Source organism: Chionomys nivalis, chromosome 2 (assembly GCF_950005125.1).
Source record: "Chionomys nivalis chromosome 2, mChiNiv1.1, whole genome shotgun sequence".
Lineage (NCBI taxonomy): Eukaryota > Metazoa > Chordata > Mammalia > Rodentia > Cricetidae > Chionomys > Chionomys nivalis.
The window spans coordinates 34,726,517-34,798,605 of record NC_080087.1 but is presented as its reverse complement, the minus strand read 5'-3'; the positions used below and the strand labels follow the sequence as shown (position 1 = coordinate 34,798,605).

General features: G+C 42.0%; 2 protein-coding genes across 3 annotated transcripts; both read right to left on the bottom strand.

Annotated features, from left to right (window-relative positions):
* Window positions 1–2,061: 2,061 nt before the first annotated feature.
* LOC130869734 (pantetheinase) lies at window positions 2,062–24,640 on the bottom strand. Of its 2 annotated transcripts, XM_057762143.1 has the most exons (8): window positions 24,269–24,640; window positions 22,206–22,336; window positions 17,549–17,741; window positions 16,093–16,384; window positions 14,090–14,448; window positions 4,071–4,241; window positions 2,915–2,988; window positions 2,062–2,140 (listed from the first exon to the last, which is right to left on the bottom strand). In XM_057762143.1, the coding sequence occupies exons 1-8, from the start codon at window positions 24,479–24,481 to the stop codon at window positions 2,122–2,124; spliced, it is 1,452 nt and encodes a 483-aa protein (XP_057618126.1). In that variant the 5' UTR covers window positions 24,482–24,640; the 3' UTR covers window positions 2,062–2,121. The 2 variants fall into 2 exon arrangements, with proteins under 2 accessions (XP_057618126.1, XP_057618125.1); XM_057762142.1 differs by lacking the exon at window positions 2,062–2,140 and having other exon boundaries at window positions 2,612–2,988.
* A 17,195-nt stretch (window positions 24,641–41,835) lies between these two features.
* LOC130867550 (vascular non-inflammatory molecule 3-like) lies at window positions 41,836–54,034 on the bottom strand. The gene is given in 11 exon segments (XM_057759601.1): window positions 41,836–42,036; window positions 43,977–44,149; window positions 44,685–44,743; window positions 45,269–45,524; window positions 45,527–45,625; window positions 47,380–47,671; window positions 49,414–49,558; window positions 50,004–50,051; window positions 53,558–53,688; window positions 53,799–53,971; window positions 53,974–54,034. Coding segments are annotated over 11 exon segments (1,614 nt in total). The 5' UTR covers window positions 54,011–54,034.
* Window positions 54,035–72,089: the final 18,055 nt, after the last annotated feature.

Below are 72,089 nucleotides of genomic sequence, written 5' to 3'. Positions count from 1 at the left end.
TGTGCAAGAAGCAGAGGCACGAGCGGCTCCGCCATGTTGGACTGGGCGGGACAAGCAGGCAGTACCTGTTTTTGACCTAGGAATGTCACAGCTTAGATTCTTAAGCGCTTAGCGATTTAAAAGCACAAAACAAAGTGCTCCTGGATACTAAAAAAATTACAGATTCACAATAGAACTGATTCAGACACTGTTGGATGAATATACGTAGGCTTGAGAGAGAGAAAAAATATATATAAAGAATAAAGTTAATGTTTTAAAAAAAGGGTAAAGTCTTTAAAGAGACAGAGTACAGATAGTTATAGATTAAAAGAAATAAAGAAAAATAAGCCACGTAAAAATGGAAAATTCACAGAGAGTCTGGATTCTTTGTATTATTGTGTTTTCTTTAAAATTTTTGACTGTAAAGGAGCTAAGTGCAGAGAGACATTTCATTATATGGGCTGCCAAGCTAAACCAAAATGGATACAAGGGTATTATGATTTCAGAATATGGGTCTAAGGATATGATGCTTTGGAGAGGGTCTTCTTTTGTTTTCACAGAGGATGAGACTCTATGGATTGCGTCTATACCAATATGGTATGATAGACCACGCCCTCCTGAAAGGTTGCTGTGAACACCCTCAAAAAATTACTTTACTCAACTGCCGACTGAGATGACCCTGACACAAAGGTTACACCATGAAAGATCTGAATACAGCGCCCCCATTCAGCAGGAAGCAGTTTGGAGAGAAATAACTGCGCCCATATTCCCAAATATTGTTTATAAATGTTCTTTTACATTTAAAGGGGGAAATGATATAGGTATGAATAATTTGCATTGGTATGGATTTTAAGGTCAATTTTGTTATATGTATATGCATATTTCTAATCTTGATTAAGGTATTGTGATTGTGTAGTTCATTTAAAAATGTAATGTATAATTAAGAAATATAGATTAATGGATAATCATCAGTAGTCAAGCTTGTAGTCATGTTAGTTAGATTTTCTAGAGATATAGAGATATATTTCAATTAGATAGACATTCTTCATATCTTTCAAAGACTGCAGAATATGGCATTTAATGTTTTAATAACTTAGGGCTTTTCATGACAATGAGGCACGTCTGCTTCTGGCAGCACCAGCTACTTCAAGAGGAAGATGGGCATTGAAGAGGCTCCTTATGGAGTTTGATAGCCATTTGGGCAAGAAACTGCTCTTGCATGGACTGATGCATAAACTGGACACAAAGAACCTGCAGAGAGAGGACTGCTGAACTTGCCTAAAGGTGAGATGGTCTTTCGGGGTTCCTGACTCATGAAAGAGTCTACGAGACATTCTGCAGGACACAGCAAAAAGTGACTAAACTGTCTTTGGAATTTCCTGCTTGATGAAAATGTCTGCTGGATACTATGGGCCTGAAGGCTGAAGATGGATGCCCCAACGGTACAAAAGAACTTTGGGTGACTGTCCAGGCAGTGAGATGTCTCTGTCATTTCTAGAGTTTTGGATCTCTTGTTTACTTAGGTAATATTATATCCTTCTGGAGTCTTTGATGGAGTTGAAGAATGGTTAGTTATAGTTATAGTTTTCCTTAGTTATGATAAAGATAAAATAGATGTAAATATTGTAATTTTTACTTGATAACTGTTTTGTTATATGTAATTTTGCTGTTAAAGTTAAAGCCTTCTTTTTTTTTGTTTAAACAGAAAAAGGGGAAATGATGGAGGAAGGTCATTGGTTAACTAATAAAGAAACTGCCTTGGCCCATTTATAGGCCAGCCCTTAGGTGGGTGGAGTAAACAGACAGAATGCTGGGAGAAAGAAGCCGAGTAAGGAGTCGCCATGATTCTCCCACTCCAGACAGACGCAGGTTAAGATCTTTCCTGGTAAGCCAGCTCGTGGTACTACACAGAATATTAGAAATGGGTTAGATCAATATGTAAGAGCTAGCCAATAAGAGACTGGAACTAATGGGCCAGGCAGTGATTAAAAGAATACAGTTTCCGTGTAATTATTTCGGGTAAAGCTAGCCGGGTGGCAGTGGGAAGCAGCCCCGCCGCTAATTATTACAACAAGAGACAAATAGTTCTCTGTAAGTTTGAGGCCAGTTTGGTCTACAGAGCGAGTTCCAGGACAGCCAGGACTACATAGAGAAACCCTGTCTTAAAAAACAAACAAAAACTAATAATTAAAGGGACAGGATTTGGATTTGGCCTATAAGAGAATGGAAATGTATTGTTTAGAAAAATACTTAACAGAATAAATGAACAAACTCATTGGAAATCTTAAGCTTAATTGAGTAGAATATATATCATAATGAGGCAACAATATTCAAACCTCTTGTAAATATTTGTTATATTCTGACATGTCTTTTAATTGTAATTTTTATTTCTTCTGAATAAAACATGTGTGACTCTCATTTGGTCTAACAGTTCAGTTCCAAGGCAGACCAATGCTCAAAGTTCTATTAATTGTCCTGAAATGCATCCAGGGTGCATATGCTTCGAAAGAAAGAAAGAAAGAAAGAAAGAAAGAAAGAAAGAAAGAAAGAAAGAAAGAAAGAAAGAAAGAAAGAAGGGAGGGAGGGAGGGAGGGAGGGAGGGAGGGAGGGAGGGAGGGAGGGAGGGAGGGAGGGAGGGAGGGAGGGAGGGAGGGAAAGAGAAAGAAAGAAAGAAAGAAAGAAAGAAAGAAAGAAAGAAAGAAAGAAAGAAAGAAAGAAAGAAAAGGCCCTCTATTTATGGTTCACAGAGACCACTGTGGACAAACAGGTCTCTCCTTCATCCACTAGTTTTAAATTATTCCAAATAAAATAAAGAACATAAAAATTCTACTAGCATAAGTAATGTATAATAGGTATCATAATGAGTATTAGCAGCATCAGTGAGTGTGTTATGAGGTCTGAGGAAGCATTCGATGCCCAGTCCTTCCCATACAACCTCCCAAACAGAGTGACTGTCAACACAGGTCCAGATGTTGGCTTCAGGCTAAACAAACGCCCATCACTTGACACCTGGTTAAAACACAGAAAAGTAGATAAGGTCTATTGAAGCTACAATCATCCCACAGTACTTTTCATAAGAAACAGCTTAAAATGATGGCCTGACTGTGGTTTTGCAAGGTTTGAAATGTTGCAGGGGGTAAGAAAATTTAAAGTGCAGAATTGACACCGGCTCATTTACTATTTAATGCATGTAACTGATGCCTGACAATGTACTTGTCTGGGAAACATGCCATGAATGAGTTAGCATGACAAATTGGAGGCAGGAGCTTCTAATTCGGCCCTTCCAGACCCATGAAGACACGGCAAAAAGTCAGGAGCAGTGGGCCAAGGTGGGGTTTGGACTGCATTCATTACTGTCACTGGCTCCCCACGGCCCCTAGGCTTCCACAGTGAGCCCTCACCCCTGCAATCACTCCCATAAGAAAGGGAGTACAAAGCCGGGCGGTGGTGGCGCACGCCTTTAATCCCAGCACTCGGGAGGCAGAGGCAGGCGGATCTCTGTGAGTTTGAGACCAGCCTGGTCTACAAGAGCTAGTTCCAGGACAGGCTCCAAAACCACAGAGAAACCCTGCCTCGAAAAACCAAAAAAAAAAAAAAAAAAAAAAAAAAAAAGAAAGGGAGTACAAGTGAGACCTGTCCAGTAGTGAGGAACGTGACTCGGAGGGATACTAGGTTATGAAGCAAACCATTCTTCCTGAGCTTTGGAGGTTCTCCTTCTTACAGACAACAACCACTGTAGAATTCTCTCTCCTTCACTTTTTCCTTCCCTCCTTTTTTCCTGTAATCTTACTGGGCATTAAGCCCTAGGCCAGTCAGTGATTCTAAGGCGCTTCTCTGTTGAGATGGGTCCTCAAGTATTCAACTGTCATTGAATTGTGTTCCTACTCTTGAGAAGCCCAGTCTCCTCCATATAGGGACAAAAAGGACATGCAGATTATACTAATCTTAGGGCAAGACATACTGTCTGCACAGGGTCTTTTATGATGATCCCCAAAGACAGTGTTACCTTGGAAGATTTGGGGGTAAGTTTTGATGTCAAAATGCTTCCTCTTCTACTCAGTTAGCTGGCTACATCAAGCAAAGATAGATACCTGAAACTCCCCAGGTGCAAGCTTGACTTCACTCAGCAACACCTCAGGGAAGACATATTGGGTCCCGAAAGTGCCGCTGAGGGAGAACATTTCAAACGTGGTTGAAGCCGTGTCCACTGAACTCCCACAGGTGTGTAAACTGGTGGTCTTACACTTCAGCAGAGTACAGATCTGAATGAGGAACACAAAGGGAGACGTCAGAGTCAAGACGGGTCTGTCATTAGTTGCATCTGGTCGCTCGACAGTGCGGTCGTGCATCGAAGGGCCATGTTGTACACCATATGTTCACTTGTTAATTTTACCTGAGAGCTGGGTGAAGATGTTTCATTCACTCAATGATTTGATGCTCTCTACTCTTTAAAACTTGAAGTCACGGATAGGCTAGATGTGGTGACATAGGCCTGTAATCTGAGTTCTCTAGAGACTGAGGCAAAACCAAATGTTCACGACTAATCTGAACTAAATACTCAGGAACACATAATAGGAACCCATTTTTATAAAAATAATAAAAGGGATTTTTCCCTTGGTCCCTGGCTCATTGGGGCTACCAGGAATCCCTGCATAGGTGCTGAGAAGTCCCATCTGGATGGGTGAGTGTGTGCTATCCTGGGGCGGACTGTCCCGATAGAGATCACAAACGCCCCCCCCCAGCTCCTGCTGCAAGGCTTTCTTTCCTACACACCCGCCCCCCACCCCCACCCACAAGCCTGCCTTGTCTGCAAGGTCCTTTACTGTGGAACAATTTCCTGCCCTTTCACTAAGGCTACCAACCCAGAGCAGTGAGGGCCTGACTAGAGGGCAGGCCTCAAGGTCCCCGCCAGGGAAAGCGGGCCCCCGCTGCTGGGGCTGCAGTCTCTGCTGTGATCTGCTGGACCTGCTCTGCCTGCGCCCTACTTCCCTTTGTCCCTGGCTCATTGGGGCATCCAGGAGTTCCTGTGTAGGTGCCGAGAAGTTTCATCGGGACGGGTGAGTGTGTGCTATCCTGGGGCGGACGGTCCCGGTAGAGAGCACAAACGCCCCTCCCCCAGCTCCTGCTGCAGGGCTTTCTTTCCTACACACCCGCCCCCACCCCCACCCCCAAGCCTGCCTTGTCTGCAAGGTCCTTAGCTGTGGAACAGTTTCCTGCCCTTTCACTAAGGCTACCAGCCCAGAGCAGTGAGTGCCTGACTAGAGGGCAGGCCTCAAGGTCCCCGCCAGGGAAAGCGGGCCCCCGCTGCTGGGGCTGCAGTCTCTGCTGTGATCTCCTGGACCTGCTCTGCCTGCACCCTACTTCCCTTAGTCCCTGGCTCATTGGGGCATCCAGGAGTTCCTGTGTAGGTGCCGAGAAGTTTCATCGGGACGGGTGAGTGTGTACTATCCTGGGGCGGATGGTCCCGGTAGAGAGCAAAAACGCCCCTACACTAAGGCTAACCAACCAGAGCAGTGAGTGCCTGCCTAGCGGGCAGGCCTCAGCAACCCCCGAAAGGGAGCACAGGCACCTCCAGCTTGTACTGCAGTGTCGCCAGTGTTCTACTCGACCCCGCCCGACCCCTTGCATTCGGCCTTCTTTACGCGGGTCATTGGAATACCACGAATCCATGTTTTGGTGTTGAGGAGTTCATCTGGAAGGGAACGGTTCCTGCCCCTACACTGAGGAGATACACCTAGAGAGTTAGTCACAGCAAAGACTGGTCCAAGACATCAGGCCTCTCCTGGCTCCATTTGAAGGAAAAGATGGGCAGGCGCCAATGCAAGAATTCCCCCAACAACTAAAAGGCAACGTGACATCACCAGGATCCAGGAATCCCGAAATGAGAAGTGTACACCCTAATCCAGAAGAATTAGAAGAATTCGACTCAAAAGTGAATTTTATGAAAATAATAGAGGACCTTAAACAGGAGGTGAAAAACTGCCACAACCAATTAGAGATTACAAACAAAAAGGTAGAGGAAATGAATAAATCTCTCAAAGATACCCAAGAAAACCAAGAGAAACAAGAAAAAGTAATCAAACAGGTAAGGGAAACGGTTCAAGACTTGAAGAATGAAGTGGAAGTAATAAAGAAAACACAAACCGAGGGAAGGATGGAGATGGAAAATTTGAATAAACGAACAGGAACTACAGAGACAAGTACCACCAACAGATTACAAGAGATAGAAGAAAGAATCTCAGACACTGAAGATACCATAGAGAAAATAAACACTCTCATCAAAGAAAACAGCATAACCAACAAATTCTCATCACAAAACATTCAGGAAATCTGGGACACAATAAAAAGACCAAACCTAAGAATAATAGGGATAGAAGAAGGAGAAGATCTACAGCTCAATGGTCCAGAAAATATATTTAATAAAATTATAGAAGAAAACTTTCCCAACCTTAAGAATGATATTCCTTTGAAGGTCCAAGAAGCATACAGAACACCAAATCGACTGGATCAAAAAAAAACATCTCCTCGTCATATAATAATCAAAACACAAAACATACAGAATAAAGAAAGAATATTAAGAGCTGCAAAGGAAAAAGGTCAAGTTACCTATAAAGGTAAACCTATCAGACTTAAACCTGGTTTCTCTATGGAAACCATGAAAGCCAGAAGGTCCTGGATAGATATACTGCAGAAACTACGAGACCATGGATGCAAGCCCAGACTACTATACCCAGCCAAGCTTTCGTTCACTATAAATGGAGAAAACAAAATTTTCCAGGATAAAAACAAATTTAAACAATACGTAGCCACAAATCCAGCCCTTCAGAAAGTAATTGAAGGAAAATCACAAACCAAGGAGTCCAACAATGCCCACAATAACTCAGACATCTAATGACCCTTCACCAGCACAACTTGAAGAAGGGAAACACACAAACTCTACTACCAAAAGAAAGAAAGAAAGAAAGAAAGGAAAAATGACCGGAGTTAACAACCACTGGTCATTAATATCACTTAATATCAATGGACTCAACTCACCTATAAAGAGGCACAGGCTAAGAGATTGGATACGAAAACAGGATCCAACATTCTGTTGCTTACAAGAAACACACCTCAACCACAAAGACAGACATCTACTCAGAGTAAAGGGCTGGGAAAAGGTTTATCAAGCAAACGGACCTAAGAAACAAGTAGGTGTGGCCATACTAATTTCTAAGAAAGTTGACTTCAAACTAAAATCAATCAAAAGAGATGGAGATGGACATTTTTTACTCATAACAGGAACAATTCACCAGGATGAAGTCTCAATCCTGAATATCTATGCCCCTAATATAAAAGCACCCACTTATGTAAAAGAAACGTTACTAAAACTCAAGGCAGTCATCAAACCACACACACTAATAGTAGGAGATTTCAACACTCCTCTCTCACCAATGGACAGGTCAATCAGACAGAAACCTAACAGAGAAATAAGAGGATTAAGGGAGGTAATGAATCAAATGGACTTAACAGACATCTATAGAACATTCCACTCAAATAAGAAAGAATATACCTTCTTCTCTGCAGCTCATGGAACCTTCTCGAAAATAGACCACATACTCGGTAACAAAGCAAACTTACACAGTTACAAAAAAATATCGGTAACCACCTGTGTCTTATCAGATCACCATGGATTAAAGTTAGAATTCAACAACAATGCTATCCCCAGAAAGCCTATGAACTCATGGAAATTGGACAGTCAACTACTGAACCACACCTGGATCAAGGAAGAAATAAAGAAAGAAATTAAAGTCTTTCTTGAATTCAATGAAAACGAAGACTCAACATACTCAAACCTATGGGACACTATGAAAGCAGTGCTAAGAGGAAAGTTCATAGCATTAAGTGCCCACATAAAGAAAACGGAGAAAGCACACATTGGAGACTTAATAGCCCACCTTAAAGCTTTAGAAAGAAAAGAAGCAGACTCACCTAGGAGAAGTAGAAGACTGGAAATAATCAAATTGAGGGCTGAAATCAACAAAATAGAAACACAGAAAACAATCCAAAGAATCAATGAAACAAAAAGCTGGTTCTTGGAGAAAATCAATAAGATTGATAAACCCCTATCCAAACTAATCAAACGGCGGAGAGAGAATACGCAAATTAACAAAATCAGAAACGAAAAGGGAGACATAACCACAGACACAGACGAAATTCAGAGAATCATTAGATCTTACTACAAAAACCTGTATGCCACAAAATTGGAAAATGTAAAAGAAATGGACACTTTTTTAGATAAGTACCATATACCAAAGTTAAACCAGGTCCAGGTGAACAATCTAAATAGACCTGTTAGTCGCGAAGAATTAGAAGTTGTTATAAAAAACCTCCCCACCAAAAAAAGCCCAGGTCCAGATGGCTTTAATGCAGAATTCTACCAGAACTTCCAAGAAGACCTAATACCTATACTCCTTAATGTATTTCACAATATTGAAACAGAGAAGTCATTGCCAAATTCCTTTTATGAAGCTGAAGTTACTCTGATACCAAAACCACACAAAGACACAACCAAGAAAGAGAACTACAGGCCAATCTCACTCATGAACATCGACGCAAAAATACTCAATAAAATACTGGCAAACCGAATCCAAGAACACATTAGAAAAATTATCCATTATGATCAAGTAGGCTTCATCCCAGAGATGCAGGGCTGGTTCAACATACGAAAATCTATCAATGTAATCCATCATATAAATAAACTGAAAGAAAAAAACCATATGATCATTTCATTAGATGCGGAAAAAGCATTTGACAAAATTCAACATCCCTTTATGATAAAGGTCTTAGAGAGATTAGGAATACAAGGGTCGTTCCTAAATATAATAAAAGCTATTTATAGCAAGCCGTCAGCTAACATCAAATTAAATGGAGAGAAACTCAAAGCTATTCCACTAAAATCAGGAACACGACAAGGTTGTCCACTCTCTCCATACCTCTTTAATATAGTGCTTGAAATTCTAGCAGTAGCAATAAGACAACATAAGGGGATCAAAGGGACTCAAATTGGAAAGGAAGAAGTTAAACTTTCATTATTTGCAGACGATATGATAGTGTACATAAGCGACCCCAAAAACTCCAGCAAAGAACTCCTTCAGCTGATAAACACCTTTAGTAGCGTTGCAGGATACAAGATCAATTCCAAAAAATCAGTTGCCCTCCTATACACAAAGGATAAGGAAGCAGAGATGGAAATCAGAGAAGCATCACCCTTCACGATAGCCACAAATAGCATAAAATATCTTGGGGTAACTCTAACCAAGGAAGTAAAGGATCTGTTTGACAAGAACTTTAAGTCAATGAAGAAAGAAATTGAGGAGGATACCAGAAAATGGAAGGATCTCCCTTGCTCTTGGATTGGGAGGATCAACATAGTAAAAATGGCAATTCTACCAAGGGCAATTTATAGATTCAATGCAATCCCCATTAAAATCCCATCAAAATTCTTCACAGATCTTGAGAGGACAATAATCAACTTTATATGGAGAAACAAAAAACCCAGGATAGCCAAAACAATCTTATATAATAAAGGATCATCTGGAGGCATTACCATCCCTGACCTCAAACTCTATTACAGAGCCTCAGTATTGAAAACAGCTTGGTATTGGCATAAAAACAGAGAAGTCGATCAATGGAACCGAGTAGAAGACCCTGATTTTAACCCACAAACTTATGAACACCTAATTTTTGATAAAGGAGCTAAAAGTATTCAATGGAAAAAAGAGAGCATCTTCAACAAATGGTGCTGGCAAAACTGGTTTTCAACGTGTAGAAGAATGAAAATAGATCCATATCTATCACCATGCACAAAACTCAAGTCCAAATGGATTAAAGACCTCAATATTAGTCTGAACACACTGAACCTGATAGAAGAAAAAGTGGGAAGTACTCTACAACATATGGGTACAGGAGATCACTTCCTACGTTTATCCCCAGCAGCACAGACATTAAGGACAACATTGAATAAATGGGACCTCCTGAAACTGAGTAGCTTCTGTAAAGCAAAGGACACTGTCACTAAGACAAAAAGGCAACCCACTGACTGGGAGAAGATCTTCACCAACCCTGCAACAGACAAAGGTCTGATCTCCAAAATATATAAAGAATTCAAGAAACTAGACTTTAAAATGCTAATGAACCCAATAAAAAATGGGGCACTGATCTGAATAGAGAATTCTCAACAGAAGAAATTCAAATGGCCAAAAGACACTTAAGGTCATGCTCAACCTCCTTAGCAATAAGGGAAATGCAAATTAAAACAACTTTGAGATACCATCTTACACCTGTCAGAATGGCCAAAATCAAAAACACCAATGATAGCCTTTGCTGGCGAGGTTGTGGAGAAAGAGGCACACTCATTCATTGCTGGTGGGAATGCAAACTTGTGCAACCACTTTGGAAATCAGTGTGGCGATTTCTCAGGAAATTTGGGATCACCCTACCCCAAGATCCAGTAATACCACTATTGGGAATATACCCAAGAGATACCCCATCAAATGACAAAAGTATCTGTTCAACTATGTTCATAGCAGCATTGTTTGTAATAGCCAAAACCTGGAAACAACCTAGATGCCCTTCAATGGAGGAATGGATGAAGAAAATGTGGAATATATACATATTAGAGTACTACTCAGCAGTAAAAAACAATGACTTCTCGAATTTTGCGTGCAAATGGATGGAAATAGAAAACACTATCCTGAGTGAGGTATCCCAGACCCAAAAAGAGGAACATGGGATGTACTCACTCATAATCGGTTTCTAGCCATAAATAAAAGACATTAAGCATATAATTTGTGATCCTAGAGAAGTTAAATATGAAAGTGAACCCAAAGAAAATCATATAGTCATCCGCATGGAGAGGGGAAGTAGACAAGATTGCAGGGCAAAAACTGGGAACTTGCGGGTGAGGTGGCATGGGGCAAAGGGGAAATGGGATGAGAAACATGAGAAGGGGAGGATGGGAGGAGCTCGGGGGATTGGGATGGTTGGGATATAGGAAGGGTGGATACAGGAGCAGCGAAGTATATATCCTATCTAAGGGAGCCATCTTAGGGTTGGCAAGAGACTTGACTCTTGAGGGGTTCGCAGGTGTCTAGGAATATGTTCCCAGCTGGTACCTTGGGCAACTAAGGAGAGGGAACCTGAAATGACCCTATCCTATACTGATGAATATCTTGCATATCACCTTAGAACCTTCATCTGGCGATGGATCGAGGTAGAGACAGAGTCTCAATTTGGAGCAACGGTCTGAGCTCTTAAGGTCCAAATGAGGAGCAGAAGGAGGGAGAACATGAGCAAGGAAATCAGGACCATGAGGGATGCACCCACCCACTGTGACAGTGGAACTGATTTATTGGGAGCCCACCAAGGCCAGCGGATCTGGGACTGAATAAGCATGGGTTGATTCTGGACTCTCTGAGCATGGCGGACAATGAAGGCAGATGAGAAGCCAAGGACAATGGCACTAGGTTTCGATCCTAATACATGAACTGGCTTTGTGGGAGCTTAGCCTGTTTAGACGCTCACCTTCCTGGACGTAGATAGAAGACCTTCGTCTTCCCGCAGGGCAGAGAATTTGGACTGCTCTTCAGTATCGAGAGGGAGGGGGAATGGTGTGGGGGGAGGAGAATAGGCGTGGGGATGGGGGAGGGGAGTGGGGGGAGGGGGCAATATTTGGGAGGAGGGGAGGGAAATGGGAAACGGGGAGCAGGTGGAAATTTTAATTAAAAAAAAATAATAATAAAAGGAAGGGAAAGAAAAAAGGAAGGAAGGAAGGAAGGAAGGAAGGAAGGAAGGAAGGAAGGAAGAAAGAAAAAAGAAAGAAAGAAAGAAAGAAAGAAAGAAAGAAAGAAAGAAAGAAAGAAAGAAAGAAAGACAATTGAAATGCCATATTCTAGAAAAGAGCCTCTGCATCTTTAGTTGGTAAAATTTTTCTTCCTCATCAGAGTCATTTGGTTTATTGCCAAACAACTAATATACTTAATTATAAACTACCTCAATCCTCAGTGCTTCCTGTAATGTACCGCCAAAGGAATCAATTGTAGATATTTAGGTCATTCTCCTCACAAGCAGCAGCTCTAGAAATGTCCCTGGATCTCCAGATTAGATCAAATTCAGCCATTTGATCCACTTCCAGTCAAATGCACAGACTACGCTCTATCACAGGTCAGTCCCTGAGGAACAGCATGCTCACGTGGCTTTCTGCTCCCCTAGGCACTGTACTCCTCCAGCGGACGGCTCACACTCAGCTTTCCATCACTAACACTAGTATGCATCTAATATACCCTGAACACTCAAATTTTGTGGAAATGAGCAGGCATGGCTGGAGCATTTGCACAGTAAGCAAAATGTCACTCGGTAGGCACAGTTCCAGCCTTCCAGGGCGGTCGGTCTCAAGTATGTGATGAATTTGACTTGTTATGACTTTGATGAAGCCAGACAGAGGATGTTCTGGGAACATATAAATGAAGTTAATAACCAACTGAGGATTGGCAAAGGTCCTGCAGATGTGGCAAGCATCCTTTATGGCAAAGATAACAGTTGAAAAGTGCTATGAAAAGTAAGGAGATGGGAGCCACCATCGATAAAGGAATAAAATTTTATAAGCATGTAGAGATTCCATAGATGCTGGAAGTTTGGGATAAATGCTAGCAGCATCTCGATATACAGAATCCCAGTGCATGTGTAAGTAGAGGATACAGGGACTACGTACAAGACTTCCTGGGTGTCCTATATTCAAGCATTTGATTTGTCAATTAGTAGTTTAGTGAGGAATTTTCAGCAAGAAGTTCACATAATCAGAAAAAGCATAGTAATTTATTTTGTAATAGTATACAGAATAGATTAGATAGAGCAAAAAATGTTAACAAGTAGTCCAAGTAAGAGAGCACTGCAATATTTTAAGTGAGATAAGCTGAAAGCCAGACCAAGGAATCAATATGCAGACTATCTCAGCATTCTGTAATAGGTCCCTTTTTCTGTTAAGGACTGGATGATTCCTGCATCCTTCCTGCTGAGGACTGGGAGATGACTGCATCCTTCCTGCTGAGGGCTCGGAGATGCCTACATCCATTCTGCTGAGGACTGGGAGATGCCTGCATCCTTCCTGCTGAGGACTGACTGGGAGATGCCTGCATCCTTCCTGCTGAGAACTGGGAGTTGCCTGCATCCTTCCTGTTGAGGACTGGGAGATGCCTGCCTCCTTCCTGCTGAAGATGGGAGATGCCTGAATCTCAACAGTAAATCACTCTGGAAACAATCTCAGGGGACAACTCTCTCTATACTGAGCACTGAGTGAATGTGTGGTGTCAAATCCTTTATAAAGCAAGGCAGGCATTGATGAACACTCAGAGAATGCCTAAACATGCAGGACATATATCCTAGGTACTACATTATCCTTTATCTGTAATTTGAATAATTTTAGTATTAGTGTTGCCGCTCTCCACTGCCTCTGCATCAGCTCCTCTCTTCAGCTTCCAACCTGGACTTCTTTAGTGATTGTGGAAGTGTAAGCAAAATAAGCCCTTTACTCCTTGTGGTGAATTGAATAAAAATGGCCCCCATTGGCTCAGGGATTTGAATGTTTGGTCACCAGGGAGTGACACTATTTGAAAGGATTAGGAGGTGTGACCTTTTTGAAGGAAGTGTGTCACTGAAGGTGGACTTTGATGTTTCATAATCCCAAACCACATCCAGTGTTTCTTTCTGCTGCCTGCAAATCTGGGTGTAGAGAGCTCTTAGCTACTTCCCCAGCACCAAGGCTGACTTTGTGCAACACTCTCTTGGTCATAATGATAATGGACTAAACCTCTGAAACTGTACACAAGACCCAATTAGATTTTTTCTTTTTTTAAGAGTTGCCTTGGTCATGGAGTCTCTTCGCAGTGACAGAGCAGTGACCAAGACATTTCTCAATTTGCTTTCGATCATGATATTTCATCCCAGGAATAGAAACCCTAACTAAAATATTTCCTTTTTGTGTACCCTAAGAAAAACAATCTTGTTGATAATCTGACATTCAGTTTTACCCAGCTGTGTGCATTTGATCCAGGAACTTTCCTGACAGTGGACTTACCTGCAGATGATACTGTCCTTCCACGGTGTGCAGCCCATCAAAGGCCCCAAGGGCATACACTTCATCACTTCGCTTCTCAGTCATCCGGTAGCTTAGATGACAGCAGAGATCATTCTGGCAAACTGTGTAATTCCCTGTGATTCCTTTGAGCTCCACGAAAGTAAACTCATCAAAGAAAGCAACGCTCTGAAATTCCTGGTTTCCCGTTGCAGGTGTGTCTACACTGCTGGCATACGCGGTCCAGTTCACGGCAGAGTGGCGTGGGTGAGACTCCAGCTGCGCGAGGAGGAGTTTGCCCTTGTCGGTTTTCCTGTCATAGTGAAAGGCCCTTGGGGAATCTGGTGCATAGATGCCACTTCCTGGAAATACGGTTGGAAACAGGAAAATAAGGAGACTTTGTGTTTGTCACTTCTACCTGAAACTCATCATTTTACCCTATCTAAAAAATATATTTCACTCATTTCTGTAATATATGTTGACTGGGAACAAACACAAGAGGAAATTCATACATAGAACATGACAATAAAATCATTTAAAGGATGAATGTTGAATAATATTAAATAAATATTCAAACTGGAAGATAGTGAATAAATCTGGCAAATGAAGGCATGTTCTATTTGGGTCTTTATCATTCTTTATTTATTGGGTTTTGTTTGTTTGTTTGTTTGTTTGTTTTAAGACAGCATCTGTCTATATAGTCCAAACTAGCCTCCAATTCACTATGTAGCCTGGCTATGAACTCAGGATTTTCCAGCCTTAGTCTCCCCAGTGCTGAGATTACAGCTGTTCTTCATCACACCCAGTTACAAAACACTTTTAATAAAGAATAAATGCACAGCACATCCCAACTAAATATTCAAAATTAAGAGTTGGGCTAGAGAAGTGGCTCAGAGGTTAGGGTACTGGCTACCCTTACCCAGGACCAGGGTTCAATTCCCAGCACCGATATGGTGACTCAGAACTGTTTGCAACTCCAGTCTCAGGGGATCTGATGCCCCCCAAGGGTATTGCACACAAGCATGCAAAATACCTATATATAAGATAAATAAATAAATAAATCTTTAATAAGTACTTTCTATAAAAAAGATAGAGTATATTAACTTTAAAAAGTAGGGGCTGACATCTAACATGGTGGCATAGGCAGAAAAGAGATGTGCTCCCCCCACCCCCTGCCCATCAACACCTGAGACAGGTGGAGGAGCTTGCATGGGGGTCATATGAAGGGAAGGGCTGTCCCTGTCCCTCACCAACTGCAGCACTCAGGAGAGTGACTCCTGTACCTCACCTGGGCAACACAATAGAGCTGGCCCTGATGGTATAGGTGTGAGAAAGCTGACCCTGAGGGCATGAAAACAAGAAAACTGGTCCGCCCCTTGCTCACAGGGAAATTAGCCAGGGCAATGCTGGAAAGCTCATCCTGGTGGGGAGGACAGGGGAGAACTGGCAGGTGGACCAACCCTGCAGCTGCTCAGCTAGACCCAGGGTTATGACTTGGCCTGCCCCAACATCCACCCCATCTATGATCTGCTGGAGCATGTGAAGGGACCTGACACGCAGACCCAATGCTGCTGGATCTCCACAACACAGGGAAACAAGAGTCCTAATGAGGAACCAGTATTGATGGTGCAGTAGAAACCAATGGCCTTGAACCAGACTCATGGCAATGAACACTTGCAAGTGAAGATATATGGATGAAAGGGCTTACTGCATGACTCCCTGTGTCACCCTGCAGGTTCCATGATGAGATATTTTTTAATTTCCCCCCTTTTTTTCTGCTTCCCTTAACCTTTGTTTTATTTGGGGGGGGGGCGGTCGGGACAGAGGACAGTTTTGAAGGAATGTGGAAATGAATAGGATCCAGATACATGATGTAAAAGACACATAAAATAAATAAAGGAAGTTTACAACGTAAAATAAAAATGGGAGTTGAAAAATAAAAGATATACAAGCTATTTTTTTAAATGTTCTTTCTAACTAAAGGTCAAAGACCATACATTGCCTACCTGTCATTCTCCTCAAGGGATTATGTATATTGGCTGCGAGGAAATTGACCCCCATGCCCATAGCCCAAGCTGAGTGGAATTCAATGGCTGCCAAATGGGGCAGAACATCCATCCAAGCGGTTGGGAAGAGTATGGTGTCCACCTGGAACTTGGTCACCAGGCTGACAGCAGGATCGTGGAAGAGTACATCGAAGCATGTGAAGATCCCAAACTTTCCGAACGGGGTGTTGAAAGTCACGAACTCGGGCTCCACGGGTGCATTGAATTGTTCTTCACCCATGAAAAGGTTTTGCTGTAATAGACAAACCATGCAGAGAAATAAAATTCTTTGAAGCTTCCCAGGACATTACTCTACATGTAAAATGTGTTCATTCAACAGTGTGCATTACATCTGTGACCACTGTCTTTATGGAAGAGCAGCACTTTGGAAAATCAGAGACACTCCAGTAGGTTGGAGCCGGTGACTCCCTTCCCAGTACAAATGGTATGTATGGGTGCACCTGTCTATATAGACAATCTTCAATCTTACAAAGTGACAGTGAAACAGACAGCCACTGACCAAATACCTCGCCATGGACAAAGAGCTGTGCTCCTTCCTCAGGACTAAATCTGCCCCATAAAGCCCTTTTAATTCATCTTTGACCCATGTAAAAGTCAAAACCCGAAAGATGACAGAGTAGTTTAATGAAGGTGACTTCAGGTGACTCTCACCTGTTGAAATATTAGTTGAAGATGTGTTATATTTGTTTATGCTGGGGAACATTTGCTTAGTGGTGCAAAGATGTGTTGCATTCTTTTACATTGCATATGTTTAACTCTGAAGCTATATTACTTTGTCTAAGACACCTGATTGGCCTAATAAAGAGCCAATAGCTAGGAAGGAGAAAGAATAAATGGGACTGGAAGGCAGAGAGAATAAATAAGAAAAAAAATCTAGAGAGAAGAGAGCTAGGAGCGAGAAAAAAAGGAGAAGATGATGCCAGGGGTGAACCACCCAGCCATATGACCTGCCACAGAATAAGAAGGAAAGAAAGACATATAGAATAAAGAAAGGTCAAAAGTCCAGAGGCAAAATGTATCTAAATAGAAAGGGGATAATTTAAGTTAGAAAAACTGCCTAGAAAGAAGCTAAGCTAAGGCCAGGCATTCATCAGTAAGAAAAAGTCTCCATGTACTTATTTGGGAACTGGGTGGTGGGCCCCCAAAGAGTAAAAATAAAAAATTAAAAAAGGAAAAAACTCAACTGCATTCACCTGCCCCATTTGGCAGACTCCCAGGTTGCTGGAAGCACCAGGAATGCCTTGGGTCTCCTTATAGGAACTGGTTACATCTAAATCCTCCCTTCTGTGCTGTCACTACTCTCCCTCTGAAGGTCGTTTGTTGCTGTAAATAACAATTGCTCTCCTCCCTTATATTCCATAGCCATTCAGTTAGCTAACTCATTAATCAGTGTTACCTTGTGGTATCGCGCAACCAGTTTACCCAGGGAATCAAACACCACGTCAGTGTTGTACTGGAAACGCCCATCAGGAGGACACTGAGGGTCACTAGTGTTGCATAGCTTCTTGTCTCCCATGTTTGCCACAACATAGATTGAGTTGTTCTTGGCCAGGCAGCTGAGTCTCTCCTGTACTGGAGTGTAGCCAAATCTGGTACATGTCCATTGGGAGAGAAAATTTTTAAAAAAAAAATCTGCATTAACTTTTAACAAAAATCTATGGTTAGGTATATAGAATGATTCCAATTAATAGGTAGGAAAAAGGATTAAGACAAGAGACGTTAAAGGACACTAATAGTGAGAAATTGGCAGTAGAAAATTATTCTGGGGTTAAGAGTCCAGCCATACCTACTTTTGAATCATAATATGTATCAAATCTATAAATGTACATGTCATTGTATATTCATTTCAAAACATATGCAACATATTTCAGATATTATAAAGCAAAACCTTCGACTCTCTGTTCATAAAACCAGGCCTAGTAGTGGAAGCACTACGTGTGAATCAAAACCTAGAAAAATGAAGCTGGACAGTGGTGGCACACGCCTTTAATCCCAGCACTCAGGAGGCAGAGAAAGGCGGATCTCTATGAGTTCAAGGCCAGCCTGGTCTACAGAGCAAGTTCCAGGACAGACAGTCAAGGCTGTACAGAGAAACCCTGACTGAAAAACCAAAAACAAACAAACAAAAAAAACACAAGCAAACTGAGAAGAATGATAAAAAGAGAGAAGAATAGAGAACACTCTGGAATCTGACTCTCTACCTAGACAACAATTGCACTGCAGATTCTGTCTTAACTATTTTGGAATTTGCCGGGCGATGGTGGCGCACGCCTTTAATCCCAGCACTCGGGAGGCAGAGGCAGGCGGATCTCTGTGAGTTCGAGACCAGCCTGGTCTACAGAGCTAGTTCCAGGACAGGCTCCAAAACCACAGAGAAACCCTGTCTCGAAAAACCAAAAAAAAAAAAAAACCAAACTATTTTGGAATTTGGTAGTCTATTCAAAGGCCCCAAAAGTAAACGTAACTTAATTCCATCATTTCTGTTCTAATTAGCCGTGGCTACTCATCTCCCAACCCTAACCTTGCAACAGGAAGCTGTCCTTTTTTGGAGAAGTGTACAGACTGCTTGGGAAGCAAACTGGGCAACGAGGACTCTGGGTTCTTGATAGCAAGGTCCTTATCTAAATACCTGCTTCCGGCCGGGCGGTGGTGGCGCACGCCTTTAATCCCAGCACTTGGGAGGCAGAGGCAGGCGGATCTCTGTGAGTTCGAGACCAGCCTGGTCTACATAGCTAGTTCCAGGACAGGCTCCAAAGCCACAGAGAAACCCTGTCTTGAAAAAAACCAAAAAAAATAAAAAAATAAAAAAATAAAAAACTAAATACCTGCTTCTGAACACACGGATACAGACAAAGAAAAAGCAATCTTTGCACAAATGCTCCATTATTTAAAACCTGATCTTGAGTACCAGGGTATGAGAGACCACCTCCTTCCCCTATTTTGAGTACCAGGGTATGAAAGACCACCTCCTTCCCCTATTTTGAAGAGGAGATACAGCAAACCCTGAGGAAAATAAGAATCTCAAGACTGAAAGAGTCAAACATCAACAAATACATACAAAAAAACCCAGCAAGGATAAGAAACTGGAGCTAGGTGATAGCATGTCTTTAATCCCAGAATCAGCAGTTAGAGTAGTTAGTACAAATTTGAGAGCAAGGATAAAAGGAGAAGTCTGGTTCCTGAAAATGGAAGAGTAAGGGCAAACTTCACTCTCTTGTTCCCACAAATCTAAAAGTTTCAATTTGTGCCTTGAGAAAAAAGAAAAAGAAGGAGAGAGGTGAGGGCTGGGGATGTATCTCAGCTGGTAGAGTGCTTGCTTAGCAGCCTAGCATTCTGGAAGTACAGGAGTCTCTCCCCATCACTGAATACACTGGGTATGGTGACATAGCTATAATCCCAGTGATCCCTGCGCTAGGGCAGTAAAGGCAGGGGACAGGGAACAGGAGTTCAAGGTCATTCACAGTCACATAATAAACACAGTGCCACTTTGGAATTCATGAAAGTCTGTCTTTAAAAAAAAAGTTCAGCTCAATTGTGGTGGCACACGCCTCCAGTCCCAGCACTTGGAAGCAGAGGCAGGAGGATCTCTGTGAATTCAAGGCCAGCCTGGTCTATAGAGTGAGTTCCAGGACAGCCAGGGCTACACAGAGAAATCCTGTCTCAAAAAGATAAACAAATAAATAGATAAATAAATAGAGAGATAGATAAATAAATAAATAAATCAGGCAGGTGTTGTGGCCTTTTACTTAATTCCAGCATTGGAGAGGCAGAGGCAGTCAGATCTCTCTGAGGTCAAAGCCAGCCTGGTCTATATAATGAGATCCAGAAGAGCCGGGACTACCTAAACTCAGAAACAAACCAAGCAACTAACAAAAAGTTGAGAAATATGGGAAGACCAGAGGCACTGATCACGATAAGCAGCAAAAGGCGGAGATAAGATAAAATCAAAAGCTAGTGTCAGCACTTAGAGCCACAGGCAGGCAGATCTCTATGAGGACAGCCTGCTACAAGTTCCAGTAAATTCCAGGCCAGTCAGAGGTATACATCTAAAGAATGTTAGATTTACTAAGAAGGAAGACTGTACCATAAAACACTGACCGAAGTAGCGAAGGAAAATTCCCTCGATCCCCTACTCTGATAACACAAGAAAATAAAGATGATCAGAAGCAAAAACCATAAAAATCACAATTTTGAATGATATGAAAAACAAACTGTAAAAGCAGACACTAAAAAATAATCTCCACCATCTGAGACTCAACAAATTATGCTGGAGCGTGGAGACAGACAGCAGAGCTGAGAGATTCTACAGTCAGTTCAAGTCAGAGAAGTAGGAAGCCTGGCTCCCCCCACTGAGAGATGGTATCTCCAGAAGAGAATCCTGTCAACTGAAATGCAGTGGAGTAAGCACACTTAGGTTATGATAAGGATTGCAGGTACCCTGGGCCCTGATAAGAAGAAAGAATTCCAATTGCAATTCAGGCCTTGCCTTCAACTGTTGTTGCTTCTGGAGTTGATAATCTGCTCTTGGAATAGTGTTAGAACATGTGACTGGTGCCTTCACATATAGGCTGAAGGCTTAGGTATTAAACCATACATCATCTGGGCAGTGCTGGCACATGCATGCCCTTATTCCCAGTATTCAGGAGGCAGAGGCAGGCAGCTCTCTGAGTTTGAGGCCAGCCTGGTCAACAGAGTAAGATCCAGTACAACCAGGGATACACATAAAAACCCTGTCAAAAAAATCAAAACAACAACAACAATAATAATAATAACAAATTAATAAAAAATAATAATTAAACCATGTACCCCAACCCCAGCCCAAAGGGAAGGCATGATGCCTCAACCCTATTACAGCAAGTCCCTCTGGGATTCTGCAAACACTTCAGCTGAAACAATAAGGGAGGAAGTTTTTGTTTATTTGGTTTGTTTGCTTGTTTTTTAATCCAACAGCTTAATTCCAGTTGCGCAGAAGCCAAATGGAAAATATGTGATATGCGAAAAAACATGGAACAAGACTCCTGAAAATCTCCAATCCCACAGACATGAACTTCAAAGAGAAAGAGAAGACAATGAGCATACGGGCATGAGTATAAGGGTGTTAAACAGAATGGCAGCCACAGACTCATAAGTGACATCAGAGAACAGAATTCAAGAGGACATAGACTCCTCATTGAAGACAGTGAGGACAAATAGCTAAGTGAACTAAAGAAGACACTACGAGATTTAAAAGAGGGTATGAAAGCCCTGGCAGCAGACTGAATTAAGTGGAAGACGGAACACCAATGCTTAAAGACAGGGGGACGAATTAAGACACCCAGACACTGACTGGTGACCTCATCATTTGTGTTCACTGCCTTGATAAATATATTCACAGGAGATGAAAATAAAGCAAACTTGGTGAATTGTAGGTCTATGTGGAAGGCCTAGCTTTTAGTCCAAGGTACGATTAAAGACGGCGAAACTTTAAGAGGTTAAAACTAAGAGAAGGATGTGTCATGCAGGGGAGGGAACTGCTGCTAAATAGGTATCAGAACTCCGGCCCCTTCCTCTTTTTTTCCTTTCTGACTACCCTGAAGTGAATTAAAACAGCTCTGCCACGCCTTGCTGCCATGATGCATGATGTCGCCACAGGCCTAAAGAAATGGGGCCAGATGAGCGTAGATTAAAACCTCTGAAACTCTGGGTCTCCTTTCTTAGATAGCAGTGGCAATCTGACTAACACAGGACCTGCTCGATGTTTTCAACAGCCTTTTTCCCAGGTAAAACAACTAGAGGTTTGTAATTGAATTCTTCATGTTTCTTTTTTTGGGGGGGAGGGGGGTCATGGAACTTGCTCTGTAATCCAGGCTGGCCTCGAAGTCACAGAGATCTACCTGCCTCTGCCTCCCGAGTGCTGGGATTAAATGTGTGCATCACACCGGGTTTGAATTTTTTCCTGTTTCTATTTGAGAGATTCCCATATGTATACAGTAAAATCTGATCATATCTGCCCTCCCCACAACTCCCCCCTAGATGTCCTCCTACCCGCTCCCCTCCATGTACTGTGTCTTCACCTGTCTGCATTATCACAGGGGATCCAGTTCACTTGAGGGTCCGGGATATCCTCCAAGTAGGGGTAGATAGTATCCCTGGTGAAATGCATGCCATATATCCCGTCTTCTGGAGTCACAATAATGTGTGCGCCCTGTTAGAAACAGAGAGTTAAAACACTTCTCACACAGGCAAATAGTCAGAGAAGAGCTGCAGGAAGAGCTGGAAATTAAGTGGCAAGCTGGGTGTGGTAGAGGAACTCCATGTGTGGAGGTCAGCCAGAACTATAGAGAGAGACGCCATCTCAGAGAGAGGGGAGGGAGGTTGGAATTAAGTGACAAATAGCTATTTAGGCACCTTTTAATCTTATTCTATTTTCTCTATTTTTCTTTTTGCAAGCTGTTTTGCTTTGTTTTGAGAGAGGATCTCATTGTAGCCCAGTCTGGCCTCAAACTAACTGTATAGTTTAGAATAAGCTCCACCTCCCAAGCACTCAGATTACAAGTATACATCTGACTTTGCTAAGCCTTTTTATTTTAATTAAATATCCTACCATTTTCACACTGGTGAGATTTTTTTCATGAACGCTAACTGCTGTCTATACCATTCGCTGCTCTGTAGACCCCTGTTCCCATTAATTATAAACTTATTTCTTCCCCCAAGTCAACCCCTCTTTGAACTTTGGTCAGTTATGCCTATCTGAATCTGGACTGATTTATAACTCAATCCCTGTTTCTGCCTCAGGGTTCTCCTACACAGCACTCACGAAGGTGATTCCCACTCCGTGGGAAGAAGGACCTCATACACAGGTCAGTTAGGCTATTCCTTGCTTAGCGTAATCTCTCAGCTAACCTGGGCACTTTAGAATTGGAGATCCACCTTGAAGTTGCCATGGTCCTTAAAGAAACAGTTTGGACTAAGGGTGAAATACAGTATCCACATGTAAAATCTTTTACATTTTAATATATAGAAAATTTTTATTGGAGACTGGATCTCACTGTGTATGCAGCCCTGGTTAGCCTGAGACTCACAGGGATCTACCTGCCTCTGCTTTCGGATCACTGGGATTAATAGTGTATGCCATTACACCTGCCACCCAGTGTGTTTGTATTTATTACTGTTACCTGCTTTCCATGTCCCTGGTCTATAACTGACCTATGAGAATCTTACTCACACCCCTGTAGCTTGACCACACCTTTAAGTTTGCTTTAAACTTTACACTTCGTCCAACTTAAGAACATTGACACACATACTTTGATGGTGAAATTAAAATGAACTGATGACCATGATACTTAGTGGAAGGAGTTTGTAACCGGTTTAATTGTTTCCCGACTATAAGTGGGAAGTCTGTGTGGCCACACCCTTGGAACACTCCAGATCTTGTCTGGTCAGATTTTAAACTTATCTGATTCCTACAAACCAGAGCACCACAAACATACACTGACACTATTATAGTTTAAAATATCAATGAAGGGGGTGTGGCTAGAGAGATGGCTCCAGACTAAGAACACCAACTGCTCTTCCAGAAGACCCAGGTTCAAGTCTCAGCACTCTCAAGGCTGCTCACAACTGCCTGGGACTCTAGTTCCAAAAGAGCCAATGCCTTCTGCCCTCTGAAGGGACCAGGCGCACACCTGGTACACAGAGGTACACACAGGCAAAACACTCATACACATAAAGAAATATTTTTGAAGAAGAAGAAGGAGAAGGAGGAGGAGGAGGGGAAGGGGAAGGAGGAGAAGGAGCAACAGCAGCAGCAACTGGTCCCTGTCCTGGTTATACTTTAACCTCCACGGTTAGCAGAAAATGGAAACAACAATATTCAATATATAGCCACTTCCCCAAAGTCCTACTTAAATAATGAGCAAAATAGTTCCATCTTTGTTCGCTCCGTTTGTTAGGTATATATAATAGTTTTGAAGTAAACTGTTCTAATAAAACAAAGAAAGTTGGCTATGCTAATATTGTAAATATAACTGACCCTGACGGTAACCCAGTTCCCCGAGAACCACCTCCACCCCTCCCACACACTCCCACGCACTCCCCTACCCCTATCCCTCTCAGGACTTGAGATAGGAGAGGATACCTGCTTTGCTGCTGCTACGATCGCTCCTTCCAGAAGATCCAGATTGCGATTCATTAATGCCAGAGCCTCACTGTGAGACACGGGCAACAGCGTGCTACGAGGCAGGATCACGGCATGCTCGTAAACAGCCGCCATAAAAGTGTCCAGAGAGCTGGCTTGTAAAACACAGAAGGCAGACAGCACCGCACAAGCCAGCCAGCGGGATGCACTCATGCTGAAGTCCAAAGAGAGCTGAAAACCCAAGCTTGGCTTGCGATTTGTATAAACAAAAGCACGGGTGGCGTGGTTCCCAGACGTTAGTAAACTTCAAAATAAATTTAAAAGGTTAACTTCAAGAAATCTTTGTCCCCGAAAGCAACAGTTGCAGAAAGGTCCTTGGTTCTCCAGTCAAAAATGCCAGAACTGTGGTTACTTATCTTCTCTTGAGTGAGCCCCACCCATTGCCCGGAGGTCACAGGGGAGGGTGGGCGGGACGGACTGGAGCTCCTGTCCTTTGAAAAGCTTTGGAGCTGGGTCTCTAGAGTTGAGGGATAAACGTGGATGATGTCCGACTCCCGATTTCAACCCATCTCCAAAATGACTTTAGGAATATCCCTTCTTCCAGCAGTTTTGATCGGTGCTCTGTGGAAGCCCATTAGGGAAAGCTGTTGCTTTGACTGGATGGATACCTAACATTCCAAGCTACCCAAGACCTAAAGAGTTATTCGAGCTGGGTGTGTCAATCTCCCCAGGGGGGGAAAAAACAAAAACAAACAAACAAAAAAAAAAAAAACCACCCCTCAGGGAGTCGGATTCACTTTAAGTCAAGCTAAGCTAAAGAGACAGAAAGAATAACTGTCCCTTCAAGAAATAATGTGGTGAATGCCTGTCGTCTAGGGCTGTCATTCCAAAACCACCTCAAGGTGCTGTTGGCTGAATCTGTCTTTCTGACTCAGAAAGATATGGCTTCTTTCTTTCGCTTCTTTCTTTCGCTTCTTTCTTTCTTTCTTCCTTCCTCCCTCCCTCCCTCTTTCCTTCCTTCCTTCCTTCCTTCCTTCCTTCCTTCCTTCCTTCCTTCCTTCCTTCCTTCCTTCTTTCTTTCTTTCTTTCTTTCTTTCTTTCTTTCTTTCTTTCTTTCTTTTTTTCTCTCAGATGCTGGCCAGAACCAAGGCTGCTTGTTTAACTCATGGCCAACCTCCAAGCCTAACTCCGTCTGGCTTTGGCTCTTCCTCCCCTGGGCAGCTTCTGAGATTTATAGTTTGCCTGCCCTGGTGTTTTCTTTAAACTCAAATAAAATGGCCTTCAAGTTGTTGCTTTTTACTTTTAAAGGAAAGGTAAAGAAAATATTGCCAAGCCCTCTGTAGTGACACACATCTTTAATCCCAGCATAACACAGTAGGCAGAAGGCAAACAACTCTCTGTGAGTTCACGGCCAGCCTGGTCTAGAGAGTGAGCCAGTGAGCCAGAGCTATGTAGGGAGACCCTGTCTACAAAAACAAAGAAGGAACAAAAACATTGCACCCTCAACATTATTCTACAAAAGACCTTTTCTCTCAGACAACAGGTGAGAAACAAGTAAAGGATCATGTGTATGGGACACAGGACTGTCACCTGGCAACACACCACAGACTGAGCAATGTGAATAACACAGGCATATCGTTTCGTGGTAGCAAGGTTGACCTCTACTCAAGGCTGCAAGAAGGGACTTGCTCCTGTCTCTCCTTGGCATGACCATGACTGTCTTCTTCCTGAGTCTCCAGGGAGTAACTGTGTGTGTGTCCAAATGTCTTCTTTCCATTAGAGCACCAGGTAGATGCAGTGCCTACTTCCCCTCCAGTGTGACCTCATCTTAAGTAGTTACGTCTTACACCCCATTTATTTTTTTTATTTTTTTATTTTTATTGAGCTATACATTTTTCTCTGCTCCCCTCCCTGCCTCTCCCTTCCCCTTCAACCCTCTCCCATGGTCCCCATTCTCCCAATTTACTCAGTAGATCTTGTCTTTTTCTACTTTCCATGTAGATTAGATCCATGTAAGTCTCTCTTAGGGTCCTCTTTGTTGTCTAGGTTCTCTGGGATTGTGATTTGTAGGCTGGTTTTCTTTGTTTTATTTTAAAAACTACTTATGAGTGAGTACTATGATAATTGTCTTTCTGGGTCTGGGTTACCTCACTCAATGTGTGTGTGTGTGTGTGTGTGTGTGTGTGTGTGTGTGTGTGTGTGTGTTTTGTAGCTCCATCCATTTGCCTGCAAATTTCAAGATGCCATTATTTTTTCTGCTGTGTAGTACTCCATTGTGTAAGTGTACCACCTTTTCCTTATCCATTCTTCGGTCGAGGGGCGTTTAGGTTGTTTTCAGGTTCTGACTATGACAACCAATGTTGCAATGAACATAGCACATGTCCTTGTGGCACAAATGATCATTCTTTGGATATATACCTAAAAGTAGTATTATTGGGTCTTGAGAAAGGTGGTTCCCTAATTTTCTGAGAAATCACCACACTGATATCCAAAGGGGCTGTGTACCAGCTTGCACTCCCTCCAGCAATGTAGGAATTTTCCCTTTACCCTTCAACATCTCCAGCATAAGTTGTCATGGGTGTTTTCGATCTTGGCCATTCTTACAGGTTACACCCCGTTTCTAACTAGAGGAACATGGTCACATCCCGAGGAGCTGGATTCCAACACGGACATTTTGGAACTTCCACGCTGCAGGATTTCCACACGTCTAAGTAGCATGCGAGTCACTAGATTGACAATTTTGAAGTTATTACCCCATCTTCTTGTGATCCTTGAATTTCGGTCACGCAGTTAAGACTCAGCTCAGTCAGACTAGTGTTGACCTCTAGTGACTTCAACTAGTTTTGAAACCTGTGGGGTTTCCCTGGCCAGGAAACTACATACTTTGCAAGGAGAGAAGGAAAATGGGCAAGCACCTGCTATAGCTGTGATGACTCCATCTGAAGAGAGGTCCAGAGAGCCAGCAGCAGGCAGAAAATAGCACAGGTATGCAATCAGCTGTTACGTCACAGTTTCTGAGGTAAAAGTTCAGCCAGAATGAGTTACCAAAGAGTCATTCCTAGATCCATTAAAGTTCAAAAAAAAAAATTCTGAGCAGGGAGTCACTATGTAGCAAGACTTGGCTGGCCTGGAATCCATGGAGCTCTACTTGCCTCTGCCTCCCAAGGGCTGTGATCAAAGGTGTGCACAGCCACACCTGATTCAAAATATTTTAAAGAGGATCTCCCACTAAGGTCTCTGTTTAAAATGGATGATGGTTAGCAAGGATCTAAAAAAAAAAAAAGACACCTGATTGTCAGGAACTTTCTATGAGCCTTGAGAATTAGGACACAGACCAGTCTGTAGCCCTCTGAGTTGGAGAGAAAAGCAAAGGAAACAAAAGCAGAGTGAGCCTGATGCCAGAGCCAGGCTTTCAGATACAGCACTGCCTGTGATGGATGAATAGACAAAACTGTGCTGTGGACCCCCTTGAGAGAAAAGTCTGCAGGGAATGAAGAGGTCTCACCTTTGTGTCACGGTGATTTCTGTCTCCAGGACACCTACCAGGCTTTCGCGGCAAACATATCAAATATCCGCTAGAGCGGAATTCCTGTCACAAGGAGCTGAGAGGAGGAGGCTGTAATGAGCTCATCCTTCAAAAGGCCCAGAACCTTCCATTGTTAACCTCCTTAACAAAACCTTCAAGGTCTAGTATGATGGTGCACAAATTCAATCGCAGCACTTAGGAGGCAGAGACAGAGGCAGGTAGATTCCTGTGAGTTCGAGGCCAGCCTGGTCTACAGAGTGAGTTCCACTACAGTCAGGGATACATAGAAAGACCCTGTCTACAAATCAAAATCAAAAAGTTTCAAGGAAAAGTGTTTCACTAGATACTAATCCTCTAACCTCTGACAGGAGGAAGCACTAGCTCTTGCCTCCTCTCCCTGGTTCTTGTCTCAGTGAGCAACAGAAGGGAAATGAAAGGGGGCTCCTACAAAGCAAAGCAGATTGAGGGGAGACGTAGTAAAAGGTTGCGAGTGCATCACAGGATAGGGAACACTTGCTTCCCACAGCCCTGCAGGCCCCACTGCGTCAGTCCGACAAGAGCAAGGCTTCAAAGGCAACACTGAAGCTCTTAGGTGTCATGAGCTGGACCTGGATTTGAGTCACACCAGCAGCTTCTATTCAACTCCTCTGTGGGGGTCTTCAGCTCCCCAGTGTCTGGTACATCCCCCGTGACCAGTTCTTCCATTGTCTGCTAAACTGCTACACATAGCCTCTCTGCTCACAGAGACCATCTCTCACAAAAAGACTATATATATATATATATATATATATATATATATATATATATATATATATATGTAGAGAAAAGCCTTGGTAGAAACCTTCAGATTTCACCAGACTGATCTGCAAGGATACAGCACATTCTTTTTAAATGTACATTGGTGTTTACCTGCATATATATGTGTATAAGGGTGTCGGGCATCCTGGAACTGGAGTTACAGACAGTTCTGAGTCCCATGGGACCTGAACCCAGGTCCTCTTGAAGAACAGCCAGAGCTCTTAATGGTTGAGCCAGCTCTCTGGCCCCAACACATTACTTCTTGAGGAGAAAATGGACATTGCTCCTGAGAATGGGGACAAGATCATACTGGGCTGGGAGTTTGAGAGCAAACTAAACTACATGGTGAAACTCCATTAGAAAGAAAGAAGGAAAGAAAGAAAGAAAGAAAGAAAGAAAGAAAGAAAGAAAGAAAGAAAGAAAGAAAGAAAGGAGGGAGGGAGGGAGGGAGGGAGGGAGGGAGGGAGGGAGGGAGGGAAGACAGCACAGAAAGAGAAAGAAAGAAAGAAAGAAAGAAAGAAAGAAAGAAAGAAAGAAAGAAAGAAAGAAAGAAGAGAGAGAGAGAGAGAGAGAGAGAGAGAGAGACTCACACTCCTCTGGCCTTTGCAGAGAGAGCAGTGAAGACATGACCCCAGTCAGTAGGTCCTAAAGTGTCTCGGAAACTATTCCTAACCGTGTGAGCAAGCATAACCATTTACTAGGAAAAAGAAACTGAGAACAAGAACTGTGTGGGGATAACACCACCAGCTGCACTCTGAACTTGCAGAGCAACATGTACAGGTGTGTACGTGTTTGTGATGGGAGATTAGATATAGGCCTCTGTGTCCCTGATAAGCATATCATAAGATGCTAGTCATAACTTCAAAGCAATTCTCTGATTATGTCTAGTGTGGTCCATGAAGTTATTTATAACGTAAGAACGTATTTTTGACTTTTGTAATGGTGCTGGGGACCACACTCAGAGACTCACACATGCTGTGTAAGTGCCCTGCCTTGCACTACGCCCCTGGCTACCTCAGTGTTGTCACTAAGAGTTCTACGCTCTTGTCAAAGGACAAAATGACAGTTTATTTTAAAGATCTTTTGTTGTAATAGGAGTGGCGGGCTACGTTCCTGGCATCTGGCCGCCAGCATGGCTAGCTTTACCCGAAATAATTACACGGAAACTGTATTCTTTTAAACACTGCTTGGCCCATTGGTTTTAACCTCTTATTGGCTAGCTCTTACATATTGATCTAACCCATTTCTAATATTCTGTGTAGCACCACAAGGTGGTAGCTTACTGATAAGATCCTAACTTGCGTCTGTGTCAGGTGGGAGAATCATGGCGACTGCCTGACTCAGCTTCTTTCTCCCAGCATTCTGTTCTGTTTACTCCACCCACCTAAGGGTTGGCCTATCAAATGGGCCAAGGCAGTTTCTTTATAAATTAACCAATGAAAGCAACAGATTAGAAAGAGATCACTCCCACATCATTTCCCCTTTTTCTGTTTAAACAAAAAAAAGGCTTTCATTTTAACATAGTAAAATTACATATAGCAAAACAGTTATCAAGCAAGAATTACAGTTATAATATTTATATCTATTTTATCTTTTATCATAACTAAGGAAAACTACAACTATGTATCCATTTTTCAACTCCATCAAAGACTCCAGAAGGATATAATATTACCTAAGCAAACAAGAAGTCCAAAACTCTAGAAATGACAGAGACATCTCACTGTCTTGACAGTCACCCAAAGTTCCTCTGTACCGTTGGGGCATCCATCTTCAGCCTACAGGCCCATAGTTTCCAGCAGACATTTCCATGAAGCAGGAAATTTCAAAGACAGTTCAGTCACTTTTTGTGTGTCCTGCAGAATGTCTCGCAGACTCTTTTATGAATCAGGAACCCTGAAAGACCATCTCACCTTTAGGCAAGTTCAGCAGTTCTTTCTCTGTGGGTTCTTTGTGTCCAGTTTATGCATCAGTCCAGGCAAGAGCAGTTTCTTGCCCAAATGGCTAACCAACTCCATAAGAAGCCTCTTCGATGCCCATCTTCTTCTTGAAGTAGATTGGTGCTGCCAGGAGCAGACGTATCTCATTGTCATGAAAAGCCCTAAGTTATTAAAACATTGAAATGTCATATTCTGTAGTCTTTGAAAGATATGAAGAATGCCTATCTAACTGAAATATATCTCTATATATCTAGAAAATCTAACTAACATGACTACAAATTTGACTATTATTGATGATTATCCATTAGCAACCTATATTTCCTAATTATACATTACATTTTTAAATGAACTACACAGTCACAATACCTTAATCAAGATTAGAAATATGCATATACATATAACAAAACTGACCTTAAAATCCATACCAATGCAAATTATTCATACCTATATCATTTCCCCCTTTAAATGTAAAAGAACATTTATAAACAATATTTGGGAACATGGACACATTTTTTTCTCTCTAAACTGCTTTCTGTTGAATTGGGATGCTGTTATTTAGGTCTTTCATGGTATAACCTGTGTGTTAGGTTCATCTCAGTCTGCAGTTGAGTGAAGTAATTTTTTGAGGGTGTTCACAGCAATCTTTCAGGAGGGCATGGTCTATTATACCATATTGGGATAGAAGTAATCCACAGGGTCTCATCCTCTGTGAAAACAAAAGAAGACCCTCTCCAAAGCATCATATCCTTAGACCCAAATTCTGAAGTCAAGATACCTTTAGAATATATGTGAAGGTTCAGCTTAGCAGCCCATATAATGAAATTCCCTCTGTAGTTAGCTCCTTCACAGTCAAAAATTTTAAAGAAAACACAATAATACAAAGAATCCAGACTCTCTGTGAATTTTCCATTTTTACGTGGTGTATTTTTCTTTATTTCTCTTAATTTATAACTATCTGTACTCTGTCTCTTTAAAGACTTTACCCTTTTTTTTAAGCCATTAAATTTATTCTCTATATTCTTTTTCTTCTCTCTCTCAAGCCTAAGTACATTCATTCAACACTGTGATCCATTTATAGGTCTTCTATGTCTGAAATCTGTTCTATTGTGAATCTGTAATTTTTTTAGTATCCAGGAGCATTTCTTAAAATGTTAAGCACTTCTTAAAAACTTAAGTTGCACCATGTACAGGTAATATGGTACCACCTGTGCCCTGCCCAGTCTAGACCTTAACTGCGCTGTTATTATGATAATTACGGTAGTTCCTGCCTGAGACCAGCACAGTTCAGCATGGTGGAGCTGAGCTGCTCCTGCCTCAGAACCATTTGGTGCCCCTGAGCCACAGACAGTTCCAGGCACACAACAGTCCACATTGCCATCAAACAAGCCGTAGCACTTTACTCCAAATGGTCCATTTAAAAGCTCTGTCTCCCACAGGAGCCAGACAGAGATTGCAATGGCTGCACAGCCCAGAAAGCTGGCATTTTAAAACAGCCATTTTTTTTCCTGCTGCTGAGTCAGGAAAATTTCTTTGCGGCACGCAACCCACAAACAGGAAAAAGCTGTCCTAAATTCTCTCTCTCTCCTTTTTAAGCCCTCTCAGGTTTTACGTGGAGTTCATTACCACATTGGGCACCACTCTGTTGTGATATGAGCGGCTGTGTCTGGTGGGAGAATCATGGCGACTGCCTGACTCGGCTTCTTTCTCCCAGCATTCTGTTTACTCCACTTGGCTTATCAAATGGGCCAAGGCAGTTTCTTTATTAGTTAACCAATAAAAACAACAGATTAAAAAAAATCACTCCCACATCAATCTTTGTTGATTTTATTTTCAGTTCTGAGATCAACCAAGGCTTCATCCCATGAAAATTCTCTTCCTACAGATTGAGTAAAAACACTTTTGAGGGTTGGGGCTAGGAAATAAAGATGGGTGAAGATGTTTGGCTTTTGTTTTTTCCCATGTTTTCAAGACAGGGTTTCTCTGTGTAGCCCTGGCTGTCCTGGTCTTACACACCAGGCTAACCTCGAACTCAGAGATCTCCCTGCTGGGACTGAAGGGGTGAACTACCAGGCCTGGCTTTGAGAAAGGTGCTTCAACAGAGATTTAAGCTTGAGGGGCTAAGACAGAAAGGCAGTCAGAAGGAAGTAACATATCCAAAAGCATGGGTGAGAGTCTTCAGTAAAATCCTGTTTATCTAAACAGGGAGAGGTTGATGACAGCTAGAACAGTACAGAAAGCTAATCTTTGCAAGTTACTTACTCATTAGGTGTGGGCAGGCACATCGAAGTTTGGAGGAAGGGCTTGGCTTGTGTCAGATTGTTCCAGATGACTACTTGAAATAAGAATTAAAATAGAGGACTAGGCATTGCCAAGCATTCTAACAGAAGCTGGCCTGTTGGGTCTTTGTGCCGTCACCTCAATAATCCTGGTTTCTCAGTGGATAAGATTAGCAGTATAGTTTTGGCTTGGTTGGTGTGGAAGATTTTTCTCAGATTTTTAGCCTGGTTTTGCTGGAGACCAGAACAGGAGCCGAGTTTAAAACAGTAATGCCACATGTTTTTATTCAACAGCTTGAATTAGTTCTCACAGGGGAAAAAAAATCATCTAGTTAGGAAGTTATACTCTGCAATATCAGAAATATTAGCTGAAGACATGAAGAGTGTTGTTCTCCATAGCGTCTGGACGAGAGAGGTACAACTGTGTGAGCAGACTCTTGCGAGGCTCATCATCATTTGTGTATAAACTGAGGATGTGACTCCTCCAAGGTGTCATTCACTGGGAAGTTTTTATTGTAGAGATAAGGGAGAGAAACTCCAGGGTATCTAGAAGAGTTCCTAGCAGAGAGAAAAACAAGTAGACCACACCAGTTCCAGCAAAGCTTATCGTTTGTAAGGCGTGGTAAAGAAAGAAAAAGGCATGACTGTCGTTTATGTGCTGGGGCGGTGGGGTGTAGAGGTAAAAGAAAATTAAAAACATGAGCAGTAAAGAAAAAGAGCACAGTGGTTTCAAGGAGATTTCAGTTGTTTTGTGCTGAGGAGCAAGAGCTGAGAAATGAGGCAAAGCATACAATACGCACCTTTAATCCCAGCACATGGGAGGCAGAGGCAGGCTGATGATTGTGAGTTCGAGGCCAGGCGTCTATGTGATGAGCTCTGTATAGCCAGGGCTATATAATAAGAGTCTGTTTCTAAAATACCCAACAAGCACAAGAGCTGAGAAGGTATAGCGAGAGCTGAGTTTGAAGCCCTGTTTAATAAAAAACTGGCAGAAGTCTGCCTATATGACTGTGTATGTAACATGGTACAGGATACTGAGAAAGTTGAGGTCACCGTGACAGCCTCCAGATAGCTGTCTAGGGGTTGAAGAAGTAGTCTAGAAGGAACTCACATGAGTCCAGAAGAAAGGAAAACAGCCATGATTGGCATGGACAAAGGAACCCAAGCCTTGGTTTCCTGTCGGCTTTAGAGATGAGGGTCTTATAGTTTCTGCAGAAAGAACCTAAGAAAGACAGGACTAGAGAGCCCAAAAGCATTTTCTAGTGCCAGTTGTTGAGACTGAATTAAGTTATAGTGCGTGGAAATAAACACCAAAAGAGTCTAGAAATGCAGTAATAAGAGATGTCTCTGAACTCAGTGAGCTTCAACTGTCATCATTCAACCCAGATAATTTACATGCTCTCAGTTGAACAAAAGCCCATAGCTCTTTTCCAAGTTAATCAATGACCAACCTGGATAAGGACTCCCACGGCCAGGAAGACTGGGTTAAAGGTTTTTAGGGGAAAGGTGAGGTGGCCCTCAGGAAGTTCTGGGCAAGCACAGTACACAATAAATCCCTTACTACTACAAGGCGGTTTCATGAGGACTCAGTGAATTTAGACTACAGTAGATTCATGAAATAAAGTATCTACCTTACAGACTATACTAACAAGACAGCAGAACCATTTGCATGACCACAAAGTATTCATAGCTACTTGATACATGCCCTTGTTCTGAATATCAATATACGAAACTCACCCTGTACATTTACAAAGAATATATGTTAGGATTAATGATATGAAGGAAGGATGGATGAAGAGATAAGTAATAAATTAAAAAAAGAAATATGGAAGAAAGGAAGAGAGAAAGGGGGTTAGTTATAAAATAGTGGCTAACACAGTTATGGCTACTGAGAAGTATCATGATCTGCTATGTAAAAGCTGGAGACTATGAAGGCGAGAGGCATAGATTGAAGGCCTAAGAACTGGAATATTCATGATATTGGTTTAAGTCCAGATCTGAAAGCCCAAGCACCAGACAGTAGACGATCTTGTGTCTCAACTCACAGAAGTGGGAAATCCTGTTTGCAACACAATGACTTTTTGTTCTGTTCTGGCATTCCAGAGACTGGGTGACATCTACTGATGAGGTGATTCTACTGTAACTGCGAGCAGGTTAATTAGCACTCACTATTCAGAGGCCACAGTCCATCATAGCTGGGAAGTCAAGGTGATAGAACCAGCCCCTGTCTGGAGGCAGGACCATGAGGCCACTTGCTCACCCTTGGAAGAATGGATCCAAGATACATTCAATATTGAATCTCATTTTTATTAATGTGTGTAGCACCACGGGGTGGTGGCTTACCGGGAAAGATTCTAGCCTACATCCATTGAGTGTTGAAGAATCATGGCATCTGACTCACTTCCCTTCTTTCCAGCATTCTGTTCTGTCTACTCTGCCTATCTAAGCTGCTGTCCTATCAAAGGCCAAGGCAGTCTCTTTATTTCACGTAACACATAGAATATCCACCTGCATCATGTTTTCAAGGTCAAACAGAGATATATTTATAATAGTCAGGTCATCAACAAACATTTCAGAGACCTACAGAATGTGGCATTTAAGATGTTTTAATAATATAGGTTCTTTTTTTTTTTTCTTTTTTTTTTTTTGATTTTCGAGACAGGGTTTCTCCGTAGCTTTTTGGTTCCTGTCCTGGAACTAGCTCTTGTAGACCAGGCTGGCCTCAAATGCCCAGAGATCCACCTGCCTCTGCCTCCCGAGTGCTGGGATTAAAGGCGTGTGCCACCACAGCCCGGCTTCTTTTTTATGACAATGAGACATGCCTGCTTCAAACCCAATCCACTTCAGAGAAGATAATGGGCATCAAAGAAACTCCACAAGGAGTTTACAAAAGTAAGCCACTGAGGAAAAAATAAAATGCCCTTGCCTCAACTGCTGACAATATGCTGTCTTAATTTGACAAGCAGGATACAAAAGAGAGTGGCTGCCAAATCTTGTCAAGACAAAGAAGGACAGTCCTTCAAAATTTCTGCTTCATAGGAAAGCCTGTTGAATATTCTAGGCCTTTAGGCTGAAGATGGATGCCCCAACATTGCAGAGGAACTCTTGGTGACTGTCCAGGCAGCCAGGTGTTTTTGTCATTTCTCACATTTTTTGGAAGTCACTTGCTTGCACTTCCTGCTTACTCAATTAATATTATTTCCTTCTCTGGTCTCTGACATAGTTGAATACTATATAGTTATAGTTTTCCTTGTTTACAAGACTCAGAAAAGAAATTTACTAAAGAAGTGTAAAGTGTATAAGGTTGAAAGATAATGAAAGATAGTTTTGGATGGTAATGCAAGTTATAATAAAAAATAAATTAGATACAAGACTTTGGACTCACCAAGATAGGATAGATAACAGAGTATTTTCTCTGATTTACATTTGTCACATGTAAATGAACTAAACATTGTTGATGTTCTTACTGCCTGTATATATTGAATATAGTTACTGTGCTTATTATATATAGTTTTTCTTGTAATTTTTATATCCTTCTTTTTATTTTAAACAAAAATGGAAAATATAGTGATGTTTTGTTTGTGATCTAAGAAATAAAGCTTGTCTGAAGATCTGTGTGCAAAGCCACACTAGTCAGTCATACAAGCCAGGGAGTAGCAGTAAACACCTTTAATCCCAGCAGCCGCTCTAGTTAGTCATAGAAGCTGGGCAGTGGTGGTGCACACCCTTAATCCCATCCCTAGAGAGGAATATAAGGTAGGATGAGACAGGAACTCACTCTCTTTTCGGTCTGAAGATTTCATAGAGGTAAGAGTGGCTTGGCTTGCTTTTCTGATTTTAGCTTGCTCCCAATATGTCTCTGGGTTTTTATTATTCATGTTACAGGTAATATAGTTGGGCCTTTACTTATCTAGACTGACTGCTCAGCAGTCCCCAGAAACTCTGCTATCTTGACTCCCCAGCAAGATAAAAAGAACATACCACCATTCTTACCCTTCAAACCAGTTTTAAAGATTCTAAAACTGATGAATAAAGACGTTCAATACAATTTCAAGTGTGTACTGGCTATCTGTGTTTTCTTCATTTGAGAACTGTCTCTTCAGTTCATTGGCCCATTTATTGATTAGATAATTTGGCAGGGGGTGGAGTGGTGTTTAATTTTTGTAGCTCTTTATTTATCCTTGACATTTATTCCCTGTCAAATGCAAAAATCTTTCTGTTTTTGTAAGTTGTTCTATTCACCCTAGTGATTATTTCTTTTGTTATGTAGAAGCCTTATAACTTCATATGGTCCTTTTTGTTTACTATTGGGATAATTTCTTGTGCTATTATTGGTGTCTAATTAAGAATATTCTTGTTTATTCATATACCAATATAGCTGGACTAGCTAACCAGTGAACCTCTGGGATCTGTCGATCTGTCTGCCTCTGCCCCACCCCCAAAGCACTAAGGCTACAGGCCTACACTGCCATGCCTGGTTTTTACATTCACACTGGGGATCTGAACTTGGGTTCTTGTGATTGCACAGCAAACACTTTGTCCACTGAACTATCTCTCCAGCCCTAAGTCACTTATTTTTGTATATTGATTTTGTACCCTACTACTTTGCTGTCAGCATTTATCAGATTAATGGGTTTTCTGGTGGAATCCTTATATTCATTTATGTAGAGGAGCTTTCCATCTGCTAATAGATATAATTTAATTTCTTCTTTAGCTACTTGTATTCATTTTATTTCTTTCTTTGGTATTACAGATCTAGAGATGACTTGAGTACTATGTTTAATAATAATTAGAAAAGAAGCCTTCATATCATTCTAGATTTTAGAAGAAATTCTGCTTTAGTCCCATTTACTATAATTCTGGCTATGATTTTATCATATACAGCCTTTATTATGTTCAGATATGATGTAGGTGAGTCATCTGTCTATGTATTACTTTCATTGGTTAATAAAGAAACTGCCTTGGCCTTTGATAGGCCAGCCCTTAGATGGGTAGAGTAGACAAAACAGAATGCTGGGAGGAAGAAGGCAGTGAGACAGATGCTATAGCTCTCCTCTCCAAGATGGATGCAGGTTAAGATCTTTCCCGGTAAGCCACCACGAGTGCTACACAGATTATTAGAAATGGGTTGATCAAGATGTGAGAATTAGCCAGTAAGAGGCTAGAGCTAATGGGCCAAGCAGTGTTTAAAAGAATACAGTTTCCATGTCATTATTTTGGGTAAAGCTAGCCAGTGGCCAGGAGCTGGGAGGTGGGAAGTGGCTTGCCATTCCTACTGCACAGATATGTTCTTTCTATCCCTATTTTCTTTAAGATTTTTACCATGAATTTATGTTGAACTTTGCCAAGGGCCTTTCCTCAGTGATTGACAGATGATTGTGTAATTTCTGTTCCTAAATATATTTATGTGCTGAATTACACTTGTGTGACCATTCATATATATTTAACAAACATTGTTACCCTGAATGGAATCAACATAGTTATTGCAATATGAGTTTCTTGCTGTGTTCTTAAATTCAACTTCTAAGTATTTTATTGAGAACATTAATATCTGTGTTTATTGGGAAAATTGGTTCACAGTTTTCTTTCCTATTATGACCTTATTTGATTTGAGTGTCAAGTATCAAGGTCAGGCTCCATAGATGAGTCTTTCTATTTCCTATGCCTTAAGAAGCATTGGCAGTGAGTCCATCTAGACCTGAGCTTGTCTTTGTTGGGCAGTTTATTATTACTGTGTCAAACGCATTGATTATTCTGCAACTGTCTATATATCTTTATTTACTTTAATAATACTTCCTTATGTTTCTAGGAAATTATACACTTCATCTATATTTTCCATCACTTTGACATATTTTTAAGTACTTCCTAATGATTTTCTATATTTCGATGGATTCTGTAATAATATCTCCTCTTTTCATCTCTAATTGTATTAATTATGATCTTCTGTTTCCTTTGGTTAGTTTTGCCAGGGATTGATTAATTTTGTTCTCACAAAGAACACAATCTTTGATCAGTATTAAGTGTTTATGGTGATTTTAATAAGAATGGTCCTCATAGATCCATGTGTTTGAATGTTTGGCCCACAGGGAGTGGCAGTATTAGGAGGTGTGGTCTTATTGGGGGAGTGTGGCCTTGATGGGATAAGTGTGGCTTTGTTGGAGGAAGAGTGTCATTGCGAGGGTGGGCTTTGAGGTCTCAGATGCTCAAGCCACACTCACTGTGACAGTCTCTTTCTGATACCTGCAGATCCAGATGCAGAACTCTTAGCTCCTTCTCCAGCACCATGTCTGCCTGCACACCACAATGCTTCTAAACATGATGATAATGACTAAACTTCTGAACTCTAAGCTAGCCCCAGTTAACTATTTTCCTTTATAAGAGTTGCCATGGTCATGTTATCTCTTCACGGCAATAAAAACTCTGACTAAGACAATATTGTTCCCTAAGTCTTTATTCTATTAGTCTTTGCACTTATCTTTATTATTTCTTGCCATTCTTCTGCCTTGAGGTTTACATTGCTCTTGTTTTACTAGCCCTTGGAGTCCATTGATATTTATATGAGATTTTGTGACTTTTTGTCTTGTTTTGTTTTACTTTTTTTTTGAGACAAGGTTCTTTATGTAACCTTAGCTGTCCTGGAACTTACTCTATAGCCCAGGCTGGCCTCAAACTCACAGAGATCCACCTGCCTCTGCTACTGAAGTGCTGGGGCTTATGGTGTGTGCCACCAAAGCCTGATGTGACTGTTTTAGTGTGAACATTTATAGCTATAACCCCTGTTCTTGGCACTGCTCAGCTGCACTTCAACAGATCTGGTAGGTTGGGCTTTTGTTTATTTAATTTTACTTGAGTCTCAGAACTTTTAAACTTCCTGTCATGTTCAGTAACTCACTGGTCACTCAAAAGTTTATTGTTCATGCTAGAAAGGCGACTCAGCAGATAAGAACACTGGCTGTTCTTGCAGAGGATCCAGATTCAGTTCCCAGCATCCACACAGTGGCTTACAACCATCCTTAATTCTAGTTCCAAATGTCAGATGCCTTCTTCTGGCCTTCAAAGGCACCAGTCATAGACAGGGCACACACATACACATGCAGGAAAAGCATTCAAGCACATTAAAACTTTTAAAAATCTTTTAAAGGTCTATTGTTCCCTCTGTATTGATACACTTTCTTTAGTTTTACTAATAATTTTTAGCTCTATAGTTTTACTAGTAATTTTTATTGTCCTGTATTCTGACAAGATACAAGAGATAGTTTTAATTCCTTCATATCTGTTGAGACTTTAATTGTCCCTTCAAATGTACTTTTTTTAAGGGAGGCTCCATGGATTTTTATCTGTTGAATGAAATAGCCTATAACAAATAGTCCATATATAATCTGTAATATTCTGTAACTATCTGTTAAATCCCCATGGTACGCAGTGTACTTAGGCTCTAAGGATCCTTTGTTGATTTTTAGTTTCCACATGTCTAGCACCATATATGTCCATGTGCCAACATGCTTCCCATTATGATGACAATGAACTAAGCCTCTGAACTTCAAGTAAGCCCCAATTTAATGTTTTCCAATATAAGGGTTGCATGGTCATGGTGTCTCTTCAGAGAAATAGAAATCCTAACTAAGACCACCACCATGCCTAGCTATGAGAGTCTCTTGCAAGAAACCCATAAAATAAAACCAAGATACTATTAAATCTAAGGATAGGAGACAGAGGGAAACAAGAAAAAATAGCTAGAACTAAGGCAAGAATATATACTGTCCAATAGTGGGAAAATACGTAGACGAAATTAAATGGGCTCTAGTAAGTAACTGACAGACAACTCCAGAATTTAACCCATCTGCCAGCCTCCCGCTCAGACCATCAAACTCCAGGTTTATTCTCAGCTGATGAGATCTATTCCCAGACACCAAAGGTGGGACTCTCAGAAGCCTGAGTCAGCTTCATAGAGCTTATAGCCTTTGGCCCATGAGTATCTATCCCTCCTTGCTCTCCACGCCTGTCTGTCTGGGCCTTTTCTCAACTAAGGTCAGCACACCAATTTTAATCTGTCAGAAATGTCCCCGTCACATACTCAGAAATGTTTAACCAGTCAACTGAGCATCTGTGTCTAATGGAGTTAATACATGAAGTGAATCTTCGTCTGGTGAAATCATTGTTTGGATACAACAGAGCAGTTCCTGAAAAGAAGCCCTGCTCTCACTAAAATACACCTTCTGCATCACATACTTACATATATCTGGACACATATTTAAAAAAGCTGAAAAAAAAAAGCTGGATGCAGCTCCAGATAACACATTTACACTATCCCAAGGATGTGCATGCCTTATGGTAGCAGGTTTTCATTTGCTAACAGCACAATAATGTATATTGGGTACCTTATAAGCCGGGCGGTGGTGGCGCACACCTTTAATCCCAGCACTCGGGAGGCAGAGGCAGGCGGATCTCTGTGAGTTCGAGACCAGCCTGGTCTACAAAAGCTAGTTCCAGGACAGGCTCCAAAACCACAGAGAAACCCTGTATCGAAAAAAAACCAAAAAAAAAAAAAAACCAAAAAAATAAAACCAAAAAAAAATAAATAAATATATTGGGTACCTTATAAAGAAAAGACACTGACATTGGCTATGGTTCTAGTTCCAGGACAAGGGCCCCACATATGGTAATACTCTTCTTCTTAACAGAGTTCCAAAGTGGTGTAAGACATCGCATGGTAGGAAACAGTGCTTCTGTGTGCCTCACACACCCCCACTCCCATCTCTAAGGCCACAGTATTCAAACATATATCACTACACACCCTGGTTATTTAGGCAATCCTCCTCATTTCCTAAAAGCTCACTTCTGAAAACGGTGGCTGAATTAATGTGATCCACTCTCTTAATACTTCACGATGGAAATTAAAGTTGAGTATAAATTTTGGAGCAAACAAACCATATCCAGGCCATAGCATACAAAGTGCTTTTTATTTTATTGTTTTATTTCTTCATTTGGTTTGCCCTTTCAACAGCTTACATTGTATCTTCTAGTCAAATGCTACATAAATACTCTTTTATTTATGCCCCCTCTCTTTGCCAGGCTAATTCTGACAGTCCACAATGAAGGGGTTCCTTGTATCTTCCCAGGTCCCTGCCCTAAGCGTGGAGGGTCCTTCTCAAACACTCTTCTATACAGGGCCATCACCAGGACAGGCAAAGGGGCTCCACCTCGGCTCCTGAGACGTCCATCTCTTGTAACCTGATGAAAGTCAGCAAAGGATTAACTCCAATGCAAAGCTCGGTTTTCAGCGACATCTCCTTCTAGAAACATTCCTCCCAAAGCAATATTGGGAGGTATAACGCACACATGATTTGATGGTAGAAGACCCAACTTTCTAACTTTGGTCTAATTATGGAGGGAAGGGGTGAAAATGTGGCTAGTAATCTCTTAAAACTCATAAACCACTGCACAACTATTGCTAGCACTAAAGCAACTTCTCAACGCTCCCACACAGTAAACTCTATTTGCAGTGCTTCCTGCTCGTCCTGAGCACTGAACTCAGGGCATTGTGAATGCTAGACAAAGCCTCTTCCTATCATCTGTATTCCTAACTCTTTAAAACATATCATTACTTTTTTATTTATTTATTGGTTTTATGCATATGAATGTTTGACCAGCATTTATGTCTGTTCACCTTGAACACGTTTGGTGCCTGTGGAGGTCGGAAGAGGGTGTTCAACACAGATCCCTTAGAAATGAAATTACAGATCAGCATGGGCTACCATATGGGTATTAAGAATTGAACCTGGATTCTCTGTAAGAGCAGCAAGTGTTCTAAACCACTAAGTCATGTTTCCAGCTTAATTTTTACTTTATGTATATGATTGTTTGGCCGGCACTTGCACCATGTACATGCAATGTCTGAGAAAGTCAGAAGAGGTCACCAGAGTCCCTAGAACAGGGATTACTGACCAGTTGTATCTGACCGGTCATGTGCACGCTGGGGGTCAATCCTGGTCCTCTGAAGGACTAGAAGATGCTCTTAACTGTTAAACCATCCCTTCAGCCAGTTCGTGTGTGTGTGTGTATGTACATATATAGCTCTGTGTGTATGTATGAGTATACGTGTGCATGTGTGTATATGTGCATGTGTATGTGTGTATACATATATATGTGTGTATGAATATATGTGTGCATGCATGTATATATGTGTATACATATATATCTGTGTTTTTGTATGTATGCATGTGTGTATATGTGCATGCATGTATATGTGTATGCATATATATCTCTGTGTATATGTATAAATGTATGTGTGCATGTGTATATGTATGTATATATGTGTGTGTGTGTGTTATGTATGTATATATGGGCGTGTGTGTGTGTGTATTGGGTTTTTTTGAGAAAGGATCTCTATGTAGTCATGACTGTACTGGAACTCATTTTGCAGACCAGGCTGGCCAGAAACTCAGAAATTTACCTGCCTCTGCCTCCAGAGTGCAAGAATTAAACTTTTATATTTTTATTTTGAGACTAGGTCTCACAGAATTGTCAGTTCAGACCGGCCTTGGACTCACTTTGTAACCTGTGCAGGCCTTGAACTTCTGACCATCTTCCCTCAGTCTCTTCAGTAGTTTAGTCTCCAGGCTACTCCATCAGGCCCAGCTAGCTGCACTATTTAATGAACTGTACTTAATTTGAATCTTCTACGTTATAAAAATGGTTATAAGTAGGCTGTATTTTAATTTTAATTCCCTCATGATTTCATATTTTTATAGAACAATGAGCCCCAACTTGCTGATCACAGGATAAATATAATCTGCAACTACAGCTTGTTCTGTGTCACAACCAATGTGACCTTTAAAGCATCTCAAAGACTGCAGGGGGCGATATTTCGGTACTGCTCTCCCTCCCTCCCTTCCTCTCTACCTCTCTCCCTCCCTCCCTCCCTTCCTTCTCTTTTTCTGTCTTTTCTATTTTTTTTTTAAACAGGATTTTATCTGTGTAGCCTTGGCTGTCCTAGAACTCACTCTGAAGATCAGTTTGACCTTGAACTCAGAGATCCACTGGCCTCTGCCTATTGAGTGCTGGGGTTAAAGGTATACACCACCACTGCCCAGCCCTTTATTTCAAAGATCTTGATTATATTTGTCTACTTCAGCTACTCAAAGAAATTTGTCCTCCCGAAGGCCTCCTACTTCATAATATCTTTCCGGGGCAAGCTGACTCCCACTTAGGACCATCTGAGGGAAAACGTAGTTTGTCCCAAAGGTGCCACTGAGAGAGAATTCTTCAAACTTGGTAAAAGCTGATCCCATGGGTTTCCCACAAGTTCTCAAGTTGGTGATTTGACACTTAGTAATGTGCATATCTGTGCAAAAGGGGGAAAGGAAAAAAGCAGTCAAAATTCAGCTTCAAAGAACAGAGTTTCCATTTAAACTGTCATGACTTGTTAAGTATTACGTCAAATTTAATGGAACAAATTTATTACACTTTTTGATTATTTGCTTGCTTGCTTTTTTATTTTTGTTTTTCAAGACAGAGTTTTTCTGTGTAGCCATGGCTGTCATAGAACTCACTCTGTAGACCAGGCTGACTTGGAATTCGGAGATTTAGCTGCCTCTGCCTCTTGAGGGTTGGAAATAAAGGTGTGTACCACCATCACCCTACAACTATCACACTTTTATTAAAGGCAAATTGTATTGGATTTTAAAGGTCAGTGTTCTGAACAGTTCTAATTTGGATTATTTTTAAGCCATTTGATTTGGTTAAATTTTCTTTTAACTCAGTCATGCTACAGTGGGTCACAAATTAACTTAGACTCCAGCAGAAGAAAGCTGGCCAACCATTCCTCTAAAGTAACAAGAGGATACATAAACATTGCAGCCTTTTCAACCTGAACTTGCCTGCAGAGAGCTCCTCAATCTGATGTTTTTCACCCTGTAGCCAAGAAAAAGAATTGGTTCTGGTGAAAATGAAACAAATTAAATGTTCTGCAGCTGCAACATTACATGAAATAACTCAATTTAAGCCAATTTTGAAGAAAACTCTATGATACCTGTGCTGATTGTTTTGTATTTTATTTTACCTGTGAACTTGACACAGCGGGGGTCATCTGGAAAGAGGAACCTCCATTGAGGAAATGCCTCCATCATACTGTAGGCAATCTGTAGGGACATTCTCTTGATTAATGGTTATTTAGGTGGGAGGGCCCACTATGGGTGATCTTGGTTTGAAGGAGAAAACAAGTTGAGAATGTCACAGGGACCAAGCCAATAAGCAACATTCCTCCATGGTCTCTGTTTTAGCTTTTGCCTTGAGTTCCTGCTCTGACTTCTCTTGGAGATGGACTGTGATTTCAACAGTAAGCCAAGTAAGCCCTTTCCCCTTTAAGTTGCTTTTATTCATGGTCTTAATCACAGTTAATAAAAAACAATGACTTAGAACAAAACCCAGTAATAAGTCATCGTAACATATTCAAGCATTCTACCTGTAAGTAATTTGCCCTTCTACTGTGTGCCGTCCATCAAAGGCACCCAGGACATTGGTCTCATCCATTCGCTTCTCTGACATCTTCTACGTCAGGTGACAACACAGGTCCTTTTGGCAAACTGTGTAATTTCCAGTACTCCCCAAAAGCTGCGTGAAGCTGAATTCATCAAAATAAATCATCCCTGGGAAGTCTGCCTGCTCTGATGAGAATGGTTTGATACTTCTGACGTAAGCATCCCAGTCAACCTCTGCAAGTGGGGCTGAGACTTCAATTCTGATAACAGCAGCTGGCCACTCTCTGTCTCCATGTCACAGTGGTACACACTAACAGCTTCCGGGTTATAGATCCCACTCCCTGGGGTCAACATAAAGAAACTCAAATAATGCTTCCAAACTTTTTATGGCGACAAAGGGGACATTCCCGTGAGAACATAAACATAATGCTATGAAAGGACAGCGACTTCTTTTTTTTTTTTAAAGATTTATTTATTTACTATGTTTACAACATTCTGCCTTCATGTATGCCCACATGCCAGAAGAGAGCATCAGATCTGATTACAGATGGTTGTAAGCCACCATGTGGTCACTGGGAATTGAACTCAGGACCTCTGGAAGAGCAGCCAGTGCTCTTAACCACTGAGCCATCTCCCCAGCCCCAGGACAGCAACTTCTTAATTTTTTTATTTAATTTTATTTTGTGTGCTTTGATGTTTTGCCATGGGTTTCCTGGAACTGGAATTACAGACAGTTGTAAGCTGCCATGTGGGTGCTGAGAATTGAACCCAGGCCCTCCGGAAGAGCAGCCAATGCTTTTTAAAAGATGTTATTGGACAGCTGGACTGGGACTGAATAAGCATGGGTTGAAACTGGACTCTCTGAACATGGCGGACAATGAAGGCTGATGAGAAGCCAAGGACAATGGCACTAGGTTTTGATCCTAATACATGAACTGGCTTTGTGGGAGCTTAGCCTGTTTGGATGCTCACCTTCCTGGACCTAGATAGAAGTGGGAGGACCTTGGTCATCCTGTAGGGCAGGGAATTTGGACTGCTCTTCAGTATCGAGAGGGAGGGGGAATGGAGTGGGGGGAGGAGAAGAGGAGTGGGGATAGGGGGAGGGGAGCGGGGGGAGGGAGCAATATGTGGGAGGAGGGGGAGGGAAATGGGAAACGGGGAGCAGTTGGAAATTTTAATTAAAAAAGAATAAAAAAAATGAGAATAAAAAATAAAAAAAATAAAAAAAAAAGATGTTATTGGAAATCCAGGTTGACTCTGCTTTCTGCCTAAGGTACTAAAATGATCACCTGAAGTTTTGTTTTTTTGAAAATCTTTTTTTAATAAAACTTTTCTCCTTTAAAACAATTTAGCAAGAAAATCAAAAATTCCCTGAAATGTGAAGAATAATTTCAGCTCTCCAATGACATGATTAATCAATTTGGGTTTGAAATTTATTCTTTGCCATTGTGAAAACCAGTCAAGAGGAAGGCAAGTGTTACCCTTAATGAGGATACTACCAAGTGAACTCTAAAACTGATTAAGCTTATTCATTCTGTCATCACAAGATTGATTTCAATACAACTAATATGTATTAGCTGGAACATCCCTTAGGTCTAGCATTGACCTTTATTTTATTTTAGGAACTTTGGTTGTGAGCCTCGCATTTAATGGCTGAGCCACCTCTCCAGTTCCCACCATCCCCTTTTTGTTTTTACATGACCTGATCTCTTCACCACTTCAGTTTTCCTCTTGAGGCATCAAGATAATATTTGCTTTCTTTCCTTATCATAATAAAGCTCCTTAAGCAGAAGCCTATGCTGCTAACCAGGCATGGCAGCAAATGTATGTAATCCAGCACTCCGTAGGTTAAAGCAGAAGAACCATAAATTCTAGGCCTGCCTGGCCTAATAGTAAGAGCCGATCTCAAAAACGAAGCAATTGATTTTCTGTCCTCAGAAAAATAAACATATATATAAAGAAATTTAATCAAACCTTGATCAGAAACTCATAGTATTATTAATTTTATGGTAGTGAAGTTAGCCATTAAGGAAAATTTTGGTTGAAGTTCTTCCCCAAAACTGTCATTGTTGCTTGGCAGATGATGATCAGTTACCTGCCATGTGCATTCTGGTGTTGTGGGTGTTTGCTGCAAGCTGGTTGACTCCCATGGCTCTGGCCCATGCTGAATGGAATGGGACAGCTGAAAGGAGGGACAAAGTGTTGTACCATGCCGTAGGGTAGACAATGCTGTCAACTTGAAAGTCCTTCACAACTGCCACAGCTGGGTCGTAAGAAAAAATGTCAAAGCAAGTGAAGATGCCAAACCTCCCAAAGGGAGTGTCAAAAGTCACCAACTCTGAATCTTTGGGGAAATCAAACTGAATCTCTGGAGCAAAAAGATTGTACTGTCAAAGACAAGCAGAGAAGGAAGAAATTAGTAAAAGACCAATTTGCCAATAGATAAGGTCAATACCCATAAAAGCCTTTTTCTTCCATGTGTACTGATGTGCATATGGTTACATGAGCATTTATAAGTATCATGCCAATTACACCAACTACCTGTGCGTTTCCACACTGTGACAGTAATCCAAACACTTTATGTTTCATCATCAATGAACAACTGAAATAAGTGACATCCAAGATATGATCATTTATATCTTTAAAACTGAGGAGTGGATATCTTTTTTACGTTATTTTTAATAGTATGTGTCTATGTGTAAGTGTGTGCATGTGAGTGTGGGTACCGATGGACCAGAAGAGGATCTCAGATCCTCTGGAGCTGGAGTGGCAAGCAGTTGTGGGTTACTCAAGATAGGTGCTGGGAACTGAACGAAGGTGTTCTGTAAGAACAGTGTGTGCTCCTGACTGCTGAGCCATCTATCCAGCCCTCAGTCAGGATGAATATTTGAGTCTCCTCATTTTAAAACTGGTTCCGCTGTGTCCTTTAAATATGAACAGCACTCCAGGTGTGGGGTCTAGCCTGTGTTAGTACAATAAACGTTACCATGTCTACTATGCCATTTATATCAATTAAATGAAGCTGACTTAAAATTAATTTCTACTTCGGAGTTGCTAAGTCTTACTAATTACTAAGCTATTTATAATCTTATCTTTTTTTTTCAGCCTGATTGTCGATTCCAAATGGGTAAGTGTTACATTGATAGCAGCCATCAATGGGTTCCTGGAGATCCCTGACGTTATCCAGCAATTTTCTTCCAAATACTTGTCACAAAGCATTGTTTTTGTCAGGCACCTGAATGTGTCCTTCCTTAGTATGGCCTCTCCTGAATCCTGACTACTTAACTCCAGCTCAGGAGCAGGGCGTTTATTTAGCTGGGTCTTCACTTGGCCTGTTGCATGCATGAGTGCAGCCACATCAGCTACCCCACATCCCAGTGTTCCAGAAGCTCTTTTGCCCCTCCACTCTCTGCCTTCATGGGATTGCTTCCTGCATAGACCAGTGAGTGGTTCCGAACAGGTGTGTGACCTGGCTGGCGTGGAGGAGTGAGGAGGCCCAGGCAATGTGGCCAAGTAACAGAAATGCAAGTTTCTGTGGACTTTATTCATAATGGTAAGAATTTTGTACTGTGCTGCTGAGGCCATGTGGCTTCTAAAAGGGCAGTTATCCTGAGCAAAAGCTGTTAGTAGGACCTAGAGGGGTGGACGCTATCTGAGAAATGGACTAAGTGCTTCTGGAATGAGACCAGCCTTTTCTGTGATACGTATCCTTTTCAGCTTTACAAATAAGGATATTGCCTTTTTCTAAGAACTAATTTCTATTGGGATTTGATTTCATAGCAGTCAGAAAGGTATATTGAAATAGATAGTAACTTAATATTAAATAATAACAAATTATGTATCCCCAAGCCCTCTGATACTAACTCAAAGATGAAACAGCATTTCTCAAAGGATATTCAATCTTTGTGAGGCTACTATCACATCTGTTTTGATATTTTACTATATTATATGTTATGATGAATTCACATAGACAATCATTAATTTTTATGCTGATAAATAAAATTGCCTTTTTAATTTAAAATTGAAACTCTGTAACAGTTACATCTCCAGTATTTAAAAAACGAATGTACAAACATATCACAAACAACAGAAATGAACCAAGTTCAATGAAGGCACGGATAATTCTTACCTTATGGTATCAGGCTGCTAGCCTGCCCTCAGAATCAAATACCACATTGGTGTTGTATTGATAATGTCCATCCAGAGGATATTGAGGGTCAGTAGAATTACATGACTTCTTGTTCCCAATATTTGCCACAATATAGATAGAGTTGAGACTCTTAATCTCAGGGTCATGGGTTCGAGCCCCACGTTGGGCACCACTCTGTTGGTGGAGCAACAGGGCTGCATCCCCGGCACCCAGCCGCCCACATGGCTAGCTTTATACCTGAAATAATTACATGGAAACTGTATTCCTTTGAACACTGCCTGGCCCATCCGTTCCAGCCTCTTATTGGCTAGCTCTTACATATTGATCTAACCCATTTCTAATATTCTGTGTAGCACCATGAGCTGGCTTACCAGGAAAGATCTTAACCTGTGTCTGTCTGGAGTGGGAGAATCATGACGACTCACTGACTTGGCTTCTTTCTCCCAGCATTCTGTTCTGTTTACTCCACCCACCTAAGGGTTGGCCTATCAAATGGGCCTAGGCAGTTTCTTTATTAATTAACCAATGAAAGCAACATGATTAGAATGAAATCACTCCCACATCAGTTATCCTTGGCGAGGCAGCTGAGTCTCTCCTGCACTGGCGTGTAGCCAAACCTAATTCAACAAAAGTTGCCTCAAGCTGAGTACATGAGAGGGACTTCCAAAAGAGCAAAGCGATGCTGAGTTTTTCCATTTCCTATAACACAACAGCTCTAGGTCAGAAATGAGCAGCCAAGAATTTAAAACTCATATGCAGACTGGGGAGATGACTCCGTCAGTAAAGCACTTGGCTTCCAACTGTGACGGCCTGAGTTCAGATCCCAGAACCCATGTAAATGCCAGGCAAAGCGCCATGCACCTGATATCTTAGCAATGGGGAAATGGGAGACAGAGACAGACAAACCCCTAGTAGTTTGGGGGCCAGCAAGTCTACCCTATGTGGCAGGGTTCCAGGCCCATGAGAGACCCTATCCCAAACAGTAGTAGACAGTAACTACACACCACCTACATCCAACATTGTCCTCGGACCTCCAAATATACAGTACATGCTCACATGCGCACACAGAGAGATGACTTACACACATGTATATACACATGCACACAAAAGAAAAACAAAAGCTTGTGTGCAGCATAGTGTTTGCTTTATGACTACTGGTGTCTTCTAATGTGCCAGGTGTTCCAGCATGAAAACCTAGAGAAGACTGAAAGGAAAATAATACTCTGTCTTCGAGGGGGAAGAGAAGCTTGAAATTTAGCAAACTCCTCCATGAGAAAGGCCTCATCTATAACCCCAGCTAGAATGTTACACATGCGTGGCTGTAAACTGTGGTCGAAAACAAAGCACCAAGTGGCAGAAAATAGTTGGTCCAGTGCAGGTCATCTTCTATGAGGAGCAAATGAGGCCTTGTGCAGTAAGAACGGAAACAAGTAAACAGTACTTGGGCCTGGCTCAACTTTCTAGTCCAACAAATGTGATATTTGGCTTAGAAGGTTCGCGTGGAGAAAAGTACACGTCATGAAATAGTCCTTAAATGTCTTCTAGGAGTCAAAAGGGAATGTGGTGAAGTGATGTAGGCTTCAAACATTTGAATGTCTCTCTTGTGAGGGGTCTGTGTTGTGGGTAAAGATGTACTGAACAAGAGAGATCAAGGCCAGCAACATAAGCAGATTCACAGATGACAGAGGTCATTCACAGATGACCTCTCAGGAATAAAAGTATTTCTTTGTCATTATAATTTTCAGTATAATGCAGTATACTGACAAATCTGTTAAGGTACCATGGCTTAATGCAAATGGCTGTGTGGTGTGTATGTGCAATTGTTCATGTATGTGAGTGTGGGTGCACATACGTGCATTGGGGGATCAGAAGACCACCCTGGGTGTCATTCCTCAGTCACTTTCCTCCTCCCTGCCCCTTCTCACACCGTGTCTCTCATTGACCCAGGACTTGACCAAGTAAGAAAACCAGTCTAACTGGCCAGCAAACTGGCCAGGGATTTGAATGAGTCTGCTCCCCAACTTGCCAAAATTTTAACTGTGTGTTACTGTCTCTAGTTTTTTAAATGGGCTTTGGTGCTCAAACTTGGGCTTTCACACTTTCAGGGCAAGTACTCTATGGACTGAGCCCTCTCCCCAGCCTGCAAACGGTTTTCTTTAATTCCACTTAACCTAATTACTTTACTAACTATGCAGCCCTAATGCTCCCTTTCTTCTCAGAGTTAATATGCAAATCGTGACACCTCTTGTCAATAGTGAAAGATTTAATATGCACAGCACACCAGATAGAGCTCTTGGAATTTAAAAGCACAATGAAAAGCTAACACCTCATGGGTTTCTATAATTGTGAGGAGGTGGGTAGGACAGAGATTGTGTTCATGCCTGTGTATATGTACATGTGTTCTCCTATGCGGATAAGTGCACACACGTGGGTAGGTACATGTGCATATATGTGGGTGTCCAGGTGGATGCCCAGAGTTGGTGTTGTATGTCTTCTCTGATCATTCTCACTTCTTTATCATTCCCATCACTGCCTCCCAAGCACTGACCTGCATGTGGACAGATGACCTTCATGCCTGCCTGGATTTAACATAGGTTCTGGAAATCTGAACTCTCATACTTAATTGGCAAGTGCTTTATCCAATGATCCATCTCTCCAATCGTTCTGTTTTACGACTGTTGTTTTGCTTTGCTTTAAGTCGAGTTTTACTGTGTAACCGAGGCAGCTTCGGAGCTCATGAAGCAGTTTCTCCCACCTCAGTTTCCTGAGTGCTGGGATTATTCGCATGAGCTCCTAGACCCAGCTTGATTCCCCCTTCAGTTTCACAGAGCTGAATCTTTGTCACTGGAATAATTCCGTGTCAAAATTTCATGAGCCATTTGCCTTCCCAAGCTAACAGAATTCAAGTAAGCACAATGACCAGACTTTTGAGCCTCTTCTTCTAGGAGAGTCAGCTCTAATGGAATTATCACATGAAGCATAGTTTAATATAAACCTCTAGAATTACAGCAAGTAATAATTGCTTTCTGTCCTAGGAAAAGTTTTTGAAAAGATGACCTTGAGTCACTATTCCATGCTTTCTGCCCACACAGTTATATAACATTTAGAAAACACTTTCCCATAGGTGGAAGTCTCAGGTTGAGCCTTAAATAGTGGAGCTCAAGTAGGGGAGCATTGGACTTACTTTTCAGCTGAAATCATGTGACAAGAATTTGTTTTTTAAAAAAGCTCCTCCTTGAAGGCAATAGATATGAGTCTCAGCAGGTGCATGAAGATATAAAATTAGCAACAGAAAGCCCTTTTAAGATTTCTTCACTTAAAGAAATTACCTATGAACAATGCTAAAAAGTACATAATTACACCTAAAATAATCTATTTCATCTTTCTTTTAATAGTTTATATAATTACACACACACATACATATTTTTTTCAAGAAAGTTGTGTCTAAACCACAGTTATTGATAAGTACTAAAAACCTCTCTAAGGGCAATAGTTCAGAGTAGTTTACAGTCAGTTTGTCCTGTCAAAAAGAGATCCTGGTGACAGGGGACAGTGAAGAGGCTTTGCAGGGTAAGATGTCAAACACGCCATTTCATTAGACACTCTTCTGTACTCCACAAGGGAAATAAAGATGCGATGTACCCTGACCACTCAGCTGGGAGGTAGTAAGATGGGGACTCAGAAAGTGAGCTTCCTGTCTGAAGCCCCATGGAACTTCCGTGAACCTTATTGACTGTGAAATCGTGGTGACAGCACAGCTTTAGAAACACAGGCAGGTGTTTCTGCATTAACTGACTGACTTGCAGTTGCAGTCACAGGATCCAAAGAAAACAGTCTTACTTGGCTGGAACTCAGTAGAATACACTTGTTGGAAACAGTGTGTTCACAGGCTAGGTTTTAAAGATAGCTGCCGTAAGTAGCAAATCAAGCTTTCTTATCTAAAGTCATTCATTCTCCAGATGGGAGACAGGTTGAGTAGTAAATACAATATAAACCATTAAAGTCCCATGCCACTGACTGTCTGACCATCAGAAAGATGACAAGCCAAGCTTGGTGACTTTGCTGTTCTACCTCATCAAAACCTCTTTGTTGCAAGAGTCATTACTCTTTGATAAGGTCTTACCTCTTGGGATCTCTACAGGGAACCCAGTTCACTTCAGGGTCTGGTATATCCTCCAGGTAGGAGTAAATGGTTTCCCTGGTGAAGATCCAACCATAGATTTCATCTTCTGGGGTCACAATGATATGTGCACCCTGTTAGAAGCAAGTATGGAAAGAAAAAGTTTCTCATAGTTCTAAATACCCACATGCTTGTCTAGTTGCAATTCTGTATACCATCCCAGACATGAACAAAACTGTGATACCTGCTTGGCTGCCAGCTTTATTGCTTTCTCCAAAATGTCTATGTTCTTTTTCATCAGGAACAAAGCCTTTTTCACCGAAACAGGTGTTTCTATTATGTTTGGTGATGTAACAGCATGCTCATATACAGCAGCAATAAAAGTGTCCGGTGCACCCACAGCCTGGGCAAAGAGGCAAAACTCAGTGCACATTTAGGAATATATAACAGAACCATAATTAAAATATAGTGATCTTTGAAAGGCAAAAGATTCTTCTACGGCCTATCAAAGGAAAAATGTTCAGACTAAAGCTCTATCCACAGCCAGCTGCATTTGTCTCCCCGTGACTATATTATGCAATGCAGCATTGAGAAAGACTTGCGCAAGACTGGCAGCCACAAGTACGTAAGTGCATGGGTTTGCAGCAACTGTTGACATTGCTCAGAGGTCAACTCATCTCTCAGTGGCATATCACTGAATCAACCAGATGAGCGCACCCAAAACACACTGGTCAAATTCTTATTTGGTGCATTTTTAAGTAAACATTTATTTATATATTTATTATTTATCTTCATTTCATTTTACATTCCAATCACAGTTCTCCCTCCCATCTCTCCTCCCACCCTCCCCCAACCCATCTCCCATCTCCCATTCACTCCTCCCAAAGGGTAAGGGCTTCCATGGGGAGTCAACAAAGCTTGGCCCTTTAAGTTGAGGCAGGACCAAGCCCCTCCCCCCTGCATTAAGACTGATGGCATCCCACCAAAGAGAATAGGCTCCTACAAGTCAGCTCATACACTAGGGATAGATCCTGGTTCTACTGTCCGGGGCCTCTCACATAAACCAAGCTACACAATTGTCTCCCATGTGCAGAGAGCCTAGCTTGGTCTCATGGGTGCTCCAAAGCTGTTGGTGTTCCCACGAGCTTGGTTCAGCTGTCTCTGTAGTTTTGCCCCTCATGATCTTGACCTCCTTTGCTCATAAACTCCCTCCTCCCTCTCTTCGACTGGATTCCTGGAGCTTAGCCTGGTGCTTGGTTGGGCATCTCTGCATCTGGTTCCATCAATTATGGGATGAAGGTTCTATGATGACAGTTGGGGTATTCACCAATCTGATTACAGGGAATGGTCAGTTCAGGCACCCTCTCTCCTATTACTAGGAGTCTTAGCATCATATGCCTGTCAGAACAGCTAAGATCAAAAGTACTGAGGGCATCTTATACTGGAGAGGATGTGGAGTAAGGGGAACACTCCTCCACTGCTGGTGGGAGTACAAACTAGTACAGCCACTTTGGAAATGAGTGTGGTGGTTTCTCAGAAAATTGGAAATCAACCTACCTCAAGACCCAGCATTACCACTTTTGGGCATATACCCAAAGGATGCTCAAAGGACACTTGCACAATAATGTTCACAGCAGCATTATTCATAATAGTCAGAACCTGGAATCAACCTAGATGCTTCTCAACGGAAGAATGGATAAAGAAAATGTGGTACATTTACACAATGGAGTATTAACTGTTAAAAATAAAATAAAATAAATCAATGAAAATTCCAGGCAAATGGATAGGACAACAACAAAACCATCCTGAGTGAAGTAACCCAGACTCAGAAAGACAAACATGGTGTGTACTCAATACTAGATGTAAAGGAAAGGCTAACCAGCCTACAGTCCACAGCTCCAGAGAAGCTAGGTAACAGGAGGGCCCTAAGAGGGACACAGTGCTTGCCATGGGAAAGGGAATTAGATGAAATTTCCTGGTAAACTGGGGCCAGGGAAGGGCGGTAAAGAGAAGGGGATGGGGGATGAGAACATGAGGGGATGGGATGGTCCATTTGGGGGAGAAACTGAGAGGGAGAGCCATGAAAGAGATATCTTGATAGAGGGAGCCATTGTGAGGTTAGGGAGAAACCTGGTGCTAGTGAAATTCCCAGGAATCCACAAGGATGAACCCAATTATTTGGTGTATTTTTAAATGAAATATATTTTACTAGTGCACTAATATTTCCAATATTAGGGTCAATATTGGGTTGTTCTAGAAAACAGTTATCACATCAACAATTACTTGAAGGTTTGTACTCTAGGCTGTAACAGGGCTAAAACTGTCTAAGAAAGGCTTCAGGTTTTTTGCTAGACATTTTTATTTTACTTGTATGAGTGGTTTGCCTCTACATGTGTATGTGCACTGTGTCCATGCCTAGAGCCCAGGAATGGCTCCCTGGAACTGGAATTTCAGGTGGTGTGAGCTACCATGAGGATACTGGGAAACGAACCCAGGTCCTCTGAAAGAACAAGTGCTCCTATTAAGCCATTTCTTCATTTCTTCCTTTTTTAATCACTTGATAATTCCATACAAGACTATAACATGGTTTGATCAAATGTATAAATCCAGTCCTTATTCTCTGCCTTCCACTTCTGCCCTCTATCCTTCCTATCATTTTCCCCTCCCAACTTCATGAGTGAACTCTCTCTCTCTCCCTCTCTCTTCTCTCTCTCTCTCTCACACAAACAAAATAATGCTTTTAAAATTAAAAACAAAACCCAAAGAAACTTCAATCTTGTTTCCGTATTACAGATTATTAGATAATTCAAAAATTATATAGTCTTTTTGATTTTTTGTTGTTGTTGTTGTTCGTTGGTTAAGAACAGGGTCTCATTTTCCAAAGTTTAGCATGGGCTCACTATATAGCCAAGGATGATCTTGAACTCCTGACTCTCCTGCCTCTATTCCCTGAGTGCTGGGATTACAGGTATATGCTACCACTTCCAGTCAAGTTTTTTGTTATTTCTAGCCATAACATCTTTATAAGTCCCTTAGGGATAGAGGCCAGCTTTCAGACCAACTGCTCATGTGGAATTGTGCACTACACAAAGACCAGATTCCTACTTTGCTAACTGCATTGCTGTGGGAGCACATTCTACTCCTTCAGCCAATAGCCTTTGAGATAGCAGCCAACTTGGGTGTAGTCTCTGATACTCTAAAAGCAGTTGTAAAGCATGTGCCTGCTCTCTTGCTTCCAGCTCCCGCTTCTGGCTGCTAGACTCTGTTCCTGTTCTGTAGAGGACTGTTATCTAGGACAATGGTTTGTAAGTTTTCCCCTTAAATAAATAACCCTTTTATTATTCATAATTCTGAACTGATGTGGGATTATTTTGTGACTTCCATCATCACTGCGTGGTTTTGACCTGGTTTTAAACTCAATCCCTTCATTTGTGTATGAGTTAATTAAAGTAGAAAGATTTTCTTTTAAGATTTAAAACTGATTACAGAATTATTTATACTGATTATTCCTTTAAGGGTTCTTTCACACGTTCATTTGGTTTAGGAAAATGTACATGCTCTGGAAATGTGTGTCTTTTTTCAATTCTATGTTTCAAAGTCCTTTAATCTTAAAAACCTTTCCTTCTGGCATGTCTTCTGTAGGGCCCTCATGTCTTTATGCCCTGAAACTGCATCCATAAATTCACACCAGAAGGCCCATCTAAGGATCACTTCTTAATAAGAAAACAACTTTTAAATTTCGTGTTGAAATTCTAACATGTGTTAGCTCACCTGACTTTCTGAATAAAATCAGAGGTAAAGGGGTGGGAAATCCCTTGCATTTTTCCCATCTTTCATTCCAGGAAGTATTTCACGTTGAAATCAACAGATACTCGAAACAAATATTTTGTTACCCAGCAAGGTCAATAATCATTTCACCTCCTGTACAAGGAAACAGGACTGTCTATAGAGATTACGTGAAAGGACATTTTATGCATAACCCTAAGGACAGTTTAGATTATTAAAATATTGGGAAATTTAAAGTTTTAAGTTTTGTTCTAAAATAAATGCAAATGTTCTTTTAAATATGTAAATGAAGAACTAGAGACATTGGTCAGTAGTAGAGAGCCTGCTTAGTATGCAGGAGATCATTTGGTATGATTCCCAACATTATCACAAGTATGTGTGTGTGTGTTTACAAGTTTCTGTATCTGTGTGAGTATATGAGTATAAGATAAGTGTCTCTGTATATGTGTAAGAGAAATTTTAAAAGGGGATGAGAAACCTCAGAATAAAATCTTTCCTGGCACTCTCCAATCCTTCCTTTCTCGGATTCACTATGAGATTATCTTCTTCATTCTCATGATTCTTTTTGCTAATACCTTTTTGCACATTTTATGCTTTTATTGGGTTATATTAAATACATATAATGAGCCTCACTGTGACATATTAATGTGTGTATGCATGTTTTTAGATGATTTGATCACCCTCCCCATCAGCCACTACTATGACATACTATCACATACATGTATTTTGATCATTTGATTACGCCTGCCATTACCCACTACTGTGACATGCTAACACATACGTACATACATACTTTCTTGATCTTTGTCATGCATGTATATGTGTATGTCACAGTTCTTACATGAAGGTCAGAAGACAACTTTGTGGCATCTGTTCTGCCCTTCTACTGTGTGGGCCCCCTGGGATCAAACTCAGGTTGTCAAGCTTAGCGCAGGCTCTTTTACCCACTGAGCCTACTTACCGGCCACTTTTGTTATGTGACCCAGTGAATGTCATTGTTTTTCAGGGGCATGGGCACCTTATCTACACCACTGGGGGAAAAAATGTCCCTTTCTCTCCTCCCCCCCCCCCCGCCCACTCCCAGTAACCCTTAACTGTGTGGGGAAGAGGGAACTCTTGTGAGTCTCAATTTCTCCCATGACAGTCTCAATGGGCCTAGTCTTGTGCAGATAATCATATCTGCTGTGACTGCAAGAGTTCAAGAAGGGCATAGTCATGCTCCTTTAATTCCAGTACTCAGGAGGTAGAGTCAGGAGGATCTCTTTGAGTCCGAGGCCAGCCTGGTCTACATAATGAGTTCCGGGATGGCCAGAGCTACACAGAGATACACTGTCTCAAAAACAAACTAACGGAAGAGTATAGCAGTCATGTCACAACTGGAGACAGTGTTCCACAACAGTCCACGACATGTTCCCACTTTTACATCCTCTTCACCTTCTCTGGGCTGTGGATGGGGTCATACAGATACCCCACTCTTGAGATGGGGTAATAGATGCCCCGCTTATAGCTAAAATTCAATAGTCACTTATTCTCAGAACTCTGAACAACCATGAGGCTCCATCGTTACTGCTGCACACTCTAAAGAGAAGCTTCTCTGACCAAAGCTGACAGCAGCACCAATCTATGAGATCAACAGTTATTTAGAGGCGACTTGATCCGCACATCATTTCTCTTTAGCAACAACTGTAGTTCTCTCATTAGAGCCTATTCTTTGTCCAGATTTACTGTACCAGACAGGAATTCCCACCTGCGGAGTAGTCCTTAATTCCAGTGAGAAAGCGTTGGTTGATGTCATATCAGTCTTGTCACTACTGCACCACTGCAAGTCCCTTAGTCTTCCAGAGTCTCTCCATCAGCATCTCTGATTGCTTTTCTCCTCCCCTAACCTCACGCAGTTCTGTAAACCATTTAAGTACCCTTCAGCACAGCTTTCATTATTTAAGATCCTTTTCATGTGTTTATCAGGCCAACATAAGCAGAAGGAAGCTTCTTCCACTTGGTCCTGTTTTATCTTTCCTGTACATAAGTAAAACCATTCTTCTTGCTGTATTTTAGCATTATCAGCATTGCTTTGAACTAGAAAGGATTCTGCATCAAGTCTTGCCATCCTGGCTCAAGGCTCCTACCTCTCCAGTTCTGGTTGCTAGTCCCTTTCCTGAACTCCTAACTCATCATCCAAAGCCACTGTGGTGACTGTTTCCAGTTTATTCTACCCACTCCAACGTCTAATCCCTAAAGCATTTGTGGAATATGTCTTGCTCAAGATGGTTACACATCTAACACACTGATCAATCACTATGCTGAGGAAACCGTGTAAAGATTCTGACTCCATCTGATGACACAGCCACCTGATGACACAGGGTTAGAAAAAGTGAGGCTATTAGATTAGAAATGCATTAACGGGGAAGTGTTAACACAGCATCTTACTCTATAGACCAAACTGGCTTTAAATGCACGGTAATTCTTCTGCCTTAGCCTCCCAAGTGTTAGCACTATAGGCATGAACCATCACATCCAGCTGAGAACAATGTTCACATGTCGTGGTATACGTGATTGAGGTCACAGAGATCATTGTCTCTACCTTCTGAGTGATTCCATTAGAGGATCTTTCTACACTCACAGACCAGCTCCTATCTTTCTGATTCTCAGAACAACCATTCTATTTGTGGAGTGGTGTTCCATTCTAGAGTTGGTAATGAAACTAATCAAATTCCATTCTGCAGTTGCTAATAAAGGTGATCAACTAAACTGTGATGTTGTGCTCTGACATAATCTCAAATCCAAGGGTGGGAGGTCTCCCTGGAGCCAAAAGATAGGCTAGTAACCCTTGGATGAATGTCCAGAAGAAATATAGAAGTGTTAACCATTACATTGTACTGCGTGCAATTAGTACACACACACACACATATGATGAGACCATTTAGTGTTGCTCATGTGTATGTGTGTTTAAGCCTAACTGCTTGGCTTTACATAACCAATTAGGGGCCTCATCCATAGGGAACATCAATTCTCTTCTAAGAAGCCATAAGTTACCAATAGCTCTTCATCTGGGCTTTGTGAGGGTTGTCGCATTCACACTAGCATGTCAACTGGTGCTAGCATTTTGCGGGTCTAATTGAGGTTGACCACAGTATTGAGACTTTAAGGATACAACTTCCATGGCTTATATGAAAGACACCCTCTCACAGCAGACATCGCGGTCCTCTGGTTCTTGTAATCTTTCTTTCCCCTTTTCTGTGACATTCCCTGGGGCTCCTGACTAGAAATTGTGATGTAAATACCTCAGTAGGGACCATCACACAAGGTTCTCTGCATTATGACCATTTGTGGATATCTGTAGTGTTCTCCGTTACAGGAAGAAGCTTCTATGATGAGGAGTGGGAGCTGCACCTATCCGTGGGTTTGCCTAGGTTTCACAGTGCCTACTGGTTCAATAGTGGCATGATTGTCTTGAGAGTAGTCATTCACTTTCTGTTTGGATTTTTCAGTTATCATCAAAACATCCCAATATAGTCCAATATTCCTCTAGGTAGAAAAAAATAATATGGAGATATATTTTTTAAAAATATTAGTTTAAGGTGTTAAAAAAGGGAGTTATCCTCCATGAATACATAATGCTTCTCCCACAAGCCATAGTATAGTATCTAAAATTTCCAGTGCCAAGTGTGGGATATTTCCTTATGAATTGTTTGCCAGGGGGGCCCCAGATGCCCCCCAAACAACACAGACGACTGCTGTTGCTCTTGGTTTCCAACCAGATTCAGAGAGTAAGACCTTGTTGCTGAGGACAGTGCACTCATGAGTTGGAGGACACAGAGATATCGAGTTGGAACTGACTTGAAATGTGGGAGTCTTCTGTTTTGTGTTGATTTCATTGGTTAAATAAACTGCCTTGGCCCATTTGATAGGCCAGCCCTTAGGTAGGTGGAGTAAACAGAACAGAATGCTGGGAGAAAGAAGCCGAGTCAGGCAGTCGCCATGATTCTCCCACCCGACACAGACTCAGGTTAAGATCTTCTGGTAAGCCACACCTTGTGGTGCTACACAGATTATTAAATATGGTTAAAGCAAGATGTGAGAATTAGCCAATAAGAGACTAGAGCTAATGGGCCAAGCAGTGTTTAAAAGAATATAGTTTCCATGTAATTATTTCGGGTAAAGCTAGCTGGGTGGTGGGAAGTGGCCCGCTGCTCCTATTACAACACAGGAGAGACAACAAGCAAAGACGGACAAGAGAGAAAAATAAATGTGTTCAGTTTGTTGTCCCTGAGAGCTTAGGATTACATGACTTTCTAACTTCAGGCACACTGGAGGAAGTGAAGTTAAAAAACAAACCCACAGATCCTGAAACTAGATCCTCCAACATTTTACCAGCTCATGTATTACCTGTGACTTGTTGATTTAAAGAAGCATGATTCAAGGTAAATAAGAACTCAGTTTACTATGACCCTCCATAGGCCCCAAACCACAGGAACTTGAAGACTCTTACCCTATGATGTAGTGTGTGTTGGCTCGAATACGGATGGCAGTAATGGGACCTTCCATCTGGTTGCCAGAATGAGAGAATCGCCTTCCTGAAGCGCCTCCATATTCCCCATTATAAGAGGAGGACTTGGCCTGAACTATAGGGAAGAGGAGTTGGAGGTAGAAACAGCCCAGGAACCCAGCTGTTTCCTAACATCTTTAATTTCCCCACCACTCCAAGCCAATGTCTAAAAGCCCTGACCAACAGCATTGCAAGGGTAGCTCTTCCCAGGATCCCATGACCAGGCATCTCACTTACCTTCATTGGCAGAGGCTGACACACAGAGAAAGGCTAGGAGAGCGATGGTCAACATTCTGAGGCCGGAATGCGAAGAAGGGGAAGGAAGAAAGCTTATCAATTCCCCGGCTTTGCACGTAGACCTAGACTTTTCAGTTTTTCAATGTAGATCTAGTAGATGCAGCCTTGGCGCTCAGAGGAGACTGTCCACTGATAGTCTTGCTCCTTCCTGATGCTGTCTTTTGAGTCCCTAATTCCTCTGGTCTGGCTGTAGCTAATGTTCTTTTCCCAATCCAAAAGATCAATCATGACTTTCTGTTGGGTTATCTGAGTTGAACCTCGTCCCATCCTGGCACACAGCAGGAAAGTCCTCAGAAGAGGAGGCAGAGGCCATTTCTAAGGCATGGAAGATGCTGAAATTCACCAAACCAAGAATCTGAGCCAAACTTGCTTGTGTGAGATTAGCCTGGCTGATAAGGCGTGTGAGGCACAGAGGTTAACTCCCTACTGTTACCATACTGTTGAGTCAGGGGAAAGAGCATTTAGGGGTGCCTCTGTGTCACCCAGGAGAACAAAGGGAGTGACAGAAAATACTGTGCCAACATCAGTGTCCAAGCAGTTCTGGTGCAACTGGGATAGGCTGGGAGGTCGCATAACTGGGGACAAGCTCAAGACATTAGATCCAAAGCATCCAGTTGTCATAACCCCTCCTCTAGCAGTCAGATCTTGCTGTTTACCCACCCTGAGCATCCATAGTATCCTCATCCCTTTAGCTATAACTCAAAGACCCTGTGAAACTAGCTGAAGTCCAGGTGCCAATATTCAAGTCTCCACTGCCACAATCTAGGCATTCTCTTCTCGGGCAAAGATTTTAGTATCCCCTCTCCCGAAACTCACTCCTTACCTGGCAGTTTCAGATGCAAAATGATGCTCCAATAATTTCCAGATCTTTTTATGTCATATCAAGCCCTCCCACTGTTCTTTATCATGTAAACTTCAGACCCAGAACAAATATGATCAACCGCTTAGGATCAGGTGTCTTGCAAGCTCTGAAGCGTCTTAATCTACTCTTCCTCCCAAGAGTCACGGGTGGCAAGGTGGGGTCCACTCTAGGCACAGTGACAAATTTCAGGATAGGAAGAAAAACTAGCTAAAACTCACTGAAGAACAATTGGGTGAACAAAAAGCTCACATAATCTAAAGAGCCTGATCTAGCCAGGTGGCATGACTTGCACCTTATGTAAGTGCAACATTTGAGAGGCATAGGCAGGAAGATCTTGAGTTCAAGGACAGTCTGGACTTTGGGGCAAGAACCTGCCTCAAAACAAAAACAAGGAAAAGAAATGGAATCCAAGAGTCCCAGCAGAAGGTTCTCTCTATCCCACGTGGTCTGTAGGCCTGAAGGCCACCTTCTGCCGCAATAAACATTGTCCGTTGGGCATTTGGAATTCCCCAGAAAGGAAACGTACTTCCCAGCAGAGCCTAGTATTTTCCTGACAATTTTTTATCTATTTCCTGATATTCTATTATGAAAACTCAAAACATAGTAAAGTTTAAAGAATTATATAACGAATCTCTACTTTTTATTGATATTTATTGAGCTCTACATTTTTCTCTGCTCCCCTCCCTGCCTCTCCCTTCCCGCTTCAGCCATCCCCCAATGTCCCCATTGCTCCCAATTTACTCAGGAGATCTTGTCTTTTTCTACTTTCTACCTCCCATGTAGATTAGATCTATGTAAGTCTCTCTTAGTGTCCTCATTGTTGTCTAAATTCTCTGGGATTGTGGTTTATAGCCTGGCTTTATTTGCTTTATGTTTAAAAACCACCTATGAGTGAGTACATGTGCTAATTGTCTGTCTGTGTCTGGGTTACCTCACTCAAAATAGTTTTCTAGTTCCATCCATTTTCCTGCAAAATTCAAGCTGTTGTTATTTTTTCTGCTGTATAGTACTACATTCTTTTTATCCAGTCTTCTATTGAGGGGTATTTAGGTTGATTTCAGGTTCTGGCTATGACAAACAAAGCTGCTATGAACATGGTTGAGCACATATCTTTGTGGCACGATTGAGCAGCCGTTGGATATATACCTAAAAGTGGTATTATTGGGTCTTGAGGAAGGTTGTTTCCTAATTTTCCGAGAAATCACCACACTGACATCTAAAGGGTTTATACCAGCTTGCATTCCCACCAGCAATGCAGAAGTCTCCCTTTTTCCACAATCTCTCCAGCATAAGTTCTCATTAGTGTTTTTAATCTTGGCCATTCTTACAGGTGTTAGATGGAATCTCAGAGTTGTTTCAATTTGCATTTCTTTGATGACTAAGGATGTTGAACATTTCCTTAAGTGTCTTTCAGTCTGTTGAGAGTTCTCTGTTTAGGTCTGTACTCCATTTTTTTTTATTGGATTATGTGGTCTTTTGGTGTCCAATTTCTTGAGTTCTTTGTATATTTTGGAGATCAGACCTCTGTCTGATGTGGAGTTAGTGAAGATCTTTTCCCATTCTGTAGGCTGTCATTTTGTCTTGTTGACTGTGTCCTTTGCTTTACAGAAGCTTTTAAGTTTCAGGAGGTCCCATTTATTAATTGTTTCTCTCAGTGTCTGTGCTGCTGGGGTTATGTTTAGGAAGTGGTTCCCTGTGTCAATGTGTTCAACTGTACTTCCCACTTTCTCTTCTATAAGGTTCAGTGTGGCTGGCTTTATGATGAGGTCTTTGATCCATTTGGACTTGAGTTTTGTGCGTGGTGATGGATATGGGCCTATTTTCATTTTTCTGCATGTTAATATCCAGTTATGCCAGCACCACTTGTTAAATATGCTTTCTTTTTTTCCATTTGATATTTTTTGCTTCTTTATCAAATATCAGGTGTTCGAAGATGTGTGGTCTTCTATTTGGTTCCATTGGTCCTCCTTTCTGTTTTTATGCCAATACCCAAATCTCTATTAAAAATAAATGATGGACTGGAGAGATGACACCATGATCAGTCACACTGGTTACTCTTGCAGAGGACCTGGGCTTGATTCTTGGCACCCATATGGTGGTTTACAGCTGTCTATAACTCCGATTCCCACTTCTGATCTCTGTAGGCACCCAACATAGACATATATGTGGGCAAAACATACAAAAAATAACATGAATAAATCTACAATAAGTAAATAAATAAGATTATGAGACTTTCAAACTGGTTTTTGCTATTGAATTCCAAACATATTAAATATTAAAAGCATGGCTGCTGTGTGACAAAGTTTTCCTGGGCAGACACAACACACACATCTACTCACCCCATGCACATCTACTCACCCCATGCACATCTACTCACCCCATGCACATCTACTCACCCCATGCACATCTACTCACTCACCCCATGCACATCTACTCACCCACCCCACGCGCATCTACTCACCCCATGCACATCTACTCACCCCATAGAGGGAGCCCACGACAGATCAAAGCAGGGATACCATCAAAGTCCAGCTTGGTGAACCGCTGGTTTTAATGGGGAATACTTACAGGAATCTAGGTGAAGGATTACTTACAAGGAGCAGAAATGACTCTGCACCACCAAAGTCCATGCCAGCATGGATAACAGCTCAGAAAAGCTGGGAACCTGGAGCATACTGTACAAATACCCCCCAACACACAAAATTTTCTCACGGTGTGATATTTGGTTGAAAATAAAGCATTTTTCTTTGTTTTGTGTAAGTGTTTTTTAAAATTCTTTCTTGGACCTGGAAACAGCCTAATTGCCCATCAACTGAAGAACAAATGAAGTAAAAAAAAACTATGACATCATGAAATTTGCAGGAAAACTGATGGAACTAGCAAAAAGTCATACTGACCCAGAAAGATAAACAAGGTATGTACTCATGCATAAGTGGATACTAAATGTAAATCTAAGCATTACCAGACCATAGTCCATAGCACCAGAGAAGCTAGGAAACAGGAGGACTCTAAAAGAGACACATGGATCACGCTGGGAAGGGGAAATAGATGAGATCTTCTGGGTAAACTGAGGGTGGGGCAGTAAAGTGGAGGGGATGGAGGATGAGATCATGAGGGAACAGGATGGTCAAGTTAGGGGAGGGATGGAGTGGGAAAGCAATAAAAGAGAGGGAGTCACTAAGAGGCTAGGGGAAAACCTGATGCTAAGGAAATCCCCAGGAATTCTCAAGATCCCAGCTAAGACCCTAAGCAATAGGGGAGGGGGTGCCTGAAGTGGTTTCCCTGTAATCAGATCAATGATTACCCTGTCATCACAGAAACTTCATCCAATAACTGATGGAAGCAGACGCAGGGATCCACAGTGAAGCAATAGGCGGAGCTCCCAAAGTCCACGCAAAGAGAGGGAGAAGCGGTAATATGGGCAAATGGCTCAAGACCATGATGGAGAATCCCACTGAAACAGTTTACCTGAGCTAAGGGAGCTCACTGACCCCAGATTTAAAGCAGGGGAACCAGCATAGAACCAAACTAGGCTCTCTGAATGTGGGTCACAGTTGTACGACTGGGATGGTCTGCGGGGCCACTGTCAGTGGGACCAGGGTTTATCCCTACTGCTTGGACTGGCTTTTTTTGAGTCCATTTTCTTTGGAGGGATACCTTGCTCAGTCTAGATAGTGGGGAGGGCCTTGGTCCTGTCTCCTTGTTTAAAACATGCCTTCATGTTCATTATCATACTTGATCCTAGCCAAATCTGGAAGGAAGGCCTTGTCCTTGCAAGCATGAAATTCAGAGGCCAAGAGACATTTCAAAAGCTATATAAGTAGTTACTGGATGGAGGAGATTTGTCAACAATGTGTTGAGCAAGATTTTTAAACATCCGTGATCACATTTCATGACTCTCTAACCTCTGATTATAAAATTAGTGAGTAAGGGAGAAGATACACAGTGCACAATGAATGCTCTTGAATTTCCGTCACCATAATTCTCAAAGGTGACTGGTAAGTGTTTGCAAAGGGAGTGTTCATCATTCACTGGAAGATTCTTAGGAAGTCATTATGAGGGAATATTTACTGAAGTAAAATGTTTGTAATCTAAAATATTATGATCTGCCTCTTGAGACAACTAGAGAAATAACTGAAATAAATAATCGACTAGGCAAGTCCACCTATAAAGAATTAGTTACTGTTTGATTCTTCTCAGAGGAAGGAAGCCCTGAACCTCCATGGTCTACATCATCAGGCCTAAGAGAAACCTCAGATTGCCTTTCCTCCCTAAACATCTTTTACATAAAACCCAAACCCTCTTGCTCTAATTATGTATTCATAAACGAAATGATCTGATTCACATTTTGGACTCAAGAGAATTTTCCAGGGGATAACCCTGGTAAGATGAGAATTCTCTGTGCTCTAGATAACTGAGTCTTTTCTCTTTTTCTTTTTTTTCCTTTAAAGATTTTTTTTTTAATTTATTTTGTTTACAGTGTTCTGTCTGCATGTGTGCCTGCAGGCCAGAAGAGGGCACCAGATTTCTTTACAGACAGTTGCCGGGAATTGAACTCAGGACTTCTGGAAGAACAATCAGTGTTCTTAACCTCTGAGCCATCTCTCCAGTCCCTGAGTCTTTTTTTCAAAAACAGTTGGTGTCTTTTTGTTTTGATTTGTTTTTGGTTTGTTTTTGGAGACAGGGTATATCTGTGTAACAGTCCTAGCTGTTCTGAAACTAGCTCTTGTAGAACAGACTGGCCTCGAACTCACAGAGATCAACCTGCTTCTGCCTCTAGAGTGCTGTGATTAAAGGCATGTGCCACCACCACCCGGCTTAGTTGGTTGGTGCCTTTTTATCACTCTTTTTAGTTTGCTGAGACATTGATAAGCTTCACTGGAAGTGATTTCACTTAGAATCGACTTGTAAAACCGCACTAGGAGCTTACACAGACTGGGAGCTGGAGCTCTCCCCGGGATGTCGATACAAAGACCCTTCTATAGCTGCTGAGTTCTCTGTTTCTCTGTGTCTCTAACTCTGCATGTCTGTCCGGGAGTCAGGCTACACTGTCAGTGCGCTGCACGCCTCCCTCCCCTGCAATCAAGGTGCAGTCCCCCGCTGCAACCCCCTCCCGCAACTGCGCGGGAGCCCAGCCAATTCCCACCAAGTCATTTGTTTTTGTTGGTAAAGGGTGTCTCCGGATCACAGTTTTCTCACAACTTCTTGCCAGAGTTGCGACTCCTCACCCGAAGCGCTTCTCCACCCACTCCTCCCATCCTGGCACCTCAGGTTTCCCTACCCGCATCAGGAAAGCGCCCAAATCGACTTTCCAAGAGAGCACAGCAGGAGACAGACACTCGTGTCTCCCAGACACCCTGCCGGGTGAACTTTGGTTACCTTGGGGGAGGAGGCACCAAGAGACAGGACGGAAGTTAAGGTGCTTAGCGCCCCCTACCTCTCGAAAGATTCGAACTGTGAGGGGGAGGGGCGGAAGCAATTTCTGTGCATGTCTGTGCCACTGTCTCTCTGCATCTGTCTCTCTGTGTCTCTGTCTCTGTCTTTGTGTGTGTGTGTGTGTCTGTCTCCCTGTCTGCCTCTTCCTGTCTTTCTGTCTCTCTGTCTCTCTCCTAGCACTTCCTCTCTCATTTTCTCTTTCTGAAAACCAGCTGGCGTGGGTAAGGCAAGACCCCAATGCCAACCGTGTGAAAGCGCCTAATTCAAAGGACAGACACGATCTTTTCTTTCTTTCCCCACTCCCAGTCAAGAACAAGAAGTCAGAGATGAAGGACCACCTGATGTGCGCCCACTACAAATGGACCCAGAGTCCGGACCTGTAAGGACTTCAAGTTAAGACTTAAGCATTTCCTCTTGTGAACCATTCTCTAACCGCTCCCTACTGTCTGAGCCGCCTGAGACAGGACGTTAAACAATAGGTGGCGGAACTGTGGACTCATTTCTATCCTTCTCAGTCCCTCCTCAGCTGTCTCCACCCAACTTCAAACACTACATTGATTAGATTCCAAGAGACACTGAAAAGGCTTTTGCTCTAAAACTTTAATCTGGTCTGGAAAACTCAGTGCACTTTGGTCCTTCTCCCTTGGGTCGGGTGATTTCATGAAGTTAATACTCAACCCTACTCCAGAAAAACAAAGAAACAAACAAACAAAATGCCTCAGAGGCTTCTGAGTGCATGGCATCAGTAATACTCAGCACACTAGACTATGTCCTATGTTGACACAGGGCTGAGTGGACGCAGCACCCTCATGGTTAGGTCCTGCATTCTTCTGAGGTTGCCATTGACACAGGGCTGAGTGGATGGATGCAGCACCCTCATGGTTAGGCCCTGCCTTCTTCTGAGCTTGCCTACATGATAGGTTTTTTCTCTCATCTTCTGGCAGTGACCTCAGAGGTTTTCAGTTCACCTGTTTTCCTGCCAACCCGGCTTCCTCTGAACTACTGCTACTCTGTATTTCCTCTGAACTTTTTTTTTTTTTTTTTTTTTTTTTTTTTTGGTTTTTCGAGACAGGGTTTCTCTGTGGTTTTGGAGCCTGTCCTGGAACTAGCTCTTGTAGACCAGGCTGGTCTCGAACTCACAGAGATCCGCCTGCCTCTGCCTCCCAAGTGCTGGGATTAAAGGCGTGCGCCACCACCGCCCGGCCTTCCTCTGAACTTTTATTACTAGATTCCTGGCTTGAGGTTTAACTGTGATGATGTGGAACTGGCAGCCAAGCTTCCCTTCTAGTCCTTGACTTCCTCAGGAGCTCCTACTAGACAGGATCTGTGCGCACCTCTTTCCAAAGGTTAAACCTTTGCCTTTGTGGGGCTGAAAAGATGGAAGTGGTTAAGAGCACTTGCTGCTCTTCCAGAGAACTCAGGTTCAATCCCAGAACCTACATGGTGGTTCCCCAGAGGACACTTATAGATATTTAAAGAACATTTCACCCAAACACAAATAAATATACCCTCTTCTCGTCACCTCATGGAACTTTCTCCAAAATTGACCACAAAGTCAAACATAAAGCAAGTCTCAAGAGATAAAAGAAAATAGAAATAACACCCTGCATCCTTTCCAAGCACCATGGATTAAAGTTGGATACCAACGACAACAGAAACAGCAGAAAGCTTACAATTGCATTAAGACCTCAACAGAAACCAGTTATATTAAAACTGATAGAAGAATAAATGTGGAATAGCCTTGAACTCATTTGCACAAGAAAAGACTTTCTGAAGAGAACACAGATAGCACAGGAATTATTTGTGTTAGCAGAGAGGTTCGTCTAAGAAATATTCTTAGACCTCCACTGCTCCCAAAAGACTCTGGGATCTTCTGAGAGTATGGACACACTCATTAAAGCCTTGGCTGACATTACACAAAAATTGTTCAAAGTTGCAGGTATATCAGGCCATGGATATGACACACCCACACCAAGGCTGCTATGGACCTCAGCCAAGAAAGGACTGTGAGAGCCGACGCAGGGAGGCCTCCGAAACTGACCATCTCCTAACAACCTCAGAATGGAGCCAACAACTCAGCTCCCAGTCTGCTTCCCGATGTCCTTCCTGATAGGTGTATCTGTGTGGTTTCCACTCAGCCTCTCTGGTCCTATCACACAAATAGTCTGGTGATCAACCTTGTTCTAAATCAACTCCAATCCCTAGATGTCCATCGATATAGCTACTGCCCCCCAGAGAAGATCTGTCTTGTCTCCTTCAGGTGGTGCTTCACGGAGAAATAGGCCAGTCACAGATCATCCCTGGGACCTCATCATGCCATGATGGAACTGCCCACGCCAGAGAAATGTCCTGAAATTCCTTCTGGAGACAGCTCCAGCTAGTGACAACCTACAGATGAGTGACCAGAGGACAAAAGAAGAATTGTGGGAGACCCTGCTGATCTTATTTTAAATCCTGGTCATACATGAACTTGACCATGAATGGGGTCTGCAATGCACTCCCCCAGAGGGACAGAGAACAAAAGCTATAGTGGGCCTTTGTAAGGGGCTGGGAAAGAGGTTGGGGGTGGGTGAGAAAATCCAGAAAAAAATAATATGGGAACTGAAAATAGAGAATCCCTTATGTGGAAAAGCCACATCTCAAAGTTCAGACTTTAGTAAATGTCAGTCGTGAGGTCTTTAAACTAGGTCAGGGCAACTGGATATGTTTACATGCAAGCCAGGTTTCTTATAAGAGCAGGAGTGACTAATCAAAGACAGACTGACAACCCAAAAAGGACATGTTTAGCTGGGCCACCTGATCAGGTCATAGAAAAAGCCCAATTTGCTTGTGAGGCAGAGGCAGGCGGATCTCTGTGAGTTTGAGGCCAACCTGGTCTACAAGAGCTAGTTCCAGAATAGGCTCCAAAGCTACACAGGAAAACTCTGTCTTGCAGAAAAAGAAAGAGACATAGCCCAATTTGTGACAAATGAAAAGGGTTATGCACACTAAGACTGGTTACTGTTCGAAGAGCGTGGCTCCTAATGGTCCATTCCTCACCTGCCGAAGGGCATTCACGCCTGCTGCCCAGGAGACAGTTGCCCTGACTTAAATGTGTTCCCAGGAAGTGAGGTCCAGGGATACAATCCCTCACATTCAAGAAATAAGAGAAGCCCTGGTAAGTCCTGCTGGGAATGGCTCTGATACGGGCTGTGACTACCAGTGCACACGTTCAATGCTGCCGCCTCTAATCAGATTAAGAGAACTTAACTATGGTTGAGGAAAGCACAGCTGCTCTTTAGAATCAGATTCCTTGACAGCAATGTTCCCCCAGAACCATGCAGGATTAATTTGACTGTGACTGAGAAGAGACATGTGCAAGTGAGGAGCGAGGTTTTGGGGTTTGTTTGTTTGGTTGGTTTTTTGAGACAGGGTTTCTCTCTGCCACTTTGTTGTCTGCCCTGGAACTAGCTCTTGTAGACCAGGCAGGCCTTGAACTCACAGAGATCCCCCTGCCTCTGCCATCCAAGTGCTAGGATTAAAGGTTTGTGCTACCACCGCCCAGCTGAGGAGCGAGGTTTTTATATTATTCAGTCAGGAATAGCACCCCTGCCAAAACGGCAAAAGGC

Bases quoted from the DNA above. Each gene is read 5' to 3' on its own strand.
- LOC130869734 (XM_057762142.1), bottom strand. From the start codon at position 24,481: ATGAGTGCATCCCGCTGGCTGGCTTGTGCGGTGCTGTCTGCCTTCTGT. The intron at 17,742-22,205 runs GTGAAGACACAG...GACATGTACCAG, and splicing joins CCCTGTGATAATGCAGACAG to ATTTGGCTACACTCCAGTAC. The intron at 14,449-16,092 runs GTAGGCAATGTA...CCGTATTTCCAG, and splicing joins TCCCTTGAGGAGAATGACAG to GAAGTGGCATCTATGCACCA.